The sequence below is a fragment of the Lepus europaeus genome, chromosome 15 (genome assembly GCF_033115175.1).
Source record: "Lepus europaeus isolate LE1 chromosome 15, mLepTim1.pri, whole genome shotgun sequence".
NCBI lineage: Eukaryota > Metazoa > Chordata > Mammalia > Lagomorpha > Leporidae > Lepus > Lepus europaeus.
In genome coordinates this window covers 51,226,756-51,298,844 of record NC_084841.1, presented here as the reverse complement: position 1 = coordinate 51,298,844, position 72,089 = coordinate 51,226,756, and the positions used below count along the sequence as shown (strand labels likewise).

At 38.9% G+C, this 72,089-nt stretch overlaps 1 protein-coding gene across 1 annotated transcript; it reads left to right on the top strand.

The window, feature by feature from the left end:
* The first annotated feature begins 30,710 nt into the window (after window positions 1-30,710).
* On the top strand, window positions 30,711-31,646 carry LOC133774116 (ADP/ATP translocase 2-like). Its single transcript, XM_062211712.1, has one exon. It carries the CDS (start codon window positions 30,720-30,722, stop codon window positions 31,614-31,616), a length of 897 nt encoding a protein of 298 aa, XP_062067696.1. The 5' UTR covers window positions 30,711-30,719; the 3' UTR covers window positions 31,617-31,646.
* Window positions 31,647-72,089: the final 40,443 nt, after the last annotated feature.

Below are 72,089 nucleotides of genomic sequence, written 5' to 3'. Positions count from 1 at the left end.
CAAGTAATAGGAATGGGGCCAGAGATTTCAGCAGGTGACTAAGCTCCAGAATAGCAAATGTGGCTAAGGAAGCACCGGTGTGAAGCTGTCTAACAGAGGGATTGTTAAACTCTCAAGCTACTCTGACTTACTAGCTGAAGTTAGACTGACCGTGCGGTAAACCAGATCCCTGGGAAACAATGACCTCTCCTTACTTCACTGTTCTTGTCCCACTTCCTGCATTATCAATCTTATTCCTCTATTTTTATGTCTTTACATATTCATTTCCCATGAAAAATTTCCCCCCATATTCTCATTCTAGGTTTTAATTTATGCCTGAGTGCATGATTGTTTTAGCTTCCTAAATTGTTCTCTATTCCCTTCTCCATTTCTCCCCCTTTTGTTCTGGCCAGAGCACCACTGTTAAATTAATATCTTGCAAACCGCCCCCTGCCCCTTATTCCAGCTTACTGCCCAAACAGGACTAATTTCTCCTAACCTCGTGCAAAGACCAAATGAGATAATTTCTGGAGATTTAGCAAAAATCTGGTAAAGTCTAACTAATGAACAAATGTTTTTAATTTTTACTCAAAGCAGTATCTATGATTGGGACATTAATTGGTTTTGTAGTTGTAAAGCAGGGAGAAAAATTACAACTCATAATAGATGTTAGCTCTGATTTTTTTTTTTAATTTTGTGAAACAGAAGACAGAGCTAAGCAGAAGTCATAGTAGTTATTTTTAATGGCTTCTCTAAATGCCTAAGGGAGATGTGAGAGAACATTTCCCAGCTATCATATCGTGTGATAGAGCTTTTTATTTTAAAAAAATAAAGTAATACATGAGAACTAAGAGTGGGCCTGATAACATAGAGCTCACCAGCCTTCCTCTCTTCTTGTAATTGCTTTGCCTTTGGTTGACCTTGATGTGAAGTTCTACCTCTCTCTCTCTCTCTCTCTCTCTCTCCCTCTCGGTATAGAGTGTGTGCATACTCACTGATCTTTGGCTCTAGTGGAGGGGGCTTATCACTGCTTTCTGTTCATAACGGTTTTCACAGTGGACCATGCTGCAACCATTCTAAGCCCCTTCAGAGGAACCATGTGGCTGATAAACTTGAGCTGCCAAAAAAACAGCAATAAAACTCATGAAATGTGGGGAAATGGTATTTTCATTTTTATGCTCTTTCAATCCTTGGCGAGGCCAAGGCAACTTCAGCTGGCTGACAAGTCACAGCAGAATGTCTGTCTCAGCAAGGCGTGAGAACGACAGCTGTGGTCCTCTTGGTGGTCCAGCAAATCCTGACAAGGTGTCTTTCAATAATGGGGACTTCCAAAGCTGCACTGAAGTTCATAAATTATGGAAAGTCTGGGCTATTGTTTCTCTTCATTGTTAAGTAACTAGGCCTCTGGCATCTCAAACACACACACTTGATTAATGCCATTTGATGACATTACAAGTTTTGCTTTAACAAATTAGGAAGATATTAATATTTGATTCACTTAATTATCTGCTTTTGTGTTTATGTTTTGACATAAATATATTATCATATTTGAATATTCAATTGGTATACATTTCTTTTTTCTTTTTAAAAATATTTAATTATTTATTTTAAGGGAAGAATTACAGAGAGGCAGACGCAGAGGGAGAGAGACAGAAGTCTTCTATCCGCTGGTTCACTCCTCAGATGGCTGCAATGGTTGGAGCTGAGCAGCTCCAAAACCAGAAATCAGGAGCTTCTTCTGGGTCTCCTACACAGGTACAGGGGCCCAAGGATGTGGACCATCCTCCACTGCTTTCCCAGGCCACAACAGAGAGCTGGATTGGAAGTAGAGCAGCCAGGACTTGAACCAGTGCCCATTTGGGATGATGGCACTGCAGTTAGTGGATTTACCTGCTATGCCACAGCACCAGCCCCTGGTGTACATTTCTAATATTGTGTTCTTACTTTGATGGATTCTTGATGTGTAGGTTTTCATGATGCCTGATTTAAAATGCCTCTTATCCTCTTAATAATAGTTTATGAACTTCTATTGTGACAATAATAGGTTGGCCACTTGCTGATTTTTCATGAACATTTACATGCACACATATGACGTTATTTGACATATTTTGGCATGTATTTATAATATTTCATACATTCAACACACTAGTTGTTATGATCACATGTGTAAAACAAAGTATTTATCAGTGGCTTTCAGCCTAGGTGCTTTTTAAGCCTGCAGCCCCACCTCCAGAGGATACTTGACGATGTCTAGTCATTCACCATCACAACTCGAAGGGTGTTACTGGCATCTAGTGGGGTAGATGCCAAGGGCACTGCTGGTAAATATCTTATAGCACAGATGCTGCTGCTGCAACAGAGAATGATCTGGTTCAAAACATAAATAGTGCTGGGGTCGAGAACCTTTCTAGATGAGTGGGTACATGATCACCTCCTCATATTTTAGAATGAAACATTTTTGAATCCTTTTTATGGTTAGAAAAGAAGGAATCCATACATTTAGGGAAACTGTAAGAACAAAAAAGCCTTAGACTCCACTTTGCTTTTGTAATGCTTGTTAACTTTTCTCAGAGCTTTAACACATAAATGTCATATAGTTCCTGTATCATCCCTGTGATGTAGAAATGGAAGGCTTTCCAAATAACTATGCCTTTATTTACAGGTGTGAAACTGACACAGAGCATGACTGATGGTAGGAGCAGGACTCACATGTTGACTTTTATGCTCCTGGGAGAAAAAAAAGGTCAGTAATGCTAGTGTGCAAAAGACCTGCTCCAGCTTTTCCCCTTGTCTCCCTTCCTCTCAGTAATACGGAAAAATCCCAGGTAACCGATTTTACCATTCTGTTCCTAAGCACTGAACACTCTCATCTTTCAATTAAAGAATATTTCTTTATTGATGTAGAATTTAATTCACTTATGGTACCTTGAAATTTACGTCTAGTATGCACAGGGAATAATTCTTAAGTTGATCCTATAAATTTTGCCATAATAGGTGTGGTGAATAATCTCATGCAGAATGGACCCTCCGTATTCTTCCTTTGCCAAATTCTAAGCCATGTCCCTCTTTTAGCTGTTGAGCAACACATGAGTTTCTGACAAAGTGCTGTCGGTCAGGATAGAGAATTTAAAAGATTTATTTGAAAGATAGAGTTGAGAGAGAGACAGATATCTTCCATCAGCTGAGTCACTTTCCAAATGGTTGCAATGGCCAGGAATAGGACAGGCCAAAGCCAAGAGCCAGGAGCTTCATCTAGGTCTCCCACATGGGTAACAGAGTCGCAAGCACTTGGGCCTTTTGGGCCATCTTTGACTACTTTTTCCAGGTGCATTAGCAAGGAACTGGATTAGAAGTGGAGCAGCTGGAGCACTCTGGGATGCTGGCATCTCAGGCGGTGACAGCTTAACCTGCTGCACCACAATGCCAGCCCCGGGATAGAGATCTAAGTGAGAAATAAAATATGGAAATACTTCGTAACTGTAGTATTAACTTTGGATAATCGTGTCAGTAATTTTAAGAATAATTAACCTAGAGCAAAAAAAAAAATCCAGTGATTTTTCCATTCAAATATTTGTTCCTACTGTGCTACTATTTTGATTAGGAATTAAGATCTTTAAACTGCGAATTGGACCTGTTGGTATTATGAATTATTATTTTACATTTTAATAATTGAGGTAATTAATTTTAAATGAAGTGCAGTTGCAGTCTAAATTGTCTTCGTGGAAATAGTGATCATTCAGAATAAGTTCCACTTGCATGCTTTCCAACAACTTGCACAGACCCTTGAAAGGGAAACATTACAAAGTCATCCATCCTACCTTAACAGCTTGCTCATCTGTCAATTAGGCCCGTTTCCTTACACTGAGCATCAGCAGAGTGGTATAAGGATTTATTGTCCATTGACTTACTGAATTTCTGCCAAATATCTAGCACTGAGGATATACCAAAGAGGCACAGTGGCTTCATATATGTTTTCTGCCATTAAACATTTTATTAGTGAGGTTGTAGAGTGGGGGTGAATTCAGGAATAAGCCTCAGCAGCAGAGAGGGAGAACTGTCACTGGTGAGTAACCAGACACGAAGGAGAAATTTCTAGGGGTTTGGTGGGCAGGAAGCTGAGAGAAAGGTTAAGAGGATTAAGGGAAACCAGGGGATAAAATGACCCCATAGAAATATTTCTAAGCCATTTATTTAGTTGAATGGCTAGCAAGTGAGTTGTTATTAAAACTCCACACATGATCTATGGAAGTAGTGTGTTGAAAATGGAAGAACTGTTTGTAAATCCTCTTATTGTAGTAGTTGGTCTCAATCTTGGAGGCACACTTGAATGGCCATGGGAATGTTAAACATATGGGTGGCTGGATTGCTACTGCAGACTCTGATTCACTGGGTCCAGAGTTAGGCTTGAGAAATTGTTTTACCCCATAAACAAAGAAAATTCCAAAGGTCATTCTAAGAGACCATAAACCAGGGATTTAAAAAAGAAAGATTAGAAAGTATTTGATGGGGTGGGCATTTGGTGCAGTGGTTAAGATGTCCCTTGGGACTTCTGCATCCCACATTGGAATTGCTGGGTTTAAGCCCTGGATCCATTTCTGATCCCAGCTCCTCTTAATACACACCCTGGGGGGCTGCAGTGATGGCTCAAGTGCTTGGGTCCCTGCCAGACACTTAAGAGACTCAGATTGAATCCCTGGCTCCTGAATTCAGTCTGGTCCATCCTTGGTGGTTGTGAGCACTTGGGGGAGTGAACCAGAGCATTGCATATTTATATTTTTCTGTCTGTCAATATCTCTGTATTTCAAATAAAATAAATTTTAAAAAACATCTGATGGCATCCCATGAACCTTATCAGATGGGAGGATATGGTGTATGTTTGATAGTAATTGTGACCTTATGGGTCTGAGACTTCATACCAAAAACATATAACATTGGGTCTACGATTTATCCTTTAGGAAAGAACAAGAAAAGGCCAAGAAAATGTTACTCTCAGTCTCCATTATTCCAGGGAGCCTATGGGATCAGCATGGAAAAGATTAGGGACATCACACTGAGAGCCATTGGCACTATTCCCTAATTTATTGAGTGGCCTTTAGGGGATACCCTTGACTAAGACCTTACTGAGACAACAAATTAAAACTCAGCACGAACAGAAGCTAACTATAGTTAGAGGGTGATTTAATCTATAATATACAAATGCATCAATTTAATATGTTGTGACAGAAAATGAATTCCAGAAATGGAAAGATAAACAGAAGGAGGCTTTATCTATGACCAGCCATTCACTGCTCAGTGTTAGAAAGGTGATATCTTTATATGTACACACATATATATTGCATAAATTACATTTATAGAAGAATAAGGACATTTTCAAATCTGGATTTGTGAGGAATAAACTCTTATCTTGCAGGTGTGAAATGAAAAAGGTGACTGTTCCACATAATAACCCAAGTACACATAGGAAGTGTTAAGCAGGAGCTGAAAGACAGAACTGGAGCTATTTTGACAAGTACAGTTTTGGTCTCTCTCTGGCCCTAAAATTTTATAAATTTGACTTTAATTGCTATTTAAAGATGGGAGCTAACAACATAGGTAGAACAATGTGTTTAGTCTGTCATCATTTTAATAGCAATGTACTTAGAAATGCAGATTACTTAACACAATTATATTCTTTGAGGGAAGTTTTTGGACCAAATGTAAAGGAGTTAAATGATTAGACTACCTCCTGTATCATGAGAGATGTTCATTTTTTTGAAGTATGTCCTCCTCACTATCTTACACACCTGAATAAAGTAGCTGTTAAAAGTTATGTATAGATAATTCTATCATTCCTGAAGTCTAATGTACTAAAATTAAAAATGGAAAGCTTAAAAAATTATACAAGAATTTTCTAGTTTCTGATGGCCATCTGGAACTCTCAGCTTTCCAGGATTGCTAATATTATGAACAAAAAATAGAAAAAATGCAAAAATGTATGCTCAAAGATTGTATCAGTAGTGGAAATGGAGAGAAGGTGATTTGTGAAAAAGTCACCTCACCAGTGCCTCTAAAAGTAGGCTTCCAAGTCACAATTGAAGGCTTGGATGGGAAGTGAGTAGTGAGTAAAAGTCAAATCTTAACCCAGCTAATGACTGAAAAATACATCAGTGAAAGAAACCATGACAAAAAACTTAGTGATCTTTAAAAAAAGGAAATGATAGCATTGCTAATTAGTAAACGTGTGATGACAAGGAGCACTCACACATACAGTTGATAAAATGTAAATTGATGCAATCCTGAAGGAAAACTGATGCTATATCATGAAATTCTAAATGTGTGTATTTTTGGTTTGTTGATTTTTCTTTTGGGAAATTCTGTTGAAATAATCACACCACTGGTCCCAGGATGTGCTTGTGGAGATGATCATTACCCCATTGTTAATGGAAAAAACCTAGGCAGAAGTTAAATGCTCCATAGTGGAGATTTGGGTGAATCCATTATGGTGATCCATTCAATGGGACACTATGTAGCAATCAAATGTTATGAATAAGTACATATGCATTGTTTTTAAGTGAGGTTAGCAATATATTGTTAATGAGAAAGGCAAGTTACAAAATATTCATATAGGTAGGTTTACCTGTCCATATGAAGCAACACTCTTGATTATATGGCTACATGTTAGCAATGCTTATTTCTCTATGGTAGAACTAAGAATGAATTCTTCCTTTTGTCTAAAAAAGTGTATACTATGAATTTTATTAACTTATGTGATAAAAAATAATGAAAAATTTAATTAATGGTAGGAAATGATTTATTTCTATAGAAAATCCATAGGCATTTGTATTAGGTTTTGAGAGACTGAAGCAGATGCTATCTTGCCATATGGGATGTATTATATATGCAACAATAATCCATTAAATTCACATTTCTATAATATGTTAGGTGTAGAGACAAGAGTACATACAGGACACAATTAGATGGAATGAAATGAAAATAAATAATCCAATGTGAGTAGTGTGGATGATAGAATTTGCATCAGCAGATTAGTAGAGAGACAATTTAAAGTGATTAGAGAGTCAGTTTATTCTGCCTTCTCGAGTGAAGGGAGATGTGCTTGGCCTTTAAGTCTGGCAGGATTTGATTCACCAGGCAAGGGAAGGAGTTATTTGGCTGCAGAGATCAAATACTCAAAGGGGGACATGTAAAGCAGGTCTTATTATTGGGCCTTGATTTCATAATATAAAGGAGAAAGATACAAGGGTACATCAATGGTAAACTAAGGAGAACTTACAAATTCCACTACAAATCCCTAAAGTGTAAAGAAGTGGGTGTCAGGAAATCATGCGGCTCCCTGAACAGTGGAGAAAGGAGATGAAGATAGCCTTCAGCAGTGTTACACCATACAACAGGCTAAGTGAAGAGACTGGTGATCGGGAGAGCAGAAAGGAAGCTGCTGGCCCGTGTCTGATGTGAGGTGTGGGAGTGGCCTATGTCTGATGTGAGGCGTGGAAGTCTTGCCAGGGTGGTGGGCAGTGTCAGGAAAACATCATACCGGGAGGGAGGTCAGAGAAACCCCTGTGTTCCCAACTGGGAGGATGAAGCAACGGGAAACAACACTGCAAGAAGGTTATGGAAGGGTTATCCTTTCAGACAACGCAAGGAGGAAAAAATCCACACTAGGGTTTTCCTATCTCAGCCGGCAGTTTAGGTTCTGATCTATGCATACAGCCTGTTAATACATATGCCTGCCTTGAAGACCTTGCATTTGACATAGGGTTTGTATTCCACAGCCCAGTTCTCATTGTACTTCATCCCGTATCCTATGCTTGGTTACCTGGAACAGACACATAAATTTTTTTTAAAAGATATTATTTATTTATTTGAGAGGTAAATTTACAGACAGAGAGAGGGAGAGACAGAGAGAAAGGTCTTCTATCATTGGTTCACTCCCCAAATGGCTGCTACGGCCAGAGCTGGGCCGATCCGAAGCCAGGAGCCAGGAGCTTCTTCCAGGTCTCCCATATGGGTACAGGAGCCCAAGTACTTGGGGCCATTTTCTACTGCTTTCGCAGGCCATAGCAGAGAGCTGGATTGGAAGAGGAGCAGCCGGGATTAGAACCAGCACCCATATGGGATGTCAGCACCACATGTGGAGGCTTTGGCCCGCTATACCATGGCACTGGCCTCAGACATATAATTGACTTTGGGGTCGTTGTTGTGGCACAGTGGGTTAAGCCACAACCTGTGACACCCCCACATCCTCTGGGATCACAGGTTCCAATACTGCTTCCTGCGAATGCATCTGGGAAAGCAGCAGAAGATGGTAAGCATCAAGGTAAATACCTGCTTGCTATGACTGAAGATGCTATGTTTCCATTCTGGATTCAGGAACTCAGCCTCCTGGCATAATTTCCTTTCTAGTTATTTATGTATTTTTTAATTTTCAGAAGTACAGTTAGATTTGTGGGAAGTCTTTCTAAAATAGGGCTGTGATTTCCCTGAAGATGTTCAGCCTTCTTCATTTAATATTGACATCTCACATAACCATAGCATCAAATAAGATGAATTAACATTGACAATGATGTTGATTGAATTACAGATGATATTATGGCTTACTCAATGTTTCCTTTTCTGTTACACAATCCAGTCGAGAGTCCCATACTGGACTCAGCTGTCACTTCTTACTCTTCTCTGCCCTGTGATAGTCTCTCAGTCTTCCTTTGGCATTTGTGACCATGACATTTTTACAGAGCAGTTGTTTTGTTAAATGTCCCTCAGTTTGGGTATGTCTAATGTCTTCACATGACTAGATTGAGTTTGTACATTTTTGGTAAGAACACCACAGAAGTGATGTGATGTCCTTTTCAATGTAACATGTTGGAATGAACATGATGTTGATACGTAGTATACACATTTGCAGGTATTTTAAGTATCCAGCTCTCCGTGCATGCAGTAAATATCATGAGTTTGTACTGCTGGCTTGGATTCCAATCCAACATTATACCCAAAGTTCATTTTAGCTTTTTCCTTTTTCTTACCTGTAGTTCATTTTTCCCACAATGAGGAACATGGCTCTCATCATCTATAATATATTTATCATTGCTTCCTCCCCAGTATAAAATTTTGAAATTGCTAATATATATCTCCATAAGAAAATAACTTATCAGCTATCGTCAGTTTTGTATATGATTATTTTTGTCTGTAGCCTTACAGTATTATTTTTGTCTATAGCCTTACAGCCTTATAGCCTTGCAACCAAAATATATTTTCTGAAGTTACTTAGGTTAGTTCTTTTTTTCCCCATCCAATCATCTGTGTTAATGTTATTTGTCGAAATTCAGTTAAGTTCATTTATTACAATTTATATTAGGTTTTGAGTCCCCTCCACATCTTGTTGGTTTTTTTTAATGTGCATAAAGAAGAATTCACTCTCTGTGGTGTATAGTTTCTTTGATTTGGATAAATAGAAAAAGCTATGTATTTCCCATCACAATCCTATTATAGAACAGTTCTATCATCTCAAAAATTCTCTTCTGTCTCTTTGTAGTCAGTTTTGCCTTTGACTTCCAAGGAGACAGCTGCTGATCTGCTTTGTATTTCAATTCTTTTGTCTTTTGGATTGATATACTATGTAGTATTTCAGGTCTGAAACATTTCACTTAGAAACATTTAATTAAAATGATCCACACTGGTCTATTCATAATAATTTCTTTTTATTGCCTGTATCCTTATATTGAATCTGTAAATCACGGTTTGTAGATTCCAATTTTTGACAATTATGATTATAGGTGATATAAACATTTGTTTTCAAGTTCCTGGGTGAGCTAAGGTTTTTGATATACCTTGGGTAAATACCTAGGATTGGGAATTGTTGGTTCATATGGTCAGTACATGTTGAATTTTGTAAGAAACTGCCAAGCTGTTTTTACAAAGTGATTGTATATTTTACTTCCATCAGTGGTGTACTGGCGTTCAGCTTTGTCCCAAATCCTCACAGAACCTGGTATAGTCAGAATTTGTGTTTGCTTACCATTATAGAAAGTCTGAAAATGTATCTAATTTTAACTTGAATTTTTCTAATGACTAATGGCGTTGGGTATCTTTTCACAAATGGAGTTAACAATTTTTTGAAATTTTTTCTATATCTATTGAGATGCTATTATGGCTTTTCCTTTTTATCCTAATGAATGGTGTATTACATGATTTGTTCTTTAAAATGTTGAACCATCTTTGTATTACTGGAGTAAATCCCACTTGGTCACAAAGTGTTACCAAGAGTAAGATTATACATTTTAAAATTCAATTTGCTACTCTTGAAAATGTTGTATTTATGCTCATGAAAGTTATTGGTCTCTAGTTTTTATTTTGTAATATCTATTTTTTTGATTTTGTGATCTGTGTAATACTAGCCTCATAAAATAAGCTGGAAAGTATTCCTTCCTATAAGATTTTCCTATAATCTTTTTTTTTTTTTGACAGGCAGATTGGACAGTGAGAGAAAGAGAGAAAAGTCTTCCTTTGCCATTGGTTCACCCTCCAGTAGCCGCCGCGGCCAGTGTGCTGCAGCCGGTGCACCGCGCTGATCTGAAGGCAGGAGCCAGGTGCTTCTCCTGGTCTCCCATGCGGGTGTGGGCCATCCTCCACTGCACTCCCTGGCCACAGCAGAGAGCTGGCCTGGAACAGGGGCAACCGGGACAGAATCTGACGCCTCGACCGGGACTAGAACCCGGTGTGCCGGCACTGCAGGCAGAGGATTAGCCTATTGAGCCACAGCGCCGGCCCCTATAATCTTTTATATAGAACTTGTGTTAACATTATTAATGTTACATATTTGAACTAATTCACCAATGAAATCATTTGGGCCTAGGTTTTCTCATTATTATAAGATTTTAATCCATGGATTTAATTTGATGGTTATTGAATTATTCAGGTTATTATTCCAGTTTTCCTTTGTTTTTATAGACTGTATGTTTAAACAAATTGAGTCATTTAATGTAGACTTGCTGAACTGATGATCACAGTAATTTTCATAGTGTTTCATTACTTTCCCTTTAAATATCTGTGAGGTCTATACTGATGTCTCCAGTTTCATTCCTATTATTATTAATTTTTTTTCTTCTTCTGCTGTCCTTACTAGTCTAGCTAAATGTATAGCAACTTTATTGATTCTTTTGCAAAAGAATTGGTTTTTCTTTTACTGATTTTTCTCTACAGATTTTTATTTTAAGTTTCATTAACTGTTGTTCTCCATTGCTTCTTCCTGTCTGCTTGCTTTGTGCTTAATAGTATGTTCTTATTTTCCTAGTCTCTTGAGGAAATAGATTATGCTTTGATACTATTCTAATACTAAAATGTAATGCAATATATTTACATCTAAAGACTATTGTAATTTTATCTCACCAATTTTGACATGCTTTATTTTCATTTCATTCAGTTAAAAGTATTCTTAAATTTTCTTTGAGATTTTTTGGTTCTACCCATGGTTATTTATTTAGTTTTCCACTACTGGGAACTTTCCAGATTTGTTGTTTTATTGATTTCTGGCTTAATTTCATTATGCCCTGAGAAAATACTGTTTACTATTTCTTTTAAAAAAAAGATTTATTTATTTTATTTGGAAGGTATTGGAAGGCAGTTACAGAGGGGGAGAGGTGGGGGAGAGAGAGAGATCTTCTATCCCCTGGTTCAGTCCCCAAAGGGCCACAATGGCCAGGACTGGGCCAGGCCAAAACCAGTAGCCAGGAACTTCATCTGGGTCTCCCATATGGGTGCAGGGCCCCAAGCACAGAGGCCATCCTCTTCTGCTTTCCCAGGCACATTTGCAGGGAGCTGGATTAGAAGTGGAGGAGAACAAGCAGGACTCAAACCAGTGCCAGTGCTGAAGATGGTGGCTTAACCTGCTACTCCACAGAATCACCAGCGCCATCCCCTTGTGTACTCTTTCTATTGTTTTGAATATGTTGACATTTGATTCATGGTCCACAATTTCACTTATCTCAATGAATGTTTCATGTGCACTTGAAAATAATATATATGTTGCCATTGTAGAGTGAAGTCTTCTGTGAATGTCAATTATATCTACTGTGTTGATAGAGCTGTTAGTGTTTCATACATCCTCACCAATTGTCTAACTACCTCTTCTTTCAGTTACTAAAAGATTGTCTGAAAGTGTTCAGCTGCAATTGTTGATTTGCTAGTTCTATCACATTTTGCTTTATGTAATTTGAAACTTTTTATGCCTATACAATTAGAATTGGTACATCTTTTTAGAGAATTGACCCCTTACATATCTTTATTGCTGGTCAAATTCCTTGTTCTGAAAGAATATTTTGTTGGTGGCATATTGATATAGCTACTGCAGCTTGAGTTTGGCTAGTGGTAGTAACATGCATTATTTTTCATCCTTTCACTTTTAAGTTTTTATATTTCAGATGGGTTTCTTGCATTTTTTTAAATACAATCTGAAATTTTCTTTTAGTTTAATATTTTAGATTATTTCATATATTTGTAGTTTTTTGGTATGCTCGAATTTGTATCTGCCTCTTAGAGTTGGTGCTGTGGTGCAGCAGGTTGGGCTGTTGCATGTGGTGTCAGCATCATCTATTGGAGTGGTGGTTCAAGTCCTGGCTACTCTGCTTCTGACGCAGCTTCCTGTTAGTGCTCTTGGTATGGCAGTTGAGGAAGAACTAAGTGCTTAGACCCTTGCTACTCATATGGGAGACCAGGATGGAGTTCCTGGGCCCTGGATTTGTCTTGGTCAAGACCTGGCTATTGTGGCCATTTAGGGAGTAAACCAGAGGATAGGAGATCTTGTTTCCCTCTCTGTTGCTCTGCCTTTCAAATAAATAAACAAATAAATCTTTAAAAATAAGTACATCTATCTTCTTGCTAATTATTTTTCTATTTTGTCCATTTGTACCTGTTTATTTTTTGTCTTTTCTCTAGAGTTAATTGTTCTTTTTCATTTTTGAAAATAATTTTTGCTGGGTATAGATTTCTGTTTCAGATTTTCTTCTTTGGATATTTTATGCCACTTCATGGTCTCCTGGGAAAACTGTGTTGTAACTTGTATGCTTATTTCTCTTTACGTCTTTTTTTTTTTTTAAATATTTTATTTATTTATTTCAGAGGTAGAGTTACAGACAGTAAGAGGGAGAGACAGAGAGAAAGGTCTTCATTCCACTGGTTCGCTCCCCAAATGGCCACAGCGGCTAGAGCTGTGCACATCCGAAGCCAGGAGCCAGGAGCTACCTCCGGGTCTCCCATGCGCATGCAGAGGCCCAAGGACTTGGACCATCTTCTACTGCTTTCCCAGGCCATAGCAGAGAGCTGGATCAGAAGAGGAGCAGCCAGGACTAGAACAGGCGTCCATATGGGTAGCTGGCACTGCAGGCAGAGGATTAACCTACTGTGCCTCTTTATGTCTTTTCTTATATCTTCAAAATTTTCTATTTATTTACTACTAGTTTATATATGGTAAATTCAGTTTTATTTTTTCTTCTTGCATTCCTTCGCTGCTTCATTTCCCTCCTTCCCTCAGGATTCTGCTGTTTCTTCATTTATCCAGGTTGATGTTTTTGGTTTCTAAAATCTGTGAGTTTTGTAGCTGTCATTAATTTTGGAATATTCTTGGCCATTCTTTCTTCAACCATTTCTTCTGCTTTCTTCTTTTTACTTTTTATTGAATGCCATGTGGGCATGTTAGAATATTTTATATTGTTCTATAAGTCTTAAGGTTTTTTAGCTCCCTATATTTTTTCTTATTTTGTTTTTCAGTGTGGTTAATTTCCATTGACCTATCCTCAACTTCATTAATTCTTTCATCACTTGTGTACTACTATCTGCTCATGATCTGATTCTTTGAATTCTATAGTTACATAACTACATTTCTTTGCATTTCCATTTGATTCTTTCTTTCCTATTGCTTTCATCTCTCTAATGGAATTATCTATTTAATCATGCATGTTATCCACATTTTCTTTTTTTTTTTTAAATTTTTTTGCCAGGCAGAGTTAGACAGTGAGAGAGAGAGAGACACACACACAGAGTTATAGACAGTGAGAGAGAGACAGAGAGAAAGGTCTTCCTTTCATTGGTTCACCCCCCAAATGGCCGCTATGGCCGGCGCTGCGCCGATCTGAAGCCAGGAGCTGGGTACTTCCTGCTGGTCTCCCGTGCGGGTGCAGGGACCCAAGCACTTGGGCCATCCTCCACTGCACTCCCGGGCCACAGCAGAGAACTGGACTGGAAGAGGAGCAACCGGGACAGAACCAGTGCCCCAACCGGGACTAGAACCCGGGGTGCCGGTGCTGCAGGTGGAGGATTAGCCAAGTGAGCCATGGCGCTGGCCCACATTTTCTTATTACATCAGTTTGTTCCTTCTTTCTCCCAGAGAAATTTTGCAACACCAGGAATCATTCACGGTTGTCATGATGGGGGGAAGTGTTAGCATCCAGTAGTTACAATTAGTGAGGCTGCCAAATGTCCTGCCATATACAAAATCGTCCTCCACAACAATGAGGAAGCCACTTCAAAATGCTAATAATGCTAACAAACCCATTACTTGAGTGTTTATCTTATGTATATGGGTTATTTTAAGTAGACTGCGTACTAATTCCAGATCTGCCTATGAGTCTGGCTCTGGCTCTGTGTGTGGCTTTGTCTCTTGTCAGTATGATATTTTGTATGGACTTTACACATGACTCTTAATTTTTTGTTGAAAACTGGACATCTTGGTAGAATAGTAGTGCTTGAGTTGTTGTTTTTCTGCTTGTATGTGGTCATGTGTTTCCTTCTGCTAAGTCATTAGTTTGCATTAATTTGACTACAAATTGGGTTACTTTCAGGTTATTGTTGCTATAGTTACCCTCTATGCATTGCAGGCTTCAAATGCCTATTTAGGGTGGGAGTAGTTGTCAGTGCATTTTTTCATTTTCTATTAGGCTCTTAGCTATGGGTCTTTTCCCATGGCGCAGTGCCTCAGAGAGGTTCTTTGTCTTTTCTCTCGAACCTAAGGCAGTATTTCACTGTCTGCACCATGAAGGATATACCATTGCTCAGTATTCTAACTAATGTTTTGTTCTTGAAGTCTGTTGACAAAAAGCCTGCAACATGATGCATACTCTTCGCCACCAAAGTCTTGGCCCCATGAATTCTCCATGCTCTTGCCACCTCACATGCTGCCTTTAACAATTTATCAACTATTCTAACTTGCTTCTTCTAATAAGTGTCCAGCTGCATTTGCTGCAGGGAAGAAAAATGGTTATGTTCTGTCTCTCCATTAAGGCACTGATCTCTCCTTAGATTTTAGGATAACTGGCTGTCTTACAAACTCAGCTCTTTGATGGATTGAAGAAGTTATACAGTTAGAGTTTGTTGTTACTGTTGATGTTGCTGGAAGTGTGAGAGCAATGCCTCTTCAGTTGTCTATGTCTGCATGTCAAAATGGGAAGTATCCTTTCCCATTAGAAGCCAGCTCTCGGGCTTGTGCTTCCACGTAGTTCACTCTGGCTCAGAGTCAGGTTGCAGAAGCTGCCTTAGGATCACTGGGTATCAAAAGAGCAGAATAGCAATTTCTCAGCTGAGTTTGGTTTGGGAGATGGGCATGAGTCCCTGAAGTGGTTAGTCCCTGAAGTTGTAAAGTAGTGTAGAGAGAATCCATGTCTGAAAATGAGTGTTTTGTGTCTCATATGGACTTCCCTGCTAGATGTATGGGTGCTTAGTGGCTGAGGAAGGCTTAGTGTACATGAAAAAGACAACCAATGTAAAGTCCAGTGTTTTTTCTCATTGTAGGCAAGTTTTGTGCACAAGGTTGAACATCCGGGCCACTCAGATAAATGGCTGAGGAAGCAGGAGGGATATTGAAAGTGGTTAACATTCATAAGCAATCATGGAAAATGTGTACTATGAAAAAACTGGGCACGGACTTTCATTTGCTTTTGCTCCCAAATAAACTTGCAATGGCCCTAGGTTGGTGTTGAGGCAAGGTCTTCCATGCGGATGGCAGGAAACCAACTATGAACCATCCCTTGCTGTCTCCAAGGATCTGCATTAGCAGGAAGCTGGAGTGGAACTGAGCAGTGAACCCATGCACTGCAGTGTAGGATGTGGGTATCTAATGCCTAACACTAAACTTCTTTTTTCCAGGAAACTTTTTTTAAAAAGAAAAAAGGTTTATTCATTTATTTCAAAGGCAGAGTTGCGGCGAGGGGGAGAGCAGAGAGAGAGAGAGAGAGAGAGAGAGAGAATCTTCTAGCCACAGATTCACTCCCAAAATGGCTGCAACAGCTGGGGCTGGGTCAGGCCAAAGCCAGGAGGAGCCTGGAACTCCATTCAGGTCTCCAACATGGGTGACAGACTTGGGCCATTCTCCACTGCTTTTGCAGGCACATTAGCATGGGGCTGGAGCAGAAGAGGAGCAGCCTGGACTTCAACCATCATTCATGTAGGATGCCAGGATGTTGGCATCACAGGTGGTGGCTTAACCCACAGCACCACAACACTGGCCCCTCTGTGAGGTTTTTGATTTTTTTAAGTGTTTTTAAAAATATTTATTCATTTATTTGAAAGAGAGAGAGAGAGAGAGAAAGATAATGAGAGAGAGAATCTCTGTGGTATAGCAGGTTAAGCCTCTGCCTATGCTACTAGCATCCCGTATGGGCACCAGTTCAAGTCCTGTCTGTTGCACTTCTGATCCAGCTCTCTACTACTGCCTGGGAAGGGAGTAGAAGATGGCCCAAGAACTTGGGCCCCTGTATCCATGTGGGACCTAGAAAAAGCTCCTGGCTCCTGGCTTCATATTGACCTGGATCTGGCCAATGTGGCCATTTGGAGAGTGAACCCTCTCTCTATCTGTAATTCTGCCTCTCTAATAAATAAATAAAATCTTTAAGAAAACAAGAGAATCTTCCATCTGTTGGTTCAGATCCCAAATGCCTGCAATGGTCAGGGCCGAGCCAGGCTGAAGCCAGGAGCTGGGAGCTTCATCCGGACTCCCACCTGAGTGACAGGGCTGAAAACATTTGTCCCAGCTTCTGCTGCTTTCCCAGGCCATTAGCAGGGAGCTGGATTGGAAGTGGAGCAGCTGGGACACAAACCTGCATGCACGTGGTGGCTTTGCTGGCTGTCACGACATCAACCCCTCCAGGAGTCTTTTCAAATGTCCTTGTATATTTATCCATTGTAAATAATTTGGCAAATACAAGAAAGCATATGGAGGGAATACACTTCACTCATAATGGTTACCACCAAGAGATAACAGCTTAATGATTTAAGTGCCTTCTCCCCATGTAGACATTAGTTGAGTACACATATGCAATATGTACTTGAGATCATCTTCTTATAGTTTGTAGCTTCATTTTTTAACCTGTGAGCATTGTCTTATGTTCTTAAATATTTTAAAGATTATTCTTCTAAATGACTATACTATAATTTATTCAGCCATTTCTACAACATCTGATGTTTGTTATTATAAGTTTATTTTGCTATTAGGAATATCATTACAATGAATACCTTTCACTAATATGTTTGTGAGAATTTTTGATTGTGTCTTCTGATAAATTCCTAGAAGTCGAGTTTTCAGGCCATGTGGTCTGCCCAGGTGTAGACTTTTGATGTGCTGATTGCCTAATTACCTTTTAGAAAGTTCATGGCAGTTTAGTCTTCTACTGAAATTATGTGTAGTGAGTGTTCAGGAAGAGGAATTTCTCTTTTTAATTCTTCATCATCATGCAGGAAAAGGCCAGAGGAAGAAGAAATAGAAAGAAACATTATTTTTTTTTTCATGAGAAAAGAGTATTGAGGAATTGCTTTATGGGTTAGAAGTTTATCAGATATATCAGAATAATTCTCAGCTGAGAGCAGAACCAAACTGAGGAAAGTGAAAAACTTTTGATCTATATATTTCAAACATTTATTCAAAATAAAATGTAAATATTTCTGTTTCTCTTCAAAGTTCTTGGAGTCCTTTGAATTTTCAAGCATTTTCTCCATTTATAGTGAAATTTAGGAGTTTCCTCTCTCCCATTTTCATTTGTTAAAGTCCTTCACCTTCCAGGTCCTAGTTCAAATGCTTAACCATCTTGAAATTTTTCTTTATTTTTTTAAAAGGCATTTATTTATTTGAAAGGCAGAGTGACATGGTTGGGGGGAGTGGAGACAGAGAGAGAGAAAAAGAGAGAGATTTGATTTCCCATCTGTTGGTTCATTCCCCAAAGGATAGTAACATTCAAAACTGGGCCAGGCCAAAGCCAGGAACCAGGAACTCCATCCTGGTATCCCAGGATGGGTGGCAGGAGCCCACATACCTGAGCCCACATACCTCATGCACTGCCTTCCCAGGCACATTAGCAGGGAGCTTAATCAGAAGTGGAGCCACCAGACTGGATCTGTCTCTCTGATATGGGATGCTTGTGTTGCAAGTGGCAGCTTAATCCATTGAGCCACAATGCTGGCCCATTGAAATGTCTTCTGATTTCTCCAAATCCTGCAATTCTTCAGTTAATCATAGGATTGTGGATGGAAACTGTCATTTGGGTTTTTAGCATAAGGCACAATATGGTATCTTTTATGTACACATCTCAGCTATATTTAAACACCCTTCAATACAAGAGTAGGATCTTGAATTTTTTCTGCTTGTCCAGGGATGAACCTAGTGGTGTACATCATGTTAGTTGCTGAAGATCAGACCAAATTTTATAACACTGGAGACTGTTTATTTTTTCACCGTTTTATCTCCTCTGCTTTTCACTCTGCTTGAAACAGTTGCAGTCCAATAAATATTTTTTTTTTAATTAATGAATAAGCAAATAAATGAATTTAGTATAGCAGGGTTGCCTTCTGGGAAATTATGTACTTTGTGTCCCTTTACAGCAACCCCTTAAGGAAGGAAGGAAATGGGTTTATTTCCTCTCCCAGGGTGGTCTGGGCCTTGGGACTCCTAATGCTAAAGTTTTTCTTACCCATGGAGCATGTCTACTCTCATGATTCTGGAAGGCTGGGGTGGAATCCTCTTCCTTTTTTTTTTTTTTCAGTTTTGAGACAGAACTCCCATCTACTGGTTTACTTCCCAAATGCCTACAAGAGTCAGGGTTGGGCCTGAGCCAAAAACACAATCCAGGTCTCCAGTTACCTTATCTGTCATCACTGTCTTCCTGGGTTTATACTGGTAGGAGGCTGAAGTCAGGAGACAGGGATCAAATTTGGGCACTCTGATATGGAAGGCAGGTGTTTCAGCTAATAGGCAAAACTTCACCCACTCTGGTGTGGAGCCTTCCAACAATAAGCTTTTAAACAGGCTGGTGTGACCTGTGTGTGTGCCGTTTAATGCAATTAGAGCAATTAGGTCTAATTTTCTCCAGAAGGAGAAGGGGCCAATCTGGGTTTACAATGCTAAAAGGAGAAACCATGTTTCACCTGGGTACTTATTAGTCAAAAAGAGCAGAGTTGTGGGTCTTCTGGGCGCTAGCAACCCACACCCACTTACATGCTCAGTTCTGAGGATTAGGAGCCTGGGGGTGCTTACGGAAAGAGGTGGCCATGGCGGCAGGAGAGCTCAGCAACAAATGGAACCTGTTTGCTTGGGCTACAGATGACAGGACAGTTTGGACAGAGAGTAAGAGACAAGTGCTTCCCAGCGGCGAGGTGTGGCCCTGAGAGCAAACGGTGATGGCAGAAGCTAACAGCTTGAAGCTGGAAGGACAGTTCTTCTCTCTCTCCTACCTCTCATGTCGGCAATCCTCGGCAGACACAGAGTCCAAACTGACTGATAGCAATCTTTCTGCCCCTTTCCGAAAGTGGCAGAGCTACTTCTAATTAGCCTGAGGAAAATTAAAGGGTTGTAAATATCACACGGACCTTGTATGTCCTGTGGCAATCATATTTTACATAATTATGATTTTGTTGCATCCAGTCACTTCCATCAGGACCTCCCAGAGTTAGGAGGTTCTCACATGGGTCTGTAGGATATTCTCAACTAATCAGCCATCTGCTAGCAAGAGAACCATTCCAGCTTCCTTTCCAAATTTCAGTTGGGAAATGTCAAGTTTCCTGGAATAATTCTGCTGCTTTAAGGCCTTTAAATTATTGTTATCGCCCTTCATTTCCCTTCCCCTTGTGTGGAGCATTATTGGGTGAATATATGCTGGCTGTGTCAACATTCCGGTTGCAGGGTCTAATTTTCTCTAACAGTGTGTACTGTGGGGGTGTGTTAGGAAGTATTCATCGAAGCTTTACATTTAATATAGAAAAAAAGCTTGCAGGCTGGCTTTTGTTTCTGACCAGCTGTTTAGTTTGTTTCAATTACTTTTTGAAACACAGTTTCTTGTTGACTATGAGCAAATTACATTTTGGATATGAAAATAGCAGTAGGTAGGTGAGGAGTTTTTGATAGCATCCATCCATCAAAGTTCTCTTCCCTTTGTTTTTATCTCCCCCAACCCAATAGTTAAATAAGATTTTCTGTGCATTGCTGATTATTCAGTAGTTGAAACCAGAATCTATAATGATGAACAGGGTTCTGTTGGACTGAATAGATTTTTCTTCCTTACTTTGCCATAAGCATGGAGTTGGAGAACACATTTCTGGATATCCCCACACCTCCAATGTCTCTTTACAATGGTCTCATTCTAGGAAAAAAATATAAATGTTGCTTTCAGAAATGAGATCAACCGGTGAAAGTTTGAAAAGTCAGCAAGCAGTTAAAAAGCAAGTGAAAAACCCCCTAATTGCTTCATCGTGTAAAGGTGTTTTTCCACCTACAAGAGTATAAAAGCAAGAACAATTATGAGTTTGTCTCACAGAGACACCCACTTCACCACAGCACCAGTTTTGTCAGTGTCTCAGAACCTACAATGGCTGTAGCCACATGACTGCCAAGATGGTCGTTAGTTGTCTGAGGGAGGGCTGGAAATGCCACTATTTTCAAGCTAATTACACTAGTTATTTTCCACCATCTACCTGTTTTTTTTAAAGTTCTGTGCTCTGGGTTGTACTAGTAAGTTCCTTTGCTTTGACTTGTACTTAGATTCAGCCAATGGAGGTTCCCACAGCCTGAGAGAGGGCCAGAACAAAAAGAAGGGCTACTTCTTGGTCTCCTCCATGCCCCATAATTCCTTTCAGTTGTGGCATGCCTTTGGTCCTACTGTGGTTCCTTCTTTCAGGCCTGAAGGTAGAAACAATTTCCTAATGGTATAGTTCCTGGATGCGGATCACCTGTTGGTTATCTAAACCTCGGCATAGCCTCTGCAAATAGCCTCTATTAATCTACCTTCATGATTTCAGCAGAGAATCTTCTGTTTCTTTCCAAGACACTAGATGACAAATCACTAAGCTTTTTTCTCCAAATACCTGGTTGATGGGTTGGAAATACGGACTTTGGAAACTATTCTGAGCCTATAGATCATTTCTGATTGCTTCCCCGGGCACTCACTAGTAACTTTTATAGAAGGTTTTGAATGTTGATTGGAGTCCCATTTCAAAGAGTAAGTGGTCAAGTTGCTAAGCCTGGTTGTCCTGAGCTTGACTAAAGTGGAAAGAATGTGGATTACAAAATCTGACTTCCCCAAATTAGTGCTCTCCCTCTGATTCCTCGTGAAAGTAGTACTTGCCTACAGAGTTTAGGTCCAATTGTTTGTTCTGGGTCAAATTGGCCTTGAGATCTGGGCCTGGGGCAAGGGACAGCAAATAATAGTGGTCTGTTTTAGGAGCTGTTGATGAGCAGGGCTCTTGTTTCTGTGTGCCGCTGAGTCCAGTTGTTTTCTGGGGATTTGCAGGATGACCTGTGCTCTTTCTTAGTCAGGATCTTTGCAAAGTGTGAGGAACAACAGGATTGGCAACAGACAGCCTGGAGATAAAGGACTAAGACGGGGGACACCCATCTGTGGTGATGCTTTTCTCTTCTTTCTGCATGAATTTCAAATAAAAACACTAAGGTAGATGGGGAGGTAGAGCTCCGTTCATTTTATGCTGATGTTTTAAGTAGTCTTATCTTTCCTCTTAATGTGTAGGTTGGGAAAGGGAAGAGATTGAGAATTAAGGACCATGTCATTTCTCATGCCTGGGGTGAACAGGGAGTGAAGGAGGGGTAAATCTCCAGGGAAGCCTGAGATAAATAGGAACTTTAAATGAAATCCAGGTATCTATTGAGAAACCCTGAATCCTTTTTATTTTTACTTGTTAGAAAATAATGCTTTGAATTCCCTATCACTTAATATTTATCAATAGTGTGCACAGTTTTGCTTGGAGGATATGCAGTCCGTCTTCTAGGTTCATGAGTAGTCAGACAAGAGAGAGCTGCATGTTTGTACTGCATCATTTTCACATTCTTTGCACCCCAAATGCTTTTACTCAACTGGATTTGGTTGTTGTTGTTGCCACCTTGAGTATTTGTTTGACCTGCCTTGAGAGACATTGTTAGAAATAGTCCTGAGTGTCTTGATTGTGTATTTACTAGAGGTGTGCTATTGAGAATGAGCTTATTTACATATTTCACACTTTTCTGAATGAGGACTCATGGAAAAAATTGTCAGTTCATTGCTTCAAGAGTATTAGTGTTTGAGCACTTAGTTTTTTTTTTTTTTCCCCCTTGTCTATAGACACCGTAAGGCCGCCACAAAACACACCAAACACTGGAGTGAGGGAAAGAGTTTATTGGGAAAAACCTAACAGACCGGAGGGAAGGGGCAAAGAAGGAAAAAAGAGGGAGAAGGAGAGCATAAAAGAGAGATCAAGAAACAGAGCGAGAGAGAAAGATCAAGAGGCAGAGAGAGAGATCAGGAGATGGAGAGAAAGAGAGCCACATGTTCAGGAACAGGTCTGTGGGGGGAGGGGTCAGGCAGGGAAGTAGGAGCAGTGAATCCCATTAGGGTGGGGGTGGAGCTGACACCAGCGGTTGGGCCCTGTGGCCACCTGGTTTCCAGCAATGGCGGTGGGGGCTAGAGCCTAGGATGGTGTAGGGTGTAGATCACGCCACAGATAAGATTGCACCATTTTACTAACAGACACTGTGATTCACATAATTGATAACTTTGTCTAACTCCCTTTCTCTTGATTTTATTTTGCTATTTTCTCAATTAGTGGACAAAATTTTTTTTCCATTTTATTCCAATACATACATATATATATATATATGTATATTTTAAGACTTTTTTTTATTAAACTTTTATTTAATGAATATAAATTTCCAAAGTACGGCTTATGGGTTACAATGGCTTCCCCCCTCCCACAACTTCCCTCCCACCCGCAACCCTCCCCTTTCCCGCTCCCTCTCTCCTTCCAATCACATCAAGATTCATTTTCAGTTCTCTTTATATACAGAAGATCAGTTTAGTATATATTAGGTAAAGATTTCAACAGTTTGCCCCTATATAACAACACAAAGTGAAAAAAATACTGTTGGAGTACTAGTTATAGCATTAAATAACATTGTACAGCACATTAAAGACAGAGATCCTACATAATATTTTTTTAAAAATTAATTAATTTTCTTTTTTTTTAACTTTTATTTAATGAATATAAATTTCCAGTGTACAGCTTATGGATTATAATGGCTTCCCCCTCCTATAACTTCCCTCCCACCCACAACCCTCCCCTCTCCCGCTCCCTCTCCCCTTCCATTTGCATCAAGATTCATTTTCAATTCTCTTTATATACAGAAGATCAATTTAGTATAAAGATTTCAACAGTTTGCACCCACATAGAAACACAAAGTGAAACATACTGTTTGAGTACTGGTATAGCATTAAATCAAAATGTACAGCACATTAAGGACAGAGATCCCACATGAGGAGCAAGCGCACAGTGGCTCCTGTTGTTGACCCAACAAATTGACACTCTAGTTTATGGTGCCAGTAACCACCCTAGGCTGTCGTCAGGAGTTGCCAAGGCTATGGAAGCCTTCCAAGTTCACTGACTCTGATCATATTTAGACAAGGTCATAAAAGACAGAGTGAGGATAGTAACCAATGATCCTAAGAATGGCATTTACTAGGTTTGAACAATTATACAGCACAACTTACAAGGCCTAAAGCCCACCAGATTATTATATCAAGCCCCTTCTGTGAGGTTCTATTTGCCTCTCAATCAGAAAACTTAATTGTAGCTTAGACAGCACCTTTCTTAGCTCCTCTAATAATGACTCTGTCCTTTGTTCTAGACCCTGTCTAGCGCACTTGGGCCTCATTCCTTTGTAATCATAACCTCTACTCTACCACCAATGGCTCTACTCCCAACCTGTGTGTACTGATGGTCCTCTTCCCCACTTAATGCTGTATAATTGTTCAAAAATTAATTAATTTTCTATGCCATTTCCAATTTAACACCAGGTTTGTTTTTTTTTTTCATTTCCAATTCTCTTTATATACAGAAGATCGATTCAGTATATAATTAGTAAAGATCTCATCAGTTTGTACCCACGCAGAAACACAAAGTGTAAAAATACTGTTTCAGTACTAGTTACAGCATCACTGCACATTAGACAACACATTAAGGACAGATCCCACATGGATCCCATATTTTAAGACTTTTTAAAAAGGAAGAGTTACAGAGAGAGATGAGAGAGAGAGACAGAGTGAGAGAGAGGACCATCCACTGGTTCACTCTCCAAATGGCCACAACAGGAGAGACTGAGCCATTCCAAAGCCAGGAACCAGAATCTTCCTTCAGGGCTCCTAGTGGATGCAGGAGCCCAAGGACTTGGGCCATCTTCTACTGCTTCCCAGACACATTAGCAGGAAGCTGGATTGGAAAAGGAGCAGCCAGGTCTCAAACTGGTGCCCATATGGGATGCTGGCATTGCAGGCGGAGGCCCAATCTACTATGCTACAATGCTGGTCCCAATATGTATGTATTTTTAAAGCTCCATTAAATTTATTCTTGAATACAGAGTATAGACAAGTAAATAAAATGGCTGAGAATATATTTTTTATAAAAATAGGTTAACTGTGATAATCTTTCTTGTGTTTTGTAGCCTCAAAACCAAAACACTCCTCTCCCCTCTCCCAAATGTGGGTCAAAGTATAAAGTAAAAATCATTGATTATTGTATATAGCAAAATATAAGTTCTAATACACAACAAAATTGCTCCTCATTTGTTTAGCTCAATCAAACTCTTATGTGATTTGATCTGGACTTCATAGGAAAGAATTTTCTAAATGCCTGGCATTCTATTTTAATTGAGAAATATAATTAATGGGATTAGGCTAGTTGGAAGAAGTTTAACTTTAGAAAGAAAAGTTGGGGGCTAATGAATGATGTGGGTTGACTAGAATTTTACTGGAATCTTCACATTTGGGGATTCTATGGTAGCATAATTATTAACATATTAATCAATTTGCATGTACAGTTAGACTTCACTTTTGAAAACATCATTTAGCACAGAAATGTGCTTTATTAACCCTAATGAAGTATTATGAGTCACCCAAGGTAAAATACTTAAAACTTTCAGGCTTTCCCCATTGGAATTCAAATTTCTAACAGGCAGATTTTTAAGGCCTTAAATGTTTGATTCTCAAAAGTATAAATGAAGCAAATCAGAGGTAATTAGCTGACAAATGTCTAAATGGTTTTACTAAGTTTTGCAAAATTTATGAATTAAATATACAACTGTAGATTAAATTTAATAAACCAAAGAGAGATGAAACTTCTGAATAATTTGTTGAATTATATAATTTATTTTTAGGCCTTCATGTGAAACATTAAAACTTTGTTATTTTACATAAAATATTTTATTTTTGAAAGGAATAGAGAGAAAGGGAGAGGGAGAGGGAGAGAGAGATCGATCTCCCATCCACTAGTACACTCCCCAAATACCTGCAATAGTTGTGGTTGAGCCTGGTGGAACTCAGGAGCCAGGAACTCACTCCAGATCTCCCATATGGGTGTATGGACCCAACACTTGAGCATCACTTGCTGCCTCCCAGGGGGCTCATTAGCAGGAAGCTGGAATCGGGACTGGAACCAGGACTTGAACCCAGGAAATCCATTTTGGGATGCAGGTGTCCCAAATGGTGCTATTAAGTATTGTTTTTATCAAACTCAGGGAATTGAAGTTCATTTTCTTGTGTCCTCACATTTCACATTGCATAAGGGGGAAGGTCGGTAGTTCTTTCACTTCTTTCTCTCTCCATTATTTTTTCTCACAAATATTTAAGATCCTCAAAATAATGACACTTTCATTCTGTCTGGACCTACAGCATTTGAGTGGACCAAACAAATAATTACACAAGATGCAGAAAATTCACATGGCATGGTAATCCAGACCATATGTTGTAGCCAGTAGTATAATAAAATTCTGTACACCTCTTTTAAATTTATTTATTCTTTTGCTTATAATTGGAAAAGCTTTAATCATGACTCACTGCCCAATTTGCAGTTCCAATCTAAAGAGAACATTTTGATTTCCAGCAAGTGCTCACATTTCTTGTATAAAGTTAGTAAAAGGAGAGTCTCGAATTAGGGCATAGTCATCTTTAAAAAATATAATAAGTTAATTTGTTTCTTGGGTGGTTGCTATGGCCGTAGCTATCTTCTCTTTTCTCCTAGTGAGGGGAGTTGGGAGAGAGTGGAGATCAGAGTGAACTTAAGGGACAGTTTGGGAAAGACCCTGAACCTGACTCTTGATCCTGCAGACACTGAATATGCCACATCGGAAACATCTAGGAGATAAAACTAATGAAGTGAGGAAGTGGGGAGGTGTGTATGCTTTGAAACTTTGGTCACTTCAGTATAGTTTAACTCTGGCTGTGATTAAGAATTGCTTTCACTTTATTATTTAATGGCTTAATGACTGTCTTATAATATCCTTGAATAGTTTGAGTGAATATTGAGAGTATTCTGGGATTTAGAATTTTGAAGTTTTTAAAAAAATTATCATGTACCCCTACATTGGTAATTAGTTGACTGACTTTTTTAGCTGACATGAGATTCTAATTTATAATATGACTTTCTCCCTTTCTGATACCATCCTTCTGTATATATACTTGGGTATTTGGCTCAGGGCTCGAGCACTTTACTAATTGGAATTGTAATGTTTATCATGAGAATAGGAATAAGAAATCATACATTCCTAGCTCCTCAGCCCCAGTAATTTCAATATCATTTGAGCAGAATTTCTAACTTGCTATCATTGTTGGCTCTAATAGTGTAGGTTGTGATGGGAGATACTGATGATTGTGTTGGGGAAAAGTTACATGAAGGTTAATCTGTGTTAAAAACCAGGATGACTATAAGTCACAGTAACACATTATGTACAAAATAAAGAACTGGAAGAGAGGAGCTGGTAGGTTCCATACATAGAGGGAAGGTAGAGAGATGGGGATGCTGATTGCCCAATTTGATCAGTTCAAGCTGTGTGCATCTGTTGAAATATTTCTCTGTGCCAAATGAAGGTGTATTAGTTTTATGTGTAAGTTGAAAAATTTTAAAAGGGGAAATAGTTGAGCATTCCCATATGTATTTGTTGAGTGCAATTGTCTTGAGCCTTGTTAATTCTTCTTGATGCCTCACTGTCTCCAACCTCCATCCTCACCCCTCTGTCAAGACCTTTCATTCCAACCAGAAACTTAAACCCAACATGCTGTCTGTTCATTCCTGTCGTTGGATGCCTATGCTGGGTTATTTCAGATTACTTTAGAGAATGCCTTCGGGTATCAGAGACTCTTATAAAAGTAGAAGCTAAGCAGAGAAAAGATAGGAACTAAATAGGCCATTAAAATTTGGAATTTTCTTGACTAGGAGTTTTTTTTTTTTCCTTGCAATTAGGTGAAATATATTACTGTAAAAGTGAGCCAGTGAAAATAGGAATTTTAACCTTGAAGTTGAATGTGTTCTTTGGCAAAAGATATTCAAAGAAAAAAAAAAGTGGCACACCTACCAATGGCAGCAATTTAAAAGAAATAAATACCCTCATACAACTGGGAAGATTACAACCCAAATCAACTGAAAGTTTTACTTGGTGCTGCTTAGATCAAGGTTGTGAGAGTGGAGGGGCTCAGAAATGTGTTATTTGAAACATGCTTATGATTTTTTCACCAAAATCCATACTGTTTCTTTATGAAGTGTTGATTATAAATTCATGCCTCAATTTCACAGTAACAGAAGCCAAAATATTAGTCAAGAACAAGGAATTATTCCATAAATACTTGTTGAATTACAAATTACTTTGAAATGTAACTTTATCCAACCAAATTGAGCTAAAAATTAATGACAGGACTCTTCTATATAACCTTGACAAAATTGTTCGAAGTGTTATTATTTTCTGTTTGTACATATAGATCTGGATTTAGAATGATGTATTCTAAGTGATTTTTGAGATGAGGTTATATAACTGGGTTTGATCTCCAAATTCCAAATTCTCAATCAACAGTCATCATCCTTGGTGAGTCCCTAAGGACAACATGTTTAGAAGAATGAGATAGAAATGTTTTGTCTTCCTTGCTAACTTGGTCGTTTGGACCTAAGTTCTGGAAAACCAGACTAGAATTCTTGGAAACCAAAAGAATTTCATTTTGCTTTTCTCCTGATATATAGATTTTAGTTAGGCAACTCCTAAAACCTTTTCCCCTGAGTGCTGCCCTGGTTCCTCTCAGCCAGAGGACGATGGGAAAAGTCTCAGTTTGTTCTACAGCATCAATAATATGGCGAGTGGATCATTCTAAAAATGATCAAACATAGACAATGCTCAAACATGTATTTTTTTTCCTCTACGGACCACTGTGAGCATTTGGGGGCCAGTTGCTTTCTTGGTCCTGCCCCATCCTGGGAGGGGAGTAGGAGAAAGAAATCATTAGCTGGCTTCCAGATGCCAATATTAAGTCTCAGGATATTTCTACCAGGCAAAGGAACCATCATGTCTTTATCACCTCCCAATTCTACCCTTGGGTAACAATCATATTTGGGAAATCTTTTAAAGATTATGCACTACAAAAATTTTGGTCTTTGGGAATTAAACAATTTGATTAATTTAGGTAACTTTCCTTGAGAGTTCCTTACTTGTATAGTACCATTGCTTTACATACATTTTATGTTTATTATGACTCAAATAATGTGATAACCTGAGATGTAGCATCACATTGTGATTGTAAGTGTGGATTTTGGTTCTTATCTCCCAGCTCTATGAGTTTAGGCATGATTCTGAACTTTCTGTGCTGAGTTTTCTCATTTGAAAAGTAGAGAAAAAAATGTCAAAGATTTAAAGAATTAATAGCTACATAAAGTTCCTTGAACAGTGTCTGATACATTATAGACACATAGCATAAATTAGCTAACATTATTGTCTTGTTTTTTCACATGTGGAAACTGAAGCTTAGATGGGTAATTTGTGCAGATGGGAAAAGAGAGATTTGGGTTTCACACGAGGTTGTAGAAGTGCAAAAATTCCCAACCTTGGCTACTGAGCTAACTTTAAAATGGTCCAGAGACTTTCTAATTTAACAAGTATCCTTGACCTGTCTCTCCAAATGTGTTCTCCATCTTTTTCCTTGCTACTATCTGCTCCCAAACTGTTGGCAGGTATGAACTGTACCATTGTAATTCCTTACTGTCTGGGTTCTGTCAGTGTGGAATCCTGGTAGAAGATCAAAGGGATGGAGAATGCTACAGTAAGGAAATGTTTTTGTTTGATTTCTTTCCAGTGTGATAAAGTTTGGCTGGCTGTGTCCCTTTGGTGTGGCAATTTTGGTGAATCAATAGGCTTACTTAAAACAAGTTTGTCACAGCAGCTTTTGCAGTGACTATTCTTGTGCTCTTATTATACAGCTGCAAGAATGTAGAAGGAATAATGTGATATTTAAAATGTAAACAGAACCTGTGTACAGGACAGACAGGCTTCAAATCTTATCCCAAGGACTGTCTAGGGTCTTTGTTTTCCCCTCCAAAATGGAAAGAAATGTAGCAGCTGTCTTGGCTACTGAAACTAATTCTGACCTCTCTTTGTATGCCTGAGACAGAGTAGGACAGCAAGTCATAATATTTTCTCTTATGATTAAAGGCATTTTTACTCAGTCTGAGCACCCACAGCTGCAATCTGTGGGTTTCAGATAAACTGCTCATCGCTTAGTTTTGGGAACTACTGAAAGTATACCACATGTGCAGAGGGTCTTTAACTTTTTCATAGATTCGTCTTCAAAACACTATCAGTTCAGATTCTTTGTGAGGAAAGAAGTTTATTTGCATTGTAACTGCTGATATTTTATGGTTCTTGAGAAATGCAGACAAATTGATACAAGGTTTATTAGAGCTGGTGGGTTAATTTGCTTTATTGTCAAGAAGATGTAAAATGAACTTGGTCCAGTCTGAGTGATGCTGCCAGCCATTGATCAATCGTCTTTTGTTCGGAAGATTCTACTTTTGAGGAGAATACAAATATAATCTAATTGATCAAGCTAGTACTGCAGCCTTGGGGGAAAAATAAGAATGAGTTGAAGCTTGTCCTGCTGTGACATTGGTAAAGGAGCATGTGGGTATTAGTTTGAGTATCAGAGTCCTTGCTTTGTCCCGAGGTAGCCTCAGAGAAGTTACTTAATGTTTGGTAACATTAAGTAATGGGTAAGTTGCCCATTTTAAAAGGGAGCAACAATGTTCACATTTTGTTCTCTTCCTTTCTCCAATTGTTGAGGATTTACTGACAAAAACAACATAATATGTATCAAATTTCTACCATCTAAACCTCAAGTTGTCATTTATAAAATGAGCCCCCAGAGTCCCGGAGTCAAAGCCGGTTCCCAGCCCAGTCCTGTCCCGCAGTTGCCTGGCTCTTTCCTTCCAACATGACAGATGCCGCTGTGTCCTTTGCCAAGGACTTCCTGGCAGGTGGAGTGGCTGCGGCCATCTCCAAGACCGCGGTAGCGCCCATCGAGAGGGTCAAGCTGCTGCTGCAGGTGCAGCATGCCAGCAAGCAAATCACTGCCGATAAGCAATACAAGGTCATTATAGACTGCGTGGTTCGTATCCCCAAGGAGCAGGGAGTCCTGTCCTTCTGGCGTGGTAACCTGGCCAACGTAATCAGATACTTCCCCACCCAGGCTCTCAACTTTGCCTTCAAAGATAAATACAAGCAGATCTTTCTGGGTGGCGTGGACAGGAGGACCCAGTTTTGGCGCTACTTTGCAGGAAATCTGGCGTCAGGTGGTGCTGCTGGAGCCACATTCTTGTGTTTCGTGTACCCTCTTGATTTTGCCCGTACCCGTCTAGCAGCTGACGTGGGCAAAGCTGGAGCTGAATGGGAATTCAGAGGCCTCGGTGACTGCCTGGTTAAGATCTACAAATCTGATGGGATTAGAGGCCTGTACCAAGGCTTTAATGTGTCTGTACAGGGCATTATCATCTACCGAGCTGCCTACTTCGGTATCTATGACACCGCAAAAGGAATGCTTCCAGATCCCAAGAACACGCACATCTTCATCAGCTGGATGATCACGCAGTCTGTCACTGCTGTTGCTGGGTTGACTTCCTATCCATTTGACACTGTTCGTCGGCGCATGATGATGCAGTCGGGGCATAAAGGAACTGATATCATGTACACAGGCACACTTGACTGCTGGAGGAAGATCGCTCGTGATGAAGGAGGCAAAGTGTTTTTCAAGGGTGCATGGTCCAACGTCCTCAGAGGCATGGGTGGTGCTTTTGTGCTTGTCTTGTATGATGAAATCAAGAAGTTCACATAAGTTATTCCCTAGGTTTGTTCCCCTGTAAACAGGCATTGTTGTATTAAAATCTTGAGCATTCTTGACAGGCTCTTGTCTGTCTTATCAAAAGCAACTATGTGCTGGTTGAAAATGGGAAGCAATAATACTCTTCTGACCAGTTTTCTCTTAAAGCCATTTCCATGATGATGATGATGATGGGACTCAATTACATTTTTTTAATTTCAGTCACTCCTGATAAATAATTTGAAGAAATAAAAATATACACAATAAAAAAAAAGAGAGGATTGTATACAACAAATTGTTGGGCCAGGCTCTAAATTTAGCTATAGACTCATTTAGCATTTACTAAATGCAGGCACTGATATGTGTATACACACCCACACACACACATATACACACAAAATCTCATTTAATCTTCATAAATACCCTGAAAAGGGTAGAATGTGTTTTGTTCCCATTTTAGAGTTGAGGAAATCAAGACTGAGGAAGATCAGGGCATCTTTCTCGAGGACACTTAGCTAGGGGAGTATGAAGCTAGGTCCTCCATCTTCAGCCACTATCCTATCCTTTCTCACAAGAATCCACTCTTCACTGGTGCTTGTGTTTACATATGGAATGCTTATGATCAGTTGCCACATAGCAGTCTGCCATGCTTCATTTTGTGCTTCTATTGGACTAACACCATTATTAAATAGTCAGCGATGGAGGGGTTTTGACTGATTGCTTATATTGTAAATACAGACCAGGGTTTCTGAACCTGAATGCTGCTGAACCTGAACCTGAGCAGAAGAATTCTCTTGTGGGTGCTGTTAGCAACTTTTCACTTCTTAAACACTTAATTTAAAATAGTTAAATGACAAAGATTGAATATATTCAAGGTATACAATGTGATGGTTTAATATGTGTACATTGTGCAATGATTATCACAAATTAACACACTCATTATCATTCAGTCTATGCATTATACTACCAGAACTTGTTCATCTTATAAACTGAACATTTGTCTCATTTGGCCAATATATCCCTATTCCCTCACTCCCCTAGCAACCATCACTCTACTCTTCTATGAGTTCAGTTTTTTAAAGATTCCATATATAAGTAAGATAATGAAGTATTTTTCTTTCTAGTCTGGCTTATTTCACTTAGCATGATGCTTTCTGGGTTCATCCACGTTGTTGAAAATAAAAATATCTTGCCGGTGCCATGGCTTACTAGGCTAATCTTCTGCCTGTGGCTCCGGCACCCGGGTTCTAGTCCCGGTTGGGGTGCCGGATTCTGTCCCAGTTGCTCCTCTTCCAGTCCAGTTCTCTACTGTGGCCCAGGAAGGCAGTGGAGGATGGCCCAAGTGCTTGGGCCCTGCACCCGCATGGGAGACCAGGAGGAAGCACCTGGCTCCTGGCTTCGGATCGGCATAGCGCACCAGCCGTAGCAGCCATTTGTGGGGTGAACCAACGGCAAAGGAAGACCTTTCTCTCTGTCTCTCTCTCTCTCACTGTCTAACTCTGCCTGTTAACAAAAAAAAAAAACAAAAAAAAAAAAAAAAAAAAACAAGAAGAAAAAAGAAAATCAAAATATCTCCTTCATTTTATGTCTGAATAATATTGTTTTATGTATAGATACCAACATTTCTTTATTCATCTATCAATGAACTCTTAGATTGTTTTGCATATTGGTTATTGTGAAAATAATACTGAAATGAATTTGGTGGTATAGATATATCTTAAAGATACTGATTTTATTTCCTTTATATATATACTCAGATGTAAAATGACAGGATCATATGATACTTCTGTTTGTAATTTATTAAGGACCTCCCAACTATTTTCTACAATATGTGTACAAATTCAAATTTTCACCAATAGTATGCAAGGGTTCCCTTTTCTGCCAATACTTGTTAGTTCTTATCTTTTTCATAGTAGATGCTTTAACAGATATGAAGTGGTATCTCATTGTGGTTTCAATTTTCTGATGATTGGTGAAATGAACATCTTTTCATATGTTTATTGCCATTGGTATACTCTCTTTGGAAATATGTATATTCAGGTTCATTGCCATTTTTATTTTTTTAAAGATTTTATTTATTTATTTGAGAGGTAGAGTTACAGACAGTGAGAGGGAGAGACAGGGAGAGAGGTCTTCAGTCTGCCAGTTCACTCCCCAAATGGCTGCAATGGCCAGAGCTGCACTGATCAGAAGCCAAGAGCCAAGAGCTTCTTCTGATCTCCCACATGGGTGCAGGGGCCCAAGGCCTTGGGCCATCTTCCACTGCTTTCCCAGGCCACAGCAGAGCGCTGGATTGGAAGAGGAGCAGTTGGGACCCAAACCGGTGCCCATATGGGATGCTGGCACCACAGGTGGAGGATTGACCCACTGCACCACGGCAATGGCCTCTGTATGACTTTCAAATAGCTTTCACCTTTCATATGTTGCCTTCTTATTTTGTTGTTTATTTCCTTTGCTATACAGAAGTGTTTTAGTTTGATGTAATTCCAATTGTTTAGTTTTACTTCTATTGTTTGTGCTTTTGGTGTCATTTCCAAAAAAATAATTGTCAAGACCAACATCAAGAAGGTTTTTTCATGTTTTCTTTTAGAAGTTTTATGGTTACGTTTAAGTTTTTAATCCCATATTCAAGTAATCTTAATATCTGGTAGAAGACAATGGTCTGTTTTGATTCTTTTGCACGTTAACATTCAGTTTTCCCAACACCATTTATTGAAGAGACTTCCCCTTCCCCCATTGTGTATTCATGGCTTGTCAAAAATTAGTTGTACGTATATGCATGAGTTTACTTCTTGGCTCTTTATTTTATTCCATTGGTTTGGATGTCTATTTTTAGGTAAGTGTCATGCTTTTTAGATTATTATAGCTTTGTAACATCATTTGAAACCAAGGAGTGTGATTTCTACCTTTTTTTTTTTTTTAACTCAGATTGTTTTGATTACTCATGGTCTTTCTGTGGTCCCATATAAATCTTAGGATTTTTTTTTTCTATTATGAAAAAAATAGCATTGGAATTTTGATAGGAATATCATTAGATTAGTAGATTGCTTTGGGTAGTGTGGACAAGTTAGGATGTTTCAGTTTGCTTTTTATCTCCTACCACAAAGATGTAGGAACAGGAGCAGAAAGTTAGGAAATACTACATTCATTCTGTTTTATAGCCCCAAAATTCTACTGGTTAAGGATTCCATTAAAATGTTTTGTTTTCTTTTCATATGGAAAGGTAGGTAGTATTAGTAAGTTTTAAATGTAAGTGATGCTTCCTAGAGTAATGCAAGGTGGATCTCCTGTTTGTAGCTGGTGTTTCTGTCCAGCACAAATATCTGGTGACTGATAGTGATGTTTTAAGTTCTGGGATTCAGCAGTTATACTGGTATTTGATTCAGGAAGAAAGGCCATTAAAGAGAATACTATTTGTTAGACAAGGGCAAAGTTTGTTAAATGCCTTACAGTTCTTTTTAAAGCACATCTTAAGTTCACTATGTTCCCAACCCTACTGACTGTGTACTTCCATCTATACAATTCATCCTTCTAAGTGACTTAATAAATAGCATCATTATTCATCCAACTTCTGAAGCCAAAAACTAGGTGAATTTCTTTTTTCTTTTCCTTATACAAAATATAACAAAGAACTGTCAATTTTTCTTCCTTCTTTGATACTGCCTCGTTTCCATCCATTTCTTCTGTTAAAACTTAGTTCAGTCCATATTACCACTTGCTTGGGCTACTTGTATTACCTCTCAACAGGTCTTCTAATTGTAGTTGTTCCTCTCTCCAATCCAGGCTCTCTATTAAGTCACCCTGATCTTTTCTTTATAACTCAAGGATGATCATGATGTTCTCAAACTTGTAGTCTTGTAGAGGTTGTATATTGTCTTTGGCTTCCAATAATGGTTTTTAAGGTCAATCACAATCTACCTTTTGTTTGCACCTCTAACATTATCTCTGACCATTTCCACCATCTACTCTGTGCTTCAGTTATCCTGAATTAATTTTTGTCTCTCCATGATATCATGTTCTCCCTCTCTCTGGGGGTTTTCATATTGTTTCCCATGCCTCAAAGCCTTTATAGCTTATGGTCAGGAATGTAGGAATATTTAGTTTTGGAAAAACTGCTGTCTACAAAACAAATTTTTAAGAGGCCATTTATCATTTAGAAATGTCTGAGAGCATAGGCAACCTGTGACTAATCTCAAAAATTACCTGGTAGGACCTTTTCTTTTACCTTTTTCTCTCTTTGATCTAGGAATATACCAACAAAGGTATGCATTTCTAGAAGCAGAATTGGAGGAGTTTTTGTTATCATTATTTTTGGCACTTGTCAGACTCAGAAGTGATTCTGAAGTAGAAAGACCTCATCTAAATTTATACAGTATATGCCATTTTTGAACAAGATGAACTTTTATTCTTATGCTTGTGGGAATTCAGTTATAAAGTTATGAAGGCCTGGGGTATATGAAAATTTTAAAAAAATTAGGGAAAGAAAGGATCACATCTTAGGGATGCAGAAGATAAAAGGAACAAAGATGAAGGTATGTATACATAACTCCCTTAAACTATTGTTTAAAAGAATTAAACCATATACTTCTAGGGGTGGAAGGAAGTCCTAATTTTACTGATGATGAAATTGAAGCTCAGAGAGATTAAATACCCTGGACTTCACGGCACCACAGGTTAATGGTGAAATTGAAACATCATTGCGGTCACATATTGTGGATCTTCTAAAACATTTGAGATCCTTCCTATAGAGGTTTTCTTTAGGGATGGAGTCACAATTTGTTTCAACCCTGTAAGTTAACGTGGTACGCCAGAGACCATAGGGATAAGTATTCTAGGAGTTGCTTCTTATGGAAAGGATCAATAGCAGCACAGTAGCCTCAAGGTTGAGTTGCTGCAGGGCTGTCAGCTATGCTTGACTTGAGGGAGGATATGCCCCTCAGTCAGGCTGGTCTGGTGATTTCTGTCAATAGGAAGGAAATTAAAGTCTGCTGCTGAGGTTGCCATTCTGAGATGGATGGGTAATGTGGCCAGGATGAAAAGTACAGAAAGTAATTTCAACACAACCATCAATTTCTTTACTTGTGAAATAATTCTGATGTCAGAGATGATTATGGCATAAGGAACCCAGACTTTGTCACTGGACTTGAAGGAAATTCATGCTTTAATAAAATTGAAACCCTATCCAGATGCCTGGTGATGGACTGGGGAATACCCATTATTGGACTGCACCAAATTCCCCATTGGGAACAGGTTTAGAATCATAGTCTAGACATTGATTTATTGACAAGTGAATGACATCTGCCACCGTCTTATGTTTGGGATATCTTGCTGGATACATGGAAAGACCATTAGTGTCCAACCCAACCTACCATCCCTCCCTATCCCCAGTCTTGGTATTTCAGGAAATATAACACCAATCATTCACAGCCTAGTGGCCAAATCTTTCTGGGCCAAATTGACAAGACCTCTTGGACCGACTCTGCAGTATCTTCTTGTTAAATTCCTTTTGGCTCTTTCCACTGCTCAGTGCCCTGAATTTTTTACTGAGTATGGTTCTGATATGTGCCAGCACATAACCAACCAAATACTGACAGTGATTTGAGCTTGGTCTTTGTTTTCAGATATCTGCCTCTATGTATTCACTGTAATCTCTCAGAAATATACAAGGTGTCCTCCTTGGAAGTTCTAATTTTTCTGTAAGTAGAAAAACACATACCCTTTAACTTTGGCATTTCTTGACAGTCTCATCTCTTTCTCCTATTCCATAACTGGCCACTTCCCACTAACTGCTATTTTCCAGCTAACTTCAACTTTGCTGCATTTAAGAGAGAAAAAGGTGGTAGGTATCAGACAGGGGGAAAGTGGTCTTCAATTCTCCACTGAATCAAGTGGGTCAGATGAGGCCTGTTATTTTATATTCTTTGTGTTATCTCTCCCCTAGGGATTAGGTAACATATTCATTACAAATAAGTTTGTAAGAAACAGAGATTTCTCTTAAGAAAACTATAGGTTTGTCAATTGTTCCTCACGAGATTTCTTTGCTGCAACATGACCACGACAAGGCAGAAAAATCAGAGCATCAGTTCAGTGTCATAGGGACTGTGGTAGTGACATTAGGGAGGAGTTGGAAACTTAGCCAGGGTTCAGAGCAAATAACAGTAGGCAATGTTATTGTGCAGAGCCTGGGAAGTTCTCTTTCACATTCCTCCCTGGGCCTTGAAGGTGGGTGGTTATAATGAAGAGAGAAAATACTTAGTAAGGACACTTCCATGGTAGTCATATGGGGACATGCAATGTAAAGCAGATTATCTTCTAAGGGCTGAGTGTCACATCTAGAAAGAGTTAGATGATGAGGGAGTGTGTGCCAGTCCTATTACCTACCACGGTACATGATCGCAGACTGGTCTTTGACCGACTTTCTGGTTAGATATTATTACCCCAAGTTTCTGATATTCTTTTTTTTTTTTTTGACAGGCAGAGTGGACAGTGAGAGAGAGACAGAGAGAAAGGTCTTCCTTTGCCGTTGGTTCACCCTCCAATGGCTGCCGCGGTAGCGCGCTGCGGCCGGCGCACCACGCTGTTCCGATGGCAGGAGCCAGGTGCTTCTCCTGGTCTCCCATGGGGTGCAGAGCCCAAACACTTGGGCCATCCTCCACTGCACTCCCTGGCCACAGCAGAGAGCTGGCCTGGAAGAGGGGCAACCGGGACAGGATCGGTGCCCCGACCGGGACTAGAACCCGGTGTGCCGGCGCCGCAAGGCGGAGGATTAGCCTGTTGAGCCACGGCGCCGGCCAAGTTTCTGATATTCTCAAGAAGATTAGTATCCATGGGGCAAAGACAATCCCTTGAGCAGAACAACTGATTTTATATCCTCTAGGAGGTTAGCCATGCTTGTTATTCACTGTTAAGATCATCTGCTCTAAGTTGTGTAATGAATGTATTTGTATCTTGGATCATACAAAAATAAAGATTGGTAAAGTAAAGGAGAAACAAGTATTTCTAAGAAAGATCAAGAGGAAACCTAGAGATTGAAAAAATATAGTGGTAAATTTTAAAAATATCAAAGATATAATTGAAGAATGAATACAACTAAGGAGTTGTCTGAGAACATATCTGAAAATAAGACAATGGTAGATTTGCTGAGAGCTGTTATAAAGTATAACAGGAGAGAGAAAAAAACACCTACACAACCACACCAATACATACAATTCATTTAAGTAGTAAAATATAACAAAACACATAGAAAATACTACTGTCTTCAGAAGGACAGTGTAGACCACCTATAAAAGATATAACTTACCATCTGCCTTCTTAGTAATGACTGTAAAACACCATAGAGTATTAAATTTAAAATGTGAATGTAAAACAACTTTGGAGATAGGATATCCAACAAATATTATTAAAATATGATGACATAATAAAAATATTCACAGGTATCTAAGATTTCAGAAGCCCTACCATGTAAGATAACTTCTCAGGAAACTTAGAAGAAGTCTTTTAACAGCAGGGAAATAAATTTAGAGCAATTTAGAATATCTGTGAAAATAAGTAATTTGGTATATTTGTGTAATAAAGCAAGGAAACCACTTTATGCCTCAGCAATCTCACTTCTAGGAGGAATCTATTCAAGGTAGATGAAATATTTATCACATAAAGTTTCGAGCACACACGTTTATAGCAGCTTTGTTCATAATTGCAAAAAATAAAATTAGATGTCTTGAGCAGGTATATGAATAAACAATTTGTGGTATATTTACAGGATGAAATTCAACTAGCAACTAAAGGAGCCAACAGATGATATGTTGATACATGCTACAACATGGAACATCTCAAAACCATTGTGTGGAGCTAAAGTCAGGCATAGAATAGAGTACATTGGAAGATTCCATTATATAATTATTTAGAAAGGAGAAATCTAAGCTGTGATAACAAAGTAATAACAGGGATTGTTTGGGATACAGTATATGTGGGTATAGAGAGAGTAAGGTTTACTGAGTGTTACTGAGTAAGTTTTACTGGTCTTTTCCTACACAAAAATTTTATATTTGTAGATATTGACTTCAAAACATGAATGGAAAGTGCATAAAAATGCCCTAATATGCAAATTTTTTTTTCTAAAATGTCCAAGAGTTCTAAAAATCATGGAAGTAGGATTTTTGTAGGCTGTTGCATTTTTATCTAGGAGGAACAATATTAAGCACCAAGTTTTTTCCTTGTATAGTAATATGAAAGTCTAGATGAGAATACCATTAAATACCTGCCCATCATTTTTTGTGAATTGGGCTCCTACTGGTCCCTTTGTTATCTGATTTTTAATCTGCACCAGAAAAAACTAAATTACACCTTTCTGTGCTTACAGAACCACTCAAAAAAGACCTTGCTGAACTGCAAGCCTAAGCAAAAATGCCAGTAGAAAATAAAAAACAAAAAAACATCAATTCCCAGTAAAAGGAAGAGCCCTAGCTGGGAAAAAAAAAATCCTTTTATTCTTATCTCACTTGGGTGACTAATGCTCTCCAAGGGTAGTCAGATAAAAGAGAAGGAAATCTAACGTGAGTCTAGGTATTTCTGTGTAATGTCCTAGTCAGAGGTGAAACCTGTAAATTCCAAGTGTAGTAAACTTAAAGATTAAAACCGGTAACAATTTAGGTTAAAAACAAATAAAAGCCATTAGTACTCAGTAGTGTCCATTTGTGTCTTCCAAGAGGTGGACACATAATCAGCATTGGACATGCAGAAGAAAGCTCTATGAAGGACAGACAGAGGAGGGTAAGGTGGGAAGTATCATTATGATCTTAAATCTGTAAGTGTGAGATACATGAAATTTGTTCACCTTTTATCAATTTAGAAAAAAAAAAAACCACACATCTTTAATCTAATAGCGGTGATTGACATTCATTCTCTTATTTGATTATCTCATTACCAAAAATATCTGTTTTAAAATGTCAGGCTAGGCTATGGGTGCACCAGTACCTTTGATATCAACATTACCATCATAAAACTAAGAACATGAAAGAAACTGAGAATATAAATTGGAAGTAAACTAATAGAATATAGAGAATAAGAATTAAGATTGTGATGATTGAGGACAAAGCATCTTTTCCTCTGAAAACTGATGTCTTCATAGAGTGAAGTACTCTTAGAGATGCAAAAATATCCATTTGTTTACCAGGAAGCACCGTGAAACTTTATTAATTGTCATTATTGGATTTCAAATTTTTGTTTGTGAAATGAAACTGTTTTTAACCCAATTATAGCCTTTTGAGGGATGTTAATCCTGAGACTGTCAGCTGCGGCTTTAATAGCCCGAGATCATGGAGCAAGGGTCCTGGGAATGGAATCAGTAAACACAAAAGCAAAACCAAAACCTGGCTGTAATTCCAGATTGCCCATCACTACCCATTGTTCTCTTTTAGCTAAAATGGAGGTGAGAAATCTGCTTCACTTACTAGTTTTGAATTGACCCCGTCATAGGCATGGAGGTCTTGGCACGAGGTGGAAATTCCATGCACGTCTTCTCTTTGAGCTGAGAAACAAAAACTTTTACCCCAGTCTTCAGCTGCTGATTCTCCCACTGCATCATTCTTCTGGTTCCTGGCTGCGCGGAGAGGAGTGCAGTCATGTGTCTGGGGTGCTCCCATGGCAAAACTGTGATGCCAGATACTCCGGGGGAAGCTACAGAGGAGGGGCTGGGGGTTTCCGACTTCTGTATGTTGGAAACTGAGTATTTGTTCATCATTTCAACTATATTGGCTTTGTGGACTCCATGGTTTGCTTTCTATGATGATGTGTAAGGGAAGAAAAGAACACAACTCTTTCCAAATGATTGAGTTGAGACATCCATTGAAGTTTCAGGCTTAGGAAATGTATCTCTGTTTCTCACTGGGATGACATCAGGGGTCCCTTTTGGGTTGACTTTAGGATCTCAGCCTGTAGAGAGAAGTGTTCTTCCATCATATTGCTGCCTCTTCCAGGACCATGTCCTAGCTTTAGCTGGAAGTGGTCTCAAGGAAACTGGCATATCTTCAACTCAGGTTTATCTGTAGTTTCCTTTGTGTCATCACAAGTCAATGCAGTGGGGAAGAAAGTGAAAATGTAGACTAGGAGGCTTGTGTTTCTTCCTAACATTTGATACATCTCTACAAGGGAAAATAGTTTGCCTTGCAAATGTTCTATTAGGTTGTGCATTATTTCAGGCAATTAAACCAGCATTCATAAACAGAATTTTCAGTTTAATTAGAGTATTTATTAAAATGAAGACCTAATTGTTACAAAATGGGAGTTTGGCTTCCCATGGAAGCATTCAGTCATTTTATATATGGATCAACTCTCTTACTATGTAAGTATTACGTTAAATCTAGAAGTAATTCTTCCTGCCTTAGTTAATGATATGAGAATATGCTTCTGTAATTTATTTGTTCTGTAATTTATCTCTGTACTTTGATTTGAGCTATATTATCCTAATTTATTTGTTTTAAAAAAGACAAGTAAAGCAAAATTTATATCTAATTACCAAATTTATACCTAATTTTGGATTTGGATCAGTTAATGCCATCTTTTCTGAGCATTCCCTATGTATTTCAACATCCAGTGTTTTTGTTGCTGTCTTAGTAGCCAACAAAGCACTTCTAAAGATGGAAAGGAGGTAAAGGGTTTCTTAACCTAAGGGGTGTTAAATAGTGGGTTCTGTAGAATGGGTGCAATGAGATGGGTGAGTGGATTAAATAAGACCCAATTGCCAGTTTACTACACAACTTTATTTATGGTCATCAGAATAAAACTTATTTCTGACTCTTAGATCTTTCCAGTTAACTGTGTCTCTACCTTTCTAAAGTCTTATTTTATTTTCATTGCTACTAAAGATTTATTTATTTATATAAAAGGTTGAGTAATAGAGAGAGAGGAGGAGGAAGGGAAAAGAGAGAGAGAGTGACAATGCTTCCATCTGCTGGAGAAGGAGGGAGATCTTTCAGTACTCAACTGATGACAGCAGAACAGCTGAAGCTGTGCCAGGTTGACACCAAGAGCCAGAAACTCTATCCTAGTCTTCCACATTGGTGGCAGTGGTCCATGTACTTGGGCCACTGTCTGCTGCTTTCTTACATGCATTGACAGGAAGCTGGATCAGAAGTGGAGCAGCTGGGACTCTGACTGGCACTCTGATATGGGACCCTAACATCATGAACAGTGATTTAACCTGCTGTGCAATAGCCAGGTTTAATGTTATTTATGTATTTATGAGAAAGAGAAAGAGATGGTTCCATTGCACTTGTTCATTCTGCAAATGCCTATAATGGCCAGGGCTGGACCCTGAGGATGGAATTGGGAGCTGGCCAGTTCTCCCACATGGGTGGCAGGGACCCAGCTACTTAGACCATCAGTGCCTTGGCAGCAAGCTTTGATCAGGAGCCACATCTGGGAATTTAACTTTGGCACTTTGATATGGGATGTGAACTGCTTAAATAGTATCTTAACTGCTAGGCCAAATACCCACTCTCTAAACCTTATTTTGAAATAAGCCTAAAAAATATTTGTTAAATATCTGTTCTGTGCAAAACTATATGCACTCTGAAAGAACCAAATTATTTGTAATACTTGAAAAATTTTAAGTTTTTAATAATTCAAAGTAGAAAACAGCAGTATAAAAAATTAACAGTATAAAGATCCTGACTTGAAAGAGCTTACAGATAAAGACTGATGGATATCTCAGAATTCTTTCTTGAGGCTCACGAGGCTTTGGCCATTTCCATCATCCCAGCACCCTCTATCAGTTCTCTATATTGCACAAAACTTATACTCCTAATGCATAATTTTTATGCATGATTTAAGCAAAATATTTAAAGTAGTATTGTAAATAACAAAATTACCTAGTTAAAATCAATTTTTCGTGTACACAAGAAAATGTAAAATATTAAAAATAAATATTGATTTACTACTATGTACTGCATACCATATAATTATGAGGATTTTTGAAAGCATAGGTTTCAGGTTATAGGAAATCAATACACATTCATCCCAACCTGCTACATTTTCTATATGGTGCAATGAATACTTTTGGTTAGAATAATGATGATGAACCACTGAGAAAGAACTCAGTAACACAGATATTAAATAGCATCCATTACCAAAAGCAGAAAGTTTGAAGCAAAATTGAAAGTTCTAAAATAATAGGAACCATAAATGGTTTTTATGTTTAAAACTTAATTTACTAGAAGTTAAATTTATTGTAATAGTTTATACTCTTATTATTCTGAACAATTGTGGGTGTAGAAAAAATCCTTTGTTTTATTTACATCTATCCATTTATTTTTGCAGCTAGATGTAGTATTAGTACCCTGCGGTCAGACACACTAATATTTAATGACTAGGAGGAAGCTTTGAAAATAGTAAGTATACTTGGCTAAATTAACTTATTACCCTGAATCACTGATGCATTTAATGATCAGTCATTTATTGGATTGCATTTTACTAATTTCTTCAGCATTTACTGAGCACATAGCACACATGAGGATGTTAACAATAATGCTGGTCTGGAGTGGAGGACACTGTAATGGTAGGTCGTGGTCATTTGTGATGACACTTTGAGTTATCACGTTTTGGGGGCTATGGTGGGACTGTTATTCCTTAATTGCTCTAAGGTAAGGTGTAGTCACATAATTTATTTGGCCAACAAAATATGAAGAGGAATGTGAAATGTTGTTCCAGTTGGAAGCTTGAAGAGCCTGCACATGATTTGCCATTCATCTTTCTAACATTTCTGTGATTCATGCAGGGAAGCATCTGAAAAATATTCCATTAGTTCTGTGTCCCTTAGTGTTTCCTTGAAGAGTCCCCATCATCTCATGTTGGATATAAGTGGTAAGTCCCAAATTTTGGATCTGATAAGCCTCTTAAGATGTTGTGGGTTTTTATTATTATAGCACAATCTAGCACATCTCATATAGAAATTGGTAGTACTGGCAGGATATTGCCAAAGCTGAAATTCTAATTATGTGGCACTGACTTGGGAACTGGGTAGTGAGGAAGCTGTTATTGGGAGCTGGTGGGATAAGTTATAGATGCCAAAACATTTGGTAACACTCTCGCCTGGGATGATTTGAAAGGCAGATTATATATTTGATGAGTTTATAGCTCCAGGAAAAGAGATTGGAAAATAGAACACTAATGTTTTCTTTGGTTACTCCTGGTTGCACTTAACAAGGTAATGTAAGAAATGAATGTTTTTAAAAGAATTGACTGTTTTTTTTAAAGCAAGAATAAATGGAAATAGCAAGATCCAGAAATTCAAGGAATTTTAGGAGTGGATCACACAATTTCTTCACAACCTCAACCACAAAACCATAGAAGTGAAAAAGCCTTTGAACAACAAAGACTGATTGAAATGCTCTTAAGGAAAGAATCAAATCAAAGATATACCTATAACAACTATTGTTCAAACTTCTGAGCAGATTCAGGTGTTTTAGAACAAATATCCAATTAAGGTCATGAGTCTAGAAATTCCGTTCAATAAAACAAAATTGCTCAAGTCAAAGACATGAAAGGTATGGCTTAACCTCTTAGGCCTAATTGATCCCTGTTTCCAATAGGCAATTAGAGGGAGAAAGAGTGAGGGGTGCATGGAAGAGAGAAAATACAGCTAGTACATTTAAGAAGTGGTTGTTGCTAGTAAACCTGACTTGAATAGAAATGTTAAGAAATGATTAAATATTTAATGTTTAAAAACATTAAACTAAAACAGCCAATCATCCATGGTCAGAAAGCTGTCTGAGAAAGCTCCTATCTCCTAAGGGTTGCGTTCTCCAATGGCCCTTTCATCTCTAGCTAAGGAGCACAAAGGAAGAAGAGAACCTCCCACAGTCAGGAGTCATGGGCCACAGACAATCAACACTGCTAGAGATCAGAATTGGGGCTGATTTAGAAACAGTCTCAAAACTAGCTGCCTGGTAGGACTTTGTGTATTTTTAAGGACAAGTATTTCTTGGTGTTTTACCATGCTTAGAGAAATTTTCTTGGGTCTTTCCATAATTATATATTTATAACACTGGCACAGATAAATACCCATTTAAGTATGTATCTCTAGATCATAAGGAGTCACTGGTGGACCCAATGTGAAATCACCAACCCTAGATCCTGGATTTTGAATTTCGTGCTAGTTAAGGATTTGGCTATAGGATTTTCTCCTTTGGGGGTGGAAGATGTGTCAACAAATAAATAGAGTGTGGTATACACTAGTGCTGTTCAGAAAATGTTCTCTTCATCTTCCAGGCCCATGGTAGTTTTATATTTTCTCCTCCGTGAGGTTAAGTATTAAGCCTTTTTTACTGTAGTATAAATTTAAAATATGTTATCTCAAAAACTAAAAAAAAAGAAAGGGAGAAGGATGGAGGTTGAGAGGAAGAGAGAGGATGGACAGGTGGAGGGAGGGAGGAAGGAAATATCACTATGTTTGTAGACTTGTATCTACAAGTCACATTGAATTTGTTAAAGCCTGATTAATTTTTTAAAAATGAATACTATGTGATGTCTTTTGATGAATGAAATGCGAGCAGAATTGTCATGGCTAAGGCAAAATTTTGTAATCTAATTGTGGATTTGCTACATTCTTTCCCTATTACTATCAGGATTGTGGAAACACACTGAAATTAAGCTTGAATCAATGGGTTCATAAGTGCTATGGATTGAATTGTGTGTACCCTCAAAATTCATACACTGAAGTTCTAACTTCCAGCTGCGTACATATGGAAGTTAAATGAGGGCTTACGTGTGGGACCCTGGTATTATAGGATTAGTGTCTTTGTAGGAGACATTTGACATTTTGCTTTCTCATCATGTGAAGACACAATGAGAAGGTGGCCGGCCATCTGCAACCCTGGAGGGAGTTCCCACTGGAATTCAATCTTTTCGGAACTGTCATCTTGGACTTCCAGCTTCCAGATGTGACAAAATGTATTCCAAGTGTTCAAGCCACTTTGTCTAGTGTCATTGTGGAAATCTGAGCCGATTCATACCTAGAGTGAATACAATGAGCAAAGCCCCTGCTGTCCAACACTGGACATTTATTTTGAACATGAAATAAACTGTTGTGCTAAGCCACTGAGATTCATATTTCCAATAAGTTGTTTGCTATCTCTATTTGGATAACTCACAAGCAATTCAAGGTTAAAATGTCTAAGGATGGAAACTTGACTTTATTTCCTATAGTACAATCTATTTGCTACCTCTAACTGGAAGTGTAGGAGCATTCTTTATTCCTTGGTGTCTCTTACCTTCAATGTAAATCCACTAGCAAATTCTGTTCAATATGCTTCCTAAAATACCTTCAACTCATCCAGTTTTCTCTGTCTCCATAGCTCCCATCCTAGAACATTACCATTTCCTCTTGCATGAACTCATACACCAACTTGCTGATTGGCTATTCCATTTCTGGTTTTTTTTTTTTTTTTTTTGAAAAGATTTTATTTACTTGCGATGTCAGCTACCAACACAGAAAGGAAGAGAGAAAGGTCTTCCATCTATTGGTTCACTCTCAAATGGCTACAACAGCTGGGACTGGGCCAATCCTGAGCCAGAATCCAAGAGCCTCTTCCAGGTCTTCTACATGGGTGCAGGGGCCCTAACACTTGGGCCATCCTCCACTGCCTTCCCAGGCTATAAGCAGAGAGCTGGACTGGAAGTGGAAAATCTGGGACATGAACTTGTGCTCATATGGGATGCAGACACTGCAGGTGGAGGCTTAGCCTGCTACGCCATAGCACTGGCCTCTGGCTATTCCATTTCTATTCCTGTCTCTTTCCAATGTATTCTTCATAAGCAACCAGAAATTCTGTATAAAACATAAGTGCCTCAATCACTATCATTTTTTAAAAGATTTAATAATTTTTATTTGAAAGGTAAAGTGACAGAGATAGATATCAAGAGATTTTTTGGCTGCTGGTTCATTCCCTCAAAAGGCCACAACAGCCAGGACAAAGCAAGGGGTAGGGGGCAGGCCAAAGTCAGGTGTCCAGAACTCCATCCAGGTCTTCAACAGGGGTGGCAGGAGCTGAGACTTTGGATCATCTCTGTTACTTTTCCAGGTGTACTAGCAGGGAGCTGGATAAAAATCAGAGCAACCAGGACTGGAACTGGTGCTCTGATATGGGATGCTGGCATAGGAGGTGGTTGCTTAACCTGTTGCACTACAATGCTGGCCACATCACTACCATTCTTAAAATCCTTCAATGACTTCCCATTATCCTTGTTAAAATGTGCTATTTATTATGAATCATGTCTTTTTTAATCTACCCATCTCATCACTATCTTCATATCCACTTCAATCTATTCATGGTTTTCCTTTCATCAGTTTCTTGGTAATGTCAGTATCTTTTTGGTCATAGGACTTTGAAGTAGTTATGATAATAGTGATAATAGTAAAATAATTTTAATAACAATATTAACAGCTAATATTGGGTGCTTATTATGTATCAGGCATTGTCCTAAGCACTGTACACATCTTCATTTGGTTATCATAAGGAAGTAGACTATTTATATGTCATTGTAAACAAGAGGAAATCAAGGCACAAAGATACTCAAGATCATTCTCATAATTTTTGGAAGCAGTATCCATGTGCTCCATAGAAGGGTCCCTCTTTCCTTCTTAAATATTATTCTTCCTGATTGGTTGTTTCCTTTATCATGTTTCTTAAGGTTGTCTCCTCTCATCAAAGGGTCACAGATTAATCATGTCCTTATGAGGGAAATCAGTGTATCCAAGTAGTCCTTATTGTCACCCATCACAGCAGTTTGTTTCCTCCATAGTGCATGTCACTATTTGTAATATTCTTTAATGAAACTTCTGTAAACAGCTGTTATAAGCACACAAGCATGTTTGTATTCCAATAAAATTTTATTTGCATAAAAAAGGGCAGTGGACAGGACTTAACCCATGGGCCATAGTTTGTTGCTCCCTCTTCTAGCTCCTTTGTTAGATATAAGTGCCATGGGTTTGGAAATCATGGTTACTGTGTTTCCATTTATCCTCATAGCCTTTTACAGAACCTAGCACCTAATAGTTATTCAGTGTATTTCTGTTAAATGAATAAACAGGACCTAGCTCTCCTTTTAAAAGGGCAGTATTGACTTAGCTTCAAACACTTAAAAATTGACACTTGCATTTCATCCCATTCTATTTAGAAACAGATGACATATGAATATGAAGAAAGGGACAGGGAACAAATTATAGAAAAAAAGGAAAAAGAGAAGCAACCCTTGCAACTTCATCAAGATATGATATAAAAAGCACCTGTTTCCTACATTAAAACGATATTGATTGCATTAGTCATTAACAGATAAATCTATTCTTCTGAAGACTTGAGGTAGATTTCTTTATGATTGTGGCTTTTTCTTTATTAGAACACTTTGTAGCCCTGAGGTTTTCCTTGCTTCTATTCCATATTCAATTTTGGACAAATGAAAATCAGTGACTCATTTTGTGTCTGGATGGGAACAGAAAGGCAAGTGCATCTGGACAAGGCAATGGAAGTTCAAGTATGGAGTCCTTTGCATAAGAGGAGTATGATACAATGTGTTTGTTAACATCATCTTCTGACCATACCTCATCAACTTCCAGCTGATGTGTCATTAATGGGGTTGGTGGATAATCATTCTACTTTTTCTGGTAAACATGCTCTAGAAAACTAATCCATTTTGGCAGTTTTTGTGTCTAAAAAATTTTTCCTTAAAATACCCAAGTACCATGGAAAAAAACAGAACTTGAAGCAATTCTAGCTTCATTAAATCTTATAAACTTAGTGGCATTGGGTCCTTTAGTTGTTTTTTTTTTTTTTTTTTTAGGAAAGATGATTAATTTGAAATTTAATTAATCAAGAATTATTTATTAAGAAGCTATTATGTCTGTGATACTGAGGAAAAGAAGAAATATCCACCATAATAATTCCATAATATTTTAAAAATTACTACTTAGTTCTTATTATCTAATTTGGAAATATCCTTCCCTATTTTTCTAAAAGTGATCTGACCTACATCCTAATTCTTAATCTAAAAGTGAGTAAAAACTAGCTTGATTTTGGTAACCTTGCGAACTCTCTGTCTCATGGAATTGAGCTGAGATGAATCAATACGTGTTGACACTGTATTGTGAATAATTCCTTAGACCTATAAATGAAAGAAATGAGTAATGTGAATCCCTTAATCATTGGTCTGATTCGTCTTATCTCATTCTTTAAAAAGGGTCTTAGCTTGACAGATTAGATCTTCTGAGGTTATTGATACAAAATCAAAAGAAAAGCAGTGAAGAATAAATGTGTAAATAAGGGGTTGTAAAATTAGTTTACATTTTAGGAGAGAAGGATGAGTGAGAAGTGTCTGAGGTACATTTGTAGTCAAGGAGAGAGGGAAGAAATGTAATAAACAATGTATCTGATTAATGTAGCTAAAATTTGTTGAGAAATAGCAGCCATTTTTTTTTACTTATTTAAAAATGACTTTGCTTGTTGAATTTTTTTATTCTTTGGTCAAGATGCATGGTGTTATCTGAAGATAAAAACCATGCATACTCATACCTTTGATAAATGTGAAGCCTTCATTAATGTAAGGATACCTGCTCTTCCTTCTCATGTCATCTCTATCACCTATGTCACATAAATTCATTAATCAAATGACATAGTTATAGGTTTTTTTGTACCTTACTGAAGTGTCACTGTATGTTTCTCTTTCGTCTTTATCCATAGTCAAAAGTTTCTGACATGACCAGCAAAAGAATGTCAACAAAAAGCTTTCATTTGTGAGAAAAACTTCACGACTAATAAAATGCATTGGACTTTGTGAAACAATCCAATTCTTTTTTATTTATTTATTTATTTTTTTATTTTTGACTGGCAGAGTGGACAGTGAGAGAGAGAGATAGAGAGAAAGGTCTTCCTTTTTCCATTGGTTCACTCTCCAATGGCCTCTATGGCCGGCGCGCTGTGACTGGCGCACCGCGCTGAACAGAAACCAGGAGCCAGGTGCTTCTCCTGGTCTCGCACGCGGGTGCAGGGCCCAAGGACTTGGGCCATCCTCTACTGCACTCCCGGGCCACAGCAGAGAGCTGGCCTGGAAGAGGGGCAACCGGAACAGAATCCGGCGCCCTGACTGGGACTAGAACTCGGTGTGCCGGCACCGCAAGGCGGAGGATTAGCCTGTTGAGCTGTGGCGCCGGCCTAAACAATCCAATTCTCAAAAGACAAATACCATATGTTTCCTCTGATCTCTGGTAACCGATGGAACAAAAAAATTATAATGTATATTAGCAAAATTGACATTTTGAGAATTGATTATTATTTGTTTATGGCCTTTGTCCCTACTGTTGTGGAACAGTAGGTTTTTTTTTTTTTTTTGGTTGTTTGTTTTTTTACTTTTTGTTGATTTATTTACTTAGTGCAGGGTTAATCTTATGATTTTAAAATAAACTGAAAGCATGTCATTGTAAAAATTAAAAGAATAAGTTAGGAAGGAGAAGGGAGGGTAGAAGGGTATGAGGGGAATAGCACTCTGCTAAGATCTTTATATGAAATACATGTAATTTATTCACTTTATATAAATAAATGTTAAAAAGATGCATTAGCCATAGGTCTTCATTTTGTGCAGATTTAAAATTGAGTGTCTATATATTTTTTTAAAGTTTCTGTTATTACATCCCCCTCCCTAGGTTTGAAAATCTTCGTTCATAGAAAATAGACTATTGATTTTAAACACTAATTAGGAAATAACCTGAAATATATGCCCAGACATCCAAAACAGTTTAAGAATATTGGGAGTGGATCTCTAATTAACTCTTAACAAATAATGTCTCTCTTACTATTTTAATTTTCCTCTTAGTAAACTTTCTTTTATTTTAAGAGGCTAATTAGATTGAAATGCAACAACAGACAATGGCCATTGATTCAAGACCATTATCATTAGTTTGATGGATATCAACATAATGGTCCAGACAAAAAAGGTATTTAGTGTGCTGAGAAAACATCAATCATGGTGGTTCTCAGACACCAGTGGCATTGCACTAGGGTGTTCTGTACTGGAAGAATTAGAATTTAACCCTGTCAACAAGGTCACCTTGAAATTGAAAAGTCTAAGCAATTGTGGCAAACAATAAAATCTTTATCACCTTCTATATTTACATGAAACAGAGTAAAATAAAGTGATATTAAACAGTGAAGATGATGTCTATTTCTTTTTAGTTGTAAATTAAAATGTTCTTGTAGGATATTCAGTATTGGTTAGACTCTCTGAAGCAGCTCAGATCCCTAAAAGGAGAGCAAGGTTGACTGCAGAGAGCCTGGATCCAAGTCACAGCGCCAATATAAGGCCACCATAAAACACACCACACACTGGAGTTAAGGGAAAGGTTTGTGTTGGGTGGGGGAAACTCAATGGGCTGGAGGGATGGGGAGAAGAAAAGAAGAGCAAAGAGAAGAAGATGTAAAATTGTTTTAATAACTATAGCTCCTCTAGTGATAAGGGAAATGTGGAGAGAGGAACACGGTATTCAAACAGTCACTTATGAAATGTAGTCTTTATGAACCTCCAGCCCAGACTTAATGTTAAGCCAAAAAGGAGATCAACTAAAAGCAGAAAATTGACTTTAGTCTCTATAGATCATTGGTTCTGCTGTTTAGGGAACATCAACTTCGACATAGGGTGTGTATTCCAAGAATGTTTTGTTGGCCTCATCCAAGAATTTCTCATTCAGTGTGTGTGGTGAGGCCTGAGAACTTGCATTTCAACAACTGTCAAGATGATACTCATCCTGTTTGTCCAGGGACCCTGCCTTGAGAACCTCCATTCTGAATCATCATGTCAGGCCATTGTTTTCAATATGGCTGTTTCTGTCATGATACAGCAAATGAGGGAGTTATAAGAACAAAAGGATTGCCTAGTGTCTTTCACCTAATACATTTTAATGTGGCCACATCATGATTTATTTTAAGTTGTATACTATGGTCCTATATTTATATGATCATTCTTGATTGCATCGAAACCTCAAGATACTATCTCTGAGATTTTCAAAGTGTGAAGTCATTAAATATTTGCTTTTTAATTTATCAGGGAACATTTTACATCAGATCTAGTTAATTCTTTAAGTATATGTGGAGCACATTTATCATTCTAACTATTTAAGGATTATAATGTTGATTGATGGAAGCTTTTTCGAAACCTAACATCAGCCTGTCACTAGTCTAGACATTTACCATTTCCATTCAATGTCATTTTCCTTTTCTGAATCTTTTTTTAAATTTATTTTATTATTATTATTATTATTTTTTTGACAGGCAGAGTTAGACAGTGAGAGAGAGAGAGAGAGAGACAGAGAGAAAGGTCTTCCTTCCGTTGGTTCACCCCCCAAATGGCCACTATGGCTGGCCCGCTGCGCTGATCTAATGCCAGGAGCCAGGTGCGTCCTCCTGGTCTCCCATGCGGGTGCAGGGCCCAAGCACTTGGGCCATCCTCCACTGCCTTCCCAGGCCACAGCAGAGAGCTGGACTGGAAGAGGAGCACCGGGACAGAACTGACGTCCCAAATGGGGCTAGAACCCAGGGAGCTGGGTCCGCAGGCGGAGGATTAGCCTAGTGAGCCAGGGCACCGGCCAATGCTTTTCTGAATTTTGATATTAGTGAGATAGTGCCATGAATTAGTGTTCACTATAGGATAATTCAATAAAATAATACAATTTGAGGGGCCAGAGCTGTAGCCGAGTGGGTTAAAAGCCACCGCCTGAAGCATCAGCATCCCATATGGGTTCAAATTCTGGTTGCTCCACTTCCATTTGTGCTTCCTGCTAATGAGCCTGGGAAAGCAGTGGAAGATGGATTAAGTCATCGGACCCCTGCACCCATGTGGGAAACCCAGAGGAAGCTTCTGGCTCCTGGCTTCATATTGGTCCAACTCTAGTTGTTGCAGCCATTTGCGAGTGAATAGCTATGGAAAATCTCTCTCTCTCTCTTTCTCTGTAATTCTACCTTTCAAATAAATAAAATCTTTAAATAATTTAATAATAATGAAATTTTTATAATAAGAAAATAAATATGGAAGTAATATTATGACTGAAAACAAATTTCCTTAATACTCATTATAGAGGAGAAATATAGAAGAAACGTGTACTTCGATAATTATTTAACTGATTATTTAGCCAATCATACTTGAGGATGAGAGAAGAAATTTATTAAGAAGTGCAATATTAATGCTGATGCAGTAGGATTTATTTACTATGAAGGTTCCTGTGACTTGAATGGTAAATGCAAGCTTGACCTTACAATTTGAAATGTTTCTTTTTTATGATTTATTAGTTTTGCTTGAGAGGCATAGTTAGACAGAGAAAGGGTGATACAGAGAGGTCTTCCATCCACTGCTTCACTCCCCCAAGGGCTGCAATGGCTGGAGTTGATCTGATCTGAGCCAGGAGCTTCTTGTGTGTCTCCTACATGGGTGCAGGGGCCCAAACACTGGGGCAATCCTCTGTGGCCCTCCCAAGCCACATGCAAGGAGCTGGATTGGAAATGGTGCAGCCAGACTCGAACAAACTGGAGCCCATATGGCATGCCGGCACCAGAGGTGGTTGCTTATCCTACTACACCACAGTACCGGCCCCTTAAATGTTTCTTATGTAGAAACAATCTGTATTGCTTAGAATGAGAAATATTTTGCAAATTCCTCCTTTTGCAAGTTTTATGAATAGTCATGTTATTTCTAAAACCACATAATTTTAACATTGCCTTTCAAACTTCGGTTCACTTTGTTAACTCTTGCAAAGCTCTTGAATCTTCAATTCCTTACTAGCTTACCATTTCTAGCATTCACATTCCTCCTCCATGTACTTGCCTCTGACACCACTGAGCTTAGTGTGATCAGAACAACCCACTTTATAACTTGGCTCTCTCTTTCTCATTGAGATATGTTTTCCATTTGCTTGAGAGATGAATTAGCCCTGTGGGAAAAATGACTGAAAAAGCCTTTTAAAACACTTGCTCCCTTAAAATTACTCAGAGGAGTTCCAATTTTGTGACTACTGGCTTTTCATCCAAGTATTCTAGCAGAGAGCTGTACATAGGGGGTACCCACTAATGATAGGTGATGATCTGTCATCATCCCTCAAATTCGCTTTGCCATTGAGGCACAAAGATTTGCCAATATATTAAATGGAACCCACACAAGTTAGAGTTGTTCGGAAGGTTTGGTTAACATAGCAGTTGGTTTGATGCTAAAGCATTCTTGTAACCTTGGACCCTAACATCCACAAACTTAAGGACTTGATTCCTCTTTTAGAAGAAGAATCTACTGAATATAAATTAACCTGAATATGCTTATTTTGAGGCAATTATTCTGTACCCTTTTAGATCAGCAAGCCTTTTGTCTATGGATTAAAGCCCTAGCTCCTTTATTTTCTAAAATTTACATATGCATGTAAAGTGACATCTACAATGTTCTTTTTTTTTTTTTAAGTTTCATTTATTTATTTGAAAGACAATTACAGAGAGAACAAGAGAGAGGGTGAGAGATCTTCCATTTGCTGGTTCACTCCCTAAATGGCTGCAACAATTGGGGCAGGACTAGGCTGAAGCCAGGAGCCCAGGAGTCCATCCAGGTCTCCCATGTGGCTGACAGGGTCCCAAGTACTCAGACCATCATCTGTGGCTTTCCCAGGCACATTGGCAAAGAAAGGGATGGGAAGTGGACCTGCCTGGACTTGAACCAGGGCTGATATGGGATGGTAATGCCACAGGTGACAGCTTAACCAGCTGTGCCACAATGCTGGCCCCATGTCTATGCTTTTCTGAAACTCACTAGACCACAGGCAAAAAGCCTCTAGTAACCTACTTTGATATGTGAAGAACATGCATCAAGGTTTTCACATAGAAGACATCGGTACCTGGGTACTGACTTCTATATATCTATGACTGAGTTTGCAGTAGAACAAGAGAAACAAAAACATTTGTTTTCTGCCTTGATTTTGTTAATTGAATATTAGGAGTCATGCTAGCTTCTGTTATATGTGAGGGAACAACTGAGCATTAATATTTAACTGTGATTTTTCTTTTTTGTAATGCTCCTATGGGAAAACCTAAAATAGAATCAAGTCATGTGTGTGTGTGTGTGTGTGTTTTCCCATTTGACAAATTTGTTATGGGATCTAAGCCATCCATCAGCATGCCACAGAGTCAATAGAATCCTCCCCTTTTGAGTTTCGCCTGAAGGATTTCTGTATGATTCTTGAAATAAGGACTAGCTAATGTTATAGATCGCACAGTGAGTCAAAACTTTATTTTTCTTTTAAATATGAGCCTTTCCTTTGTAAGATCAACATTAACTTTTTCCTTACCTGATCATGTCGATTGTTCTTGGTGCTTGTATCCTTTAGTACATAATGTGCAGCTGATTGCATTCTCCTTTCCTGTTTCTTGGAGCCTGTCTGTATTGCAGTGCTTCTAGAACATTGGATCTACATCTGAATCACATAGGGAGCTTTAAAAAATATAAATACTTTAAATCCTGATTAATCATTCTGAGGGGTGCCCCTCAGCATTATTGAAGAATAGGGAAAAGCACATTCTTGATCCCTTTTCTGATGCTATAACTATCATGGAGAAGGTAATTTATGAATAATAGAAGTTTATTTTTTAATTTAAACATTTATTTTATTTTTAAAATATATTTGAAATGCACAGTTATATAGAGAGGAGGAGAGACAGAGAGTTCTTATATTCATAGTTTCATTCCCCAAATGTCCGCAACTGCTGGGCCTGGGCCAGGCCGGAGCCAGGAGCCTGGAGCTTCTTCCAGGTCTCTCACATGGGTGCAGGGGGTCAAGGACTTGGACCATCCTCCACTGCTTTCCCAAGTGCATTAGCAGGGAGCTGGATCAGAAGTGGAGCAGCTGGATGTTGAACCGGCACCCATGTTGGATGCCAGTATCTCAGGCAGAGTACCACTTTACATGTATGCCATATCTTAGGGCCACTCAGATTATTATTTACTTAATATTTTTTCAGTTAAATCACTTATTTTACTTAAATATTTATATTAACAGTTTCCATATGACCATGAAGTAATTGTATCTAGTCTTTTAATATCGATTGAAAAAATCTATGACTTTCAATAGGCAATCTATGTGTTAGTCAAAAGCTTGTCAGAAATCCTTTCATGTGTAGCCGATGCTTTGAGAACCTGACTTTGGAACCTGAAAGTGTTCTAATGGGAGATGAATGCAGAAGCAGACCTAGTGTTGGGGATAAAGAGTGAAAAGTCTCTTCCCCACCATTGCGGCAGCTGGAGTGATGAGAAGGTGTGGTTAGCTGAGTACCCTTCTCTTTACTCTTGAGTTACCGACTCCTTCTGCCTTGCAGGTGATCTTCCACCAGTCTTTTGGGAAGACATGGTATTAACCTAGGGTTAGGCTTTCACACAAATTGCCATGGCTGGCACTGTGGTGCAGATGACTAAGCCACCACTTGCGGCACTGTACTCCCATATCAGAGTATCATTTGGAGTCCTGGCTGCTCAGTTCTGACCTAGCTCCCTGCTAATGCACTTGGGAAGGCAGAGAAGATGGCCTAAGTGCTTGGGCCTTGCAGGCTTGTGGGGGATCAGGAGTTCTGGGGCTCCTGGCTTTGGCCAGAAGAACATTGTGGCCATTTTGGAGGAGTAAACCTGTGTGTGGAAGATCTCTCTCTCTGTTTCTCCTCTCTGTCATTCTGCCTTTCAAGTAATTAAATCTTTAAAACAAGAAAAAACACATCACCTCATTACATGGAAATCCACCTGTTGGCATTGCCTGACTAGGCTGAATTCATGACCGCAAAACTTCTCTCGGTACAATAAATCAAGGCTGTTTCCAAAAAAGATACCTAAACCTACTTTGGTGACAGTGTATGAATGTGTGTTGTGGCATCCTGGTTTTGATTTTCAACATTCTCAAGATGACTTCAGATTTTCCCCAGTGATGAGTTTGTCAGATGTTCAGAAAATGTTTCCATCTAAGGACGCAAGCTTTATGAATCCTGAAATAATACCACTGAACAGAATAAATGCCTGAGCTCTGATCCACAACTCAGAGAAATAAATTTGGTTCCTTTGGGAAAAAAATACAACCATTAAAAAGGGTGCTGTAGTGGTCGTGTTAGGTAGGAAGTCAGATATGAGCTTATGTGTGTGTGGCAAAGGCCTAAAGAAAAGACATCTATGTCCAGCATATGCATCTGCATCTCAAAGTCATCCCAATAACGTTTCAGGGGCAGCCCAGTGTTCGCATCCTGCCCTGCCCCTTCTACCTGATAACTGCCAGGTGGGGGTCCCCGCCCCTTCTGCCTGGCAATCTTCCACAATCTCCCAGATGCAGCCCAGTATCTGCATTTCAAACACCCTGCTCCGGATCCCCATTCTCCAGGGGTCCTGTTCACTTTTCCTCTAAACTCAGTTGGGGCCAGCTAGGCTTCCTCCTGTCTGATACCTTCAGGGGAAAACTCAGATAGGAGATTCTTAATATTTACATCCATAAAATCCTTTGTTTCAGGAGGAAATGTGTGAAGACAGAGACCCATCTCCTTAAAAACTCCCGGCCTCAACTGGACTGCACGCTCAGCCCTCTGCCTCTGTGCTGAGTCGCCCGCCTGGCCTGCCTGTTCAGGTGTAATCTCTCCACTCAACCATGTAACCCCGCTCTCCCCCAGTCTGAGCGACTGGGCACTCTCTCTCAGGTCCTGTCTGGAGAGGTGCCCATCCGTTCTTACGGATGTCCCTTCCCTAATAAACTTTGCTATTTTACTTTCCCACTACTCTCTGTCTCACACCTGAATTCTTGGGTGAAGACAAGAACCCTGCCATTCACCCGTAACAGTTGTGTCACCCACCAGCTGAACTGTTGTGGGGAGAGGCAGAGCCGGAGTTTTATTTGTTCATTTAGAGGACTTTCATCTCACTGAGCGATTCCCAGGGAATACCAATCAAAAGAAGCTCATTTCACATCTGCTGTCCTGCTGATAAACTATAATTGATGACTGATTGTCTAAGAGGCATTTAATTTCTTCCCTGAACCTTTTTGTCATGATAACCTGATCATTTCCTGACAGGGGTTGGAACATGACACATTTAGGCAGACAGTACGTTCCTGTTCCAGGGATGAAGCACTTCCCTGGAATCTTGAAATGTTTCCCATTTGTAATACAAAATTCATAACTTTATGAAGTGAGTATTTGGAAGGGAGAAGGAAGCATTTTAAACAAGCTCTTGATAGCAGATAATCAGCCATGTGCTTGGGGAGCATGCACGATCTCTGTAGATTTTCTCTAGCCAGAGAATCTGAGGATCCTCATTTGTCCCAGCTATAGTAATCTTCAATATCAAGCACATCTCAGCCATCAAAACTAAAACTGAAGTAAATATGATCCTTCCAGCCCTTAGGGTGGAGAAGGCAGATGTCTGAGACTGACTCACCTGAAATATGTTCTTTGGGATTTTACTTTCTTTGGAAGGGACAGGAGCTGTGCCTATTTCTGGAACTAGAGAACTAGATGTCAGAGAACAGTGGCTTTCTATCTCTTGTTCTAACATTAGATCCTATTTGGCATGACTGGTTTGGGCTTAAGTACCAAAAAAAATAGCTTCTATTGCAGCTTCATTTTTTTTTTTTTTTTTACCAAAAAGGGAGAGTCTACAGGGTGAAATTTGAGATTGGACACAAAATTTTAAATCTAGAAGAAAGGAAATCTACAGACATATTTAGAGGTCACTTGTGACTGTTTAGATTTTTACTTTTAATTGGTAGCAGGTTGATTCCACATTTTTTTAAGATTGCATTGTGCCTCTCAGTAATTCTGTTTTTGTCCTTGCTTTTTAAAATTTATCTTTAAAAGATCTATATTGAAAGGCAGACTTGAGAGAGAGAGAGAGAGAGAGAGAGAGAGAAAGAATCTCCCATTTGCTGGTTTACTCTCCAAATGGGTTCAACAGCAGGGGCTGGGCCAGGCTGAAGCCAGAAGCCTGGAGCTTTATTTGGGTCTCCTATGTGGGTACAGAGGCCCAAGCATTTGGACCATCTTCCATTGTTTTTCCTAGGCCATTAGCAGGGGTCTGGATCAGAAGTAGAACAGCCAGGTCTAGAACTTGCGCCTGTATGGGATGCAGCTGGCAGCTCCATTGTCCTTTATTTAATGCATGCACTTCCGTGATTAGAACATGCATGCCAATGTTTCTTATCTCATTCAGTTAGTTCTGTATGCATTTGAAACTCATTTTTTATTTATATTCAATTTATTTTGCTGATTAAAGACATTGAATAGTTTTCCCTATTGGTTATTTAAAAATATCAAATGTATCATATGCATATTTTTAAAATTTGGAAAAAAGTACAAAGGTGTGTACATATAAGAAAAATAAATACTCTCCCCACCCTAGCTCCTATTCCCACAGTTTTTATATTACCAATATTTACAACCTCATATGTATCTTTCTGTATCTTTACTAGGGTCTTTTAAAAGTGTCTGTATTATGTATCTATATCTATAGTTATATCTAAATACCTGTTTCTATATGGCATATGGTTTTGTTTCTTTCTATCTCTTAAACTGACCTGGCACACTACACATAGCAGATGTTTTTAGTTGCCTACTCAGTGTGTTTTTGAGTGCCAGCCTATAATATGTTTTAGTAAGTAGCTATACCTCCATGAAATTTCAATCACTTATTCCTTTCCCAGAATGAAAAATAAAATACTCCGTTGTCTATTTGTGATGTCATATTTGAAGTCTAGGGTCTCTAAGCTATGGATCATACCCTCCCTTAAGTCTTCATGGACATCTTCATAGTCCAGGGACCAATGGATAATTAAATGTCCCAGTATCATTTTTTGAAGACTACCATTTCACCTTTGAATTTCCCTGGCACTTTTTCCAAAAATAAGTCATCACAAATGTCTGTTCTGTCAATCTGTTTCTGTCCTTGTGACAATACTGCAGGTTACCACTGTACAGACATACAATAGACCCTTATGTGAAATTTGATTCCTATGTCAAGATGAATGATGCCACACTCACACTCATGTACACTCACACACACTCATACTCGTTCTCAAAAACACCAAAAAGTGTAGTGAATGTGTATTATTCCCACAAAGAAGGTCTCTAGGAAAAGTAGGACAGGGCTTCTAAACTGCTCTAAAAAAGGCTTGAAAGAGCAAGGGATGGAAATGACCTGGGTTCTTTATTGTAGTTGGGAGGTGTGGTCAAAAGGTAGTTGTTTGAACTTCCTGCAGGTACCCTCCAAGGAAGGGAGCTCAGGTTTCCTTATCAGCTTGCCCACAAGTGAAGCAAAACAAGAGGGAGGGGTCAGGCTGAAGGTTGTTGGTAATGAAGCATCGCAACTGGAGCTGGATTCTTCATAACAAAGCACTGTACCTTAGTGAGCACACGATAAGCAATGTTGATGAGCATTGCTATAAAGTTGCAGCCATCATTTTGTTGTACTGCTTTAATATACTATGGTCTGTTTCTCACACCTGGTAGTTTTGCTCTCTCTCTTCTTAACTATATTTACTATCAATAGCCTTTTTATTGTTCTTTATTGAGAACTTCCTTTTGGTTTAATTCATGCTATGTTTTAGTTTAAAAATTTTTATTCATAAAATTTTTGATCTTTGAGTTATGTCTTTTTACTATTTTGGCTGTATCTCACTCTTCCAATTTCTTGAACACTCAGTTTATTTCTTTAGTCTTTGTTATTAAATAATAAAACATTTATTTCTTGGTATCTGTAATTGTCTTAACACTTCTTTTTTTATTGCTTTCTAGAAAATTTTAAATTTGTTATGATTTTCTCTTTTTCTCCAAGGGTTAGTTTAAGAGAGAGTAACATGATTTTCAACTAATTAAGATGCTTGGTTCTTTTTATTGTATACTTACAATTCATTTGATTTTATTTCCATTTATCTTACATTTTTAATAAGTACACATAAAATTATATTTGTATATGGGTTGCCATGTGATGTTTCCATACATGTATACAATCAGGGTGACCAAAACCTATCTCCTCAAAGTTTTAACATTCTTTGTGATTAAAAGCATTCAAAATCCTTCCTTCTAGTTTTCTGAAGGAGAAATACACAACACATTTATCCACCATAACACTGCACTGCAACAGATTATCCCAGTATGTCTCACTGCTATCCAACTATAATTTAGTGTCCATTAAATCACCTTTCCTGTTCCTCTTTCCCGCTCTACTTTCCCCAGTCTCTTGTAATCACCAGTGTACTCTTAATTTCCATGGGATCAGCATTTATGTATTCCGGATATGAGTGACATCATGTCACACTTGTCTGTCTGTTCTTTGGTCATGTTCCTGAAAATAATAACTTCTTATTCCATCCATTTTATTGTAAAAAGACAAATTTTTTTCTTTTTGTGGCTGCGTTGTATTCCATTATCTCTCTGTGTGTGTGTGTGTGTGTGTGTGTTTATGTGAGAGAGAGAGAAAGAGAGAGAGAGAGACTCTCATATTTTCTTTATCCATTCATCAAGGGGTAGATACTTAGGTTGTTTCCATTTCTTGGCTACTGTGATTAGTGCTGCAAGAAAAAAGGAGTGCAAATGTCTATTAGGTTGAGTGAAGGAAATGCAGACTTTAAATATCAAAATTTGAAGACTACACTACTATACTATATTTGTTACCAATTACAAGATATTTTAAAAATAATTTGCCAATATAAACAATGTATGTTATCTGAAAAATACAAAAACTCTTTCTCTCTCTACTCTATCTACATCTATATTATCTGTATCCCTATCCTTGGCTTCACTATTCTTATAACATAGGACATTTACAATCCAAGTTATTAGAAAACGTGCAATTATAAACTCTTTGTCTGCCCCTTTAATATGTAAATCTTCTCTCCCTTCTTGCCAGTTTTACAGCTCAGGAATATCTTTCTCAAGGACCTGGGAGTTAAGCATTTGAAATGTAATCATCAAAGAATTTAACATTCCCATTCCCTAGTGTCTGTGAGAGTGCAGGAGCCTAATTTGGACAAATTCCAGTTAGCAAACACAGATGGCCTGGACTAACCTCCTACCTGAATTCCTCTAATACTTCCTGTGCTCACTCCAGCACTTAATAACTCTCCTGCTTTTTGTTGCAAATGAAGTTTAAAGTAGATCTCTCTCCCAGATTTTAATGCTTTTGAATAGTCTTCTTTGTCATTGTTTTTAAAAATTATTTTTAGTTATGTGAGAGGCAAAGAGATAGGAGAGTGAGGAAGGGAGCGAGAGAGAGAGAACACACTTCATATGCTGGTCTTCCCTCTCCCCATGACACACACACAAATGCCCCAAACACCTAGAGTTTGGACAAGCTGAAGACAGGAGCTCACAACAGAGTTCAAGTTGTCCACAAGAGTGGCAGGAACCCAACTACTTGGGCCTGTCCTTTGCTGTCTCTCAGGGTCCACATCAGCAGGAAGCTGGGATATGGAGTAGATCTAGGACTCAAACCCAGGTGCTCTTATATGGGATATGGGTTTCTTAAACTGCATAGGTCATTTTTCAGAAGTTTCAGCACTTAACTCCTATTAACCTAATAAAATGTGCTATTTTATAGCTTGCTGACTTTATTATTCAAGCTCTCTACATATCTTCTTATTATTGACTTTTATCTTTGTTAGACTAGTTGGAATCTGTTTAGTTTCTATAGGACATGCATTTGTATATGAATCCTTAAAGGACACAAACTGGTTCTTTTTCTTTCTTGGAAGTAATTGGTATGGGAACTCTATTGCTCTGCATCTTATGACAGATACATCCCATATACACAAAATGCTTTAAATAGAAGAATCCACACAATAACCAAATCCAAGACACTTCTTGCAAATATGAAGTGAAAAAAGAACTTGCGAAGTGACTTTTTGTAAGGTCTCACAATAAACAAGTGGCAGCTCTAGGCTTGAACCTTAAGTCTTTAAACTCTGTTGTTTTCACCCTTGTGAGGACTGTATGAAGCTTCTATGAGAAACAGTGAAGATGAAAGTCCATTGCCCTGTGTGCCCTCTTGTAAAAGGGAAGGGAGGATACTTGGAAGACATCTAGTTTCCACGCCATGGGCTAAGTGGCAGGTTCAGGCCAAAGGCTATGAAACAATTGATACAGCAACATACTCAATTGGGGGTACCCAGATTTAGCCAACAAAACTACAGATGTCAAGTTAACCTTGAATTTTGATACACAGTGAATATTTCTTCAGTGTTAAGTGTTTCTCAGACAATATGTTGTGTCTATTACACTATAAGGAAATTCACTGTTTATCTGAATTCAAATTTAACCAGATGTCCTGTAAGATTTTTGAAGATGATTAAGTGAGTCAAAAAAATTCCAAAATGTTATAAATGTTTAAGTAAAAAAATGAGACATATTCTAATAATTCAGCTTTTTGATGAGGATATCAAGAGACTATTTTTTTAAAGATGGCACTTTCCTTCGTAGGTTCTTTGTTGTAGTTGGAAGTTTGTTGGGATAGATGATAGAAGAATTCTTGCTCTGTGACTATTGAAAATCTATACAAGTCAATTGACATGATCAAATTTGTCAGAAAAAATTGTTTTGGAGCTTGAGATGATGTTTAATGCACCCTGAAAGAATTGTGAACGTTAACATAATTGAAATTCATCTGTATTAACCTTAACAAAAAGAAGTAAATGCACCCAAGACTTTATAATTGTCTAATAGTGATTATCACAAAAGATCCAGCCAGAACTACATCATTACACAGAAAACATCACAGACATATATTAAAAGGACTGCATATAGGGATTCTTCCCAGCAACTGGCGATCTTGGACAAATGTCACCCTGGGTATTAATCATTGTGCTAAAGATTACGATTTCAAAATATTTCATGTAATTTTCCTCAGTTTTGCCTTTAAAAATTTTACCATCCCTCAATCTTTTCGAATCTGCTCATGGCTTACTACCGCATGTGTATTTCCATGGAACTGGTCTGCTGTTCCCAAGTGAGCACCATAATTCTTTAGAAAGTCTCTCTCTCTAATCATTGGTTATCTCAGTTGCCAAACCCAGATCAGTTTGTGCTGGCTGTTCCTGCTATGCCAGAAAAAAAATTAATTTGTAGCTCAGGTGAAGATAATGAGATCAATATTATTTCATGATGATGCTCCCATGAAAATGTACATGTGACTATTAAAATTGGCTTAAAATAAAAAAAAAAACATTATTTATTTGGCTTGGAGAGAGACAGAGATGACAGAGGGTGCTTCCTTCCTCTAATTCACTCTTCAAATTCCTGCAACAACCCTGGCCTGGAGGCTGCAGGTGGGGACCTAAGCCAGACCTCTGGGCATGAGTGGCAGGAACCCAATCAGTTAAGCCATCACTGCTGTCCCCCAGGGTCTGCATTAGCAAGAAGCTGTATCAGTAGTGGAGCTATGACTTGGTGATTTGATATGAAATGTGGGCGTCTTAACTAATTCTTAATTGCTAGGCCAAAAATCCATCCTGGTAATCTGACTTTTGATCTCTACTCAGCTTAGTAGGGTTAAGGGCCACCCTGAGGTTGAGGGGATGGAAGATGAATTGAAGTTCTTTCCTTCTGCAGGAAGCCACAGGAGGTTTGGGAATAATTGTCTTGTGATAATCTGGAACCTATCCAATTCTGGGTACAATCATTATATAAGCTTTCCTTACTTTTGTGATTTCTGTGTTTTCATGAATTTACAGAAGCATGATCATATATTTTTGTACAGTTGATGTTTTGGACCCCATGTTGAGCATCATGGAGGGGTTTAACTGTGCACCTGTTGCAGAGCTGAGACCTCTGTCTCTGGAGAGTAGTAGATTTGTGGGATGCTTATCACAGTAGACTCTGCCTTGGTGGTTCTGACTCTGTTCTGACCTCTTTCCTTTGTTCTTAAGATACAGTGAGTGTCACCGTGTTGACAATAGAAAGTAGATCTCATTTGTTCAGAACTCCTCAATGGCTTCCCACCTCACTCACAGTACCGTCAGTCACTGCTTCTTTCTTAAAGATTTATTTATTTTAAAGTCAGAGTTACAGAGACAGGGAAAACAGATGCACACACACAGAGGGGGAGGGGGAGGGGGGAGGGGGGAGGGGGAGGAGTAGAGATCTTCTCTTCCTCTGCTGGATCACTCTCCAGATAGCTACATCGGCCAGCGCAGAGCCAGGCTGAAGCCAGGAGCCAGGAGCTTCATCCAGATCTCCCACGTGCATGGTGGGGACCTAAACAGTTGGGCCATCTTCTGCTGCTTTCCCCAGGTCATTAACAGGGAGTTGGATCAGAAGTGGAGCAGCTGGGACTTGAACCAGTGCCTATATGTGATGCTGGCATCACAGGTGGTGGCTCTACCCACTATACGACAACACTGGCCCTGGGGCCTCATTTCATAGTACTCTCCCCTTCATCATTTTGTTATTACTTTGACAAAGCCACCCTAGAAACTTTCAGCTCTCCCAGGCCTCTGTTCTTAGGACTTTGATCCTCCTGTTTGCTTTTCCTTTGCCTTAAATGATTTTCCTCAGGATGTTTTATGGACAAATCTCACTTTTTTCAGATTTTAGACAAAAGCCTCTTATCAGGGAGAACTTTCCTGCCTGATCCCCTAAGTTTCACCACCATACCCAATGCAATGCTTAATATCTCCCTTCCCTATTTCATTTTCCCATCTTGACTCTTATCCCCAACATGACATACATTTTACTTATTTATCTTGTTTATTGTTGGTCTTCCTCAGTGTAAGATGCTTTAAGTGAACATTTGAATCTGTTTTGTTCAATGTAACATCCCCAGCACTAGAGCAGCCTAAGGTATGTTTCAATGTTTGTTAAATGAATGAATGACTACCAGAGGGAATGTTCTAATCACTGATGTGGTAGCCAAACCAGCCTCTTGGGACTTTTCAGAAATGAAAATTTCTTAAAAAAAGATTTATTTATTTATTTGAAAGACAGTGTTGCACAAAGAGAAAAAGAAAGAGAGAGAGAGAGCTAGAGATCGAGCCCTTCCATCTTCTGGTTTACTCCCCACATGGTTACAATGGCCAGGGCTGAGCTAGGCCAAAGCCAGAAGCTTGGAATTCTATCTAGGTCTCCTATGTGGACGTCAGGGTCCTAAGCACCTAGGTCATCATCTGCTTCTTTCCCAGGGACATTAGCAGAGAGGTGGACCTGAAATAGAGCAGCCAGGACTGGAATCAATTACGCCTTGCAGGAGGTTGCTTAATCCTCTGTACCACAATGCCAGCCCCAGAAATACAAATCTGTAGCCCTCACCTAGACTTGCTAAATCAGACACTGTGGAAGTGGCACCCAGCAACTGATGTTGAAATCCACTGCTGATTTGGATATATGTTAATAAGTGAGAACATTTTCTCTCTCTGCTTTATCCACACTTCCTGTTGTACTGCAAATACCCCCACCTCTCTTCTATATAATTTGAGTTTCATAGCTTTTTTTATTGTTGTTGCTAGACACTTACCTATATTTTTGAAATAATAAAGAAATTAGTGTCTTGGAAAACTAGTTATTTTCTTTTGATTTATAAGATGGATTTTATCCGTTACTTAGTGTTCAACTAACTCAATAAATATAATACATCTATGCAGGAAATGGGACAAACTCAATAATGGCTAGAGGGAACTTTCAGTTTGGATAAAACATGTCCTGAAAAAACATTTCACTAATTTATCTTTTTGTAAAGAAACGGTTGTTTCAGAAGGCAAGGAAATAATCATGGTAATCAAAATAAAAACAAATTTGAAGAGTTGAATGACAATTTACATATCTCTTTTTTTATTTGAAAGGCAGATTAAAGATTATTTATTTGAAAGTCAATGTTATGTAGAGAGAGGAAGAGAAGAGAAGAGAGAGAGATCCACTAACCTTCTGTTTTTGCTGCAATGGCAGGGGCTGGGCCAAGCCAAAGCCAGGAGCCTGGAACGCCATCCAGATGTCTCACATGGGTTACAGGGGCACATGCACTCGGGCCATCATCTGTTGCCTTTCCAGGTACATTACTATAGAACTGGACAGGAAGTGAAGCAGATGGGACTTGAACAGGAATCCTTATGGGATGGCAGCATCGTAGGTGCTTCATGAACAGTGGCTTAACCCACAGCACTGTAGTGAAGGGGTCAGAGAGTTTTATTCTGAGTTCAGCCTGTTCATTGTAGGGGTCATTCAAAAATGGTTTTGTATTGGCTTATGCTGAGGATTGGTCAAGTTGCAGGAGCTTGTGGGAAGGAGAGAAACTTAACTGAAGTTTGGTTAAAAAGTGTTTTGTTCTGGGGTCGGTGCTGTGGCTTAGCAGGTAAAGCTGCTGCCTGCAGTGCTGGCATCCCATATAGGTGCTGGTTTGAGACCTGGCTACTCCACTTCATATCCAGCTCTCTGCTATGGCCTGGGAAAGCAGTAGAAGATGGCCCAAGTCCTTGTGTCCCTGCACCCGTGTGGGAGACCCAGAAGAAGCTCTTGGCTCCTGGCTTCGGATCAGCACAGCTCTGTCCATTGTGGCCAACTGGGAGTGAACCAAAATGGAAGACCTATCTCTCTGCCTCTCATTCTCTCTCTGGGTAACTCTGATTTCTGACTTTCAAGCAAAATAAATAAATCTTTTTTTAAAAAAAGTGTTTTGTTCTGATTGGCCATTGAGAACAAAATAGGACAGCTTAATTATTGATGAGGGAAAAGATGTTGATTGGGAGGGTCTGTGGCTGACCTTTTTATAAGTAAAAAGGGGCATCCCTAAGTCCTGTAGGACTTGCAATGAGCCATTTCCTTTGACACAAAAGAATGGGGGGATTTCTGAGTCATTTCTCAATTCTTGAACCTTGGAACTCAGGTAAAATTCAATATTATCAAAATTAAAGGTCAAATATGAATAAGGTATGAAAGAATGACATTTGAGAATTTTTGATATCTTCATTTAACAACCATACATTATGGGAAAGATAATACTGAACTTTTTGTTTTTCCATCTAAGACATTGTGATGAAAAAAATCATTTTACACATGAAAACAGAGACTGAAAGTGACATATATGTGTTGGAGACTTATAATTTAAAACAGACAAGCAACACAAACTTGTACCAAATCAGAAAACTTCTCCACGACAGAAAAAAGAAAGAACAGTGTTTTATTACCAGAGATGCATTATACTAGAATGTCATGTGATTCATGGGCCATTAGAAATATCAAACTTTCAATATAGTCAAAGCAGATGTGCCCTATTTTATGTATGTTCTTTTGTTTTTTTAAAAGATTTATTTTTATTTATTTGAAAGACAGAGTTACAGAAAGAGGAAGAGACAGAGAGAAAATCTTCCATCCGCTGGTTCACTCCCCAGTTGGCTGCAATGGCCAGAGCTGTGGTGATCCAAATCCAGGAGCCAGGAGCTTCTTCTGGGTCTCCCACGTGGGTGCAGGGGCCCAGAGACTTGGCCCATCTTCCACTGCTTTCCCAGTCCATAGCAGAGAGCTGGATCAGAAGTGGAGCAGCCAGGACTTGAACCAGCGCGCCCATATGGGATGCCAGTGCTGCAGGCTGGGCTTTAACCTGCTGCACCACATCGCCGGCCCCTATGTATGTTCTTAAAATAAAATAGTCCTCAGATAAGAAGGCTTGAGAGAACCATTTGTTACACATAGTTTATTCTAATTCACCTGGTAATTTGGGTGTTCACTTGTATTTGCTCATTAAGTTTATCAAAAGGAAAAATAAGCTTTCATGTCTTTGTCACAAGTGTGTTTTACAACTTGGAGCTAGACATCCCACCAAAATTAGGCTGTACCCTCCCACAGCAACTGTAAGATAGGGCCACTCCTTGATGATTGTTATGTATAGGAAGAACAAAACATTTTCTTTTACTCTCACTCAGTCCTCAGTATTTCACTCTGACACCAACGGTACGGATGCTTTCCCCATATCAAGCAATTCTCTTTGGTGACCAACAGGATATTCCATAATTCAAATCGATTCTGACTCTATCTCCCTGGAGTTATTGCATATGCCACAGGACTGCCTACTCCCTTCAGACATCATTCATAAATAGTGAGTCCTCAGGCTACCCACAACTTTTGTTACTTGGCTGCAACCGGAGGTTTCCATAAATAGAGTGTACAAGTGAGAGCAACTTAATGAGTTGTACTATGAGAATTAACAGTAAAACTTGTCTTCAAACTGTGCTTTATACTTTGTGTGTCTGTGTGGGTGCAAAGAGTTGAAATATCTTAGTAAAGAGTTGTTTTCTGTGTATAAAGTCAATTAAAATGAATCTTAATGGAAAATGGAATGGGAGATGGAGTGGGAAGTGGGATGTGACAGGGAGTGGGAGGGCAGGAATGTGCAGAAAAAACACTATATCCCTAAAAGCTGTGCATATGAAATTTGTGTTCATTAAATAAAAACCTTCAAAAAAGAATTAAAAGTCAGAGAGCAAGTATACATTAAAAAAATTTTTTTTTGACAGGCAGAGTGGACAGTGAGAGAGAGAGACAGAGAGAAAGGTCTTTCTTTTGCCATTGGTTCACCCTCCAATGGCCGCTGCTGCGGATGGCGCACCACACTGATCCGAAGCCAGGAGCCAGGTGCTTATCCTGGTCTCCCATGGGGTGCAGGGCCCAAGCACTTGGGCCATCTTCCACTGCACTCCTGAGCCACAGCAGAGAGCTGGCCTGGAAAAGGAGCAACTGGGACAGAGTCCAGCGCCCCGACTGGGACTAGAACCTGGTGTGCCAGTGCCGCTAGGTGGAGGATTAGCCTATTGAGCCATGGCACCGGCCGCAAGTATACATTAATATAAGAGAGTGGGCAATTGCACATGGAGAGAGATCTCTTCTGAGTGGATCACAGTTGCCCATGAAGAGAGATTGCAGGAGGAGGTCAGAGAAGGATCCAAAAGCAAGGGCCAGAAGCCAATGGCCAAAACAAGGGGCATTCCCTCATGGAACACTGTCTTTTATGGACTTGCAGATGGTACCTTAATTGAATAGACAGGCAGGGTGGAGTCCAGGGGGGTTTCAGTGTGCATGAGGTTTTCTAGGAGTTTTATGGCACCTTCACATGGAGCTTAACTTCCATGTGTCTATTCATGGCATCTCCTACTTTCTGGTCCTTGATGAAACACAGATGCATCATGGGAAAGTGGACTACTGGATTGACAGGTAATGGGATAGAGTTACAATGCAGGGCTGGCAGAAATTGTGGTTTCAGCTCACCTATTCCTATGCCTAGTACCCCTTTACCAGTTACATGTCCTACTGAGACCAGGCAGTCTGCACTTCAGAGTCTGTGTTTTTAGCTGTAAACTGTGCTGCTTCTTACAGACATTATACATCTTAATGGTAAAAGATAAAATGAAGGCAATTGATTTTTTATTGAAGCTCATGAGGATAGATGATAACAGTAATAAAAATGTGATGTCCTGGTCTAGCTGATTCTCTGAGTTATTAGTAGAGAAATACTATGAGGAGGTGGATATTTGACCTAGTGGCTAAGATACAGGTTGAAGTGTTCATGTCCCATATTAGAGTGACCAGCTTTGAGTCCAAGCTCCATTTCCAATTCCAGCTTCCTGCTATTACAGACCCTGTGAGGCAGCAGGTGATGGCTCAAATAGTTAGCTCCTTAATGCCCATGTAGGAGACCTGGACTGAGTTTCAGGCTCCCATCTTTGACCTGGCTCAGCACTAGTGGTTGTGGGCATTTGGGGAGTGAATCAGCAAAATGGGTGTTCTCTCTCTGTCTCTGACTCTCAAATAAATGAACAATAATTTTCTTTAAAAAAATCACTATCTTGTGAGCATTTTGCCTACTTGATTGAGATGCTCACATCCTATATTTGAGTACCTAGGTTTAAGTCCTGGCTTTGTTTTTGATCCCAGCTTCCTGCTGATGTAGACCCTAGGAGGGAGTGGTGATGGCTTAAGTGATTGGGTTTCTGGCTCCCACGGTGGAGACCTGGAGACCTGGAGACCTGAAACCTGAACTGGTTCCCAGCTCCTGACTCACACTTGGGGACAGAACCAACAGATGGACACTCTGTCTTTTTGTCTCTGTTAAAAAAAGGGAGAGGAGTGTGGTGGAAAAAGAAACATCGGCAGTGTCAGTAGCCAAAGGAGAGGAAGTCTGAAAGGTTGGAAGAAGTGTTTTATTCCTCATTTTAACACCCATGAACTTACCCTTTCTGCATGCAATCTAGTTAACCTAATTCCATAACTAACTTACTCTTAATGGAGAAAAATTTAATTATTGAAAACCTAGATTGGAAAATGGAATAGGGGTTAGAAATCTTGAGATTCACCTATAATATTGTCATACTTGCCTAAAAAGTCCATAAGTAGAAACTGTATTGTTGAATTGTATTAAGAAATAGAGACAGCAGAAGTAAAGGTTCTTATTGCTGGCACCAAAGACCTACTGACAATGATAAACTACTGGAGAAAG

What these genes read in the sequence shown, in the direction of transcription:
- LOC133774116 (XM_062211712.1), top strand. Translation starts at nt 30,720, where the DNA reads ATGACAGATGCCGCTGTGTCCTTTGCCAAGGACTTCCTGGCAGGTGGA.